At 35.5% G+C, this 71,588-nt stretch overlaps 2 protein-coding genes across 2 annotated transcripts; one reads left to right on the plus strand and one right to left on the minus strand.

Annotated features, from left to right (window-relative positions):
• Positions 1-5,118: 5,118 nt before the first annotated feature.
• Positions 5,119-6,560, plus strand: LOC113915868 (eukaryotic translation initiation factor 2 subunit 3, X-linked-like; the record flags this gene model as incomplete). Its single annotated transcript, XM_035721879.1, is given in 2 exon segments — positions 5,119-5,734; positions 5,737-6,560. Coding segments are annotated over 2 exon segments (1,440 nt in total), but the record flags the coding sequence as incomplete, so codon positions are not given.
• Positions 6,561-7,644: 1,084 nt separating this feature from the next.
• LIPI (lipase I) lies at positions 7,645-48,536 on the minus strand. Its single transcript, XM_035728655.1, has 9 exons — positions 48,178-48,536; positions 45,816-45,924; positions 43,637-43,738; positions 38,190-38,279; positions 37,046-37,213; positions 34,997-35,089; positions 26,148-26,259; positions 18,880-19,056; positions 7,645-7,732 (listed from the first exon to the last, which is right to left on the minus strand). Exons 1-9 carry the CDS (start codon positions 48,487-48,489, stop codon positions 7,645-7,647), a joined length of 1,251 nt encoding a protein of 416 aa, XP_035584548.1. The 5' UTR covers positions 48,490-48,536.
• Positions 48,537-71,588: the final 23,052 nt, after the last annotated feature.

The raw sequence follows: 71,588 nt of genomic DNA on the forward strand, positions 1-71,588 counted from the left end.
GTAAGGGTAAATCCATCACTGTTGGCTGCCATCATCATAACCCTGTTGTGTCTTCCAAATTTTTCTTTACTTTATACTAAAACTATGCCTATATTCAAATCTATAAATATTGGTCAAGTGTCATTTTCTTTGGTACAGATTGTGGGGAAATATGGTTGAAATAAGATAGTCCCTATGATCGGTAACTCATTATTTCACAGAAACTATATCTTGTATTTCAGGATGAAAGTTTCTTGGGGGTGGTGGGTAGGTCATGTGTTTCTGAGAATACATTTAGTTTGATCATTAAGATAAAGTGTACTCTTTTTTTTTAAGATTTTATTTATTTGACAGAGAGAGAGACAGCAAGAGAGGGAACACAAGCAGGGGGAGTGGGAGAGGGAGAAGCAGGCTTCCCACAGAGTAAGGAGCCTGACGTGGGGCTAGATCCCAGGACCCTGGGATCATGACCTGAGCCGAAGGCAGACGCTTATCGACTGAGCCACCCAGGCGCCCCAAGATAAAGTGTATTCTTAAAAAATTCTAATTCTCTTTGTCACTCTCTCTCTCATCTCATACCCCCTCCCAACTTAGAGTCTTCTGCTAAGAGTAAGCCCACTTTCAAAGTCCTTCTTTCTTCATTTACTTTGACAACCTCATCTTGAAAACTTTTTCCACCAACATCTTCCCAATTAAGCATCTCTTCTACCAAGTGTTAAAGAGTAACACTACACTAACATGTATTGGAGAGTAAAAAACCTCTTTGATAACTTATGACAAGTTCAACTGACAAAGGTCCAGTGATTTCAGAATCTTTGCCTGCTGCAGACTTTGTTGTGTTTTTTTACCTTCAAATTGTTTCCTTTCCCAGGGAGTTGTTTTTAAAAGACCTGAATTTTATCATTCTTCTACGTGTTTCGAATGTTAGTGTTTTATTTTTTTTAGTTTTTTAAAGATTTTATTTTATTTATTTGAGAGAGAGAGAGAGAGAGAATGAGAGATAGAAAGCACGAGAGGGAAGAGGGTCAGAGGGAGAAGCAGACTCCCCGCTGAGCAGGGAGCCCGATGTGGGACTCGATCCCGGGACTCCAGGATCATGACCTGAGCCGAAAGCAGTCGCTTAACCAACTGAGCCACCAGGCACCCTCGAATGTTAGTGTTTTAATACTTTAATGATGTATGTGGAAGACTTTATTTTGAATTCAGTTCTAAATGCAAATTATTCTTAAGTACTCTGTCTTGACTAACATCACCTAATGTTAAAATCTGGTTCTACTACATTTTTAGAAAAGAGTTGAAGACACAGATGATCTTAAATTTGCTGTACTGTGAGAGCTCTGTGATCTCTAACCAGAACGACTTGTAACATTTTGTTCTTCTAAATAGCCGGCAATCAAATGGTGACTGCCTACTCTTCCTGACTAAGCTAAAAAGAAACTTACTGCTTCATTTAGTTTTGCATTTATCATTCAACAAATTTTATGGAACCCCTGAAACAGGCCAGGCATTGGTCTAAACCCTGAAAGTATAAAGACGTATAATACAAAATGTCCTACTCAGGAAGATCACATCCTTGTGATGAAGACAGACAAGTAAGCAAAGAGTTAATAGCCCATGCTGTAACAGGAACATGAAATAACATCTCTGGGGAAACAGAGGAGGAGGTGAAAGCAAAGGAAGAAGTGATTTGGTGAGACATAACAAGTTAACTATAGAAAAGGCCAAGAAAAGACCAAGTGAGAAGTGAGGACAAATCTGAGTTAAGAACTGGAAAGTGCTAATGGGGATCAAACAGGAAAGCTGGAAAAGTATTCAACTGCGTCCTAGAGAATCTGGGGGAATGATCTGTTGCTTTGAATCTTCAAACACATTTCTGCAATATTATGTTCCATTTGAAACACTTGAATCATGACTGCTAGCCTACATGCAAACACATTCTTCCATGTCCCTGTGAGAAATAATTCTACCCCTAGCCAAGAGCCTAGCATTCCAGAAACTTAAGCCATGATACAGAAATCCAAATTCAATTCAACACCATCTGCATAACCAGCTGTTCACCTCCCATATTTCCTTCTTTTCTCATGTACCACATGTTCATGGGAAAAAAGAAATTATGAATGAAAATGTTATCTGTGCTTTGAAGTCCTACATTCTCATAACCCCAAAGTCATCCACTGATGTTCTCTGACAGTGTCGTTTACGCCACCTGGAGAAGCAGATTATGTTTCCTTGGGGCAGGACTCAGGTATGTGGTAACTTTTAACAGGGTCTTCATACTAAGATCCTAAAACCATACTTCAGAAAACCAGCACATGTGTCTGGCGATTTGCTGGAATGGTTACTTTCAGCAAGCCCCTTGGCAGTTGGCAGGCATTCACCAACCACATCACAGTTTCTGAGTCAGGCTCTTCTTTTTGTCCTATGCTTCTTTTCCAGTGACTTCTGTGACTTCCTGTTCACACATCTATCTATTTATTTATCCACAAACATTTGCTTAATGCCTATTACATACTCAATAGACAACATACAACCAACATATCTTTCAAGTATTGTCAGTTGTTCAAAGGATTTCTTTTTCCTCTTTTACTCCCCTTGGTCACTGAAGGTGATAAAAGTATCTAACTTATAGGGCATATTTAAGTACTAGTTGAAATAGTGCAAGTCAAAGACTTAAAACACAGGCTGGTGGGGCACCTGGCTGTCTCAGGTGGTAGAGCATACGACTCTTGATCTCGTGATCGTGAATTCAAGCCCCACTTTGGGCATAGAGCTTACTATCAATCAATCAGTCAGTCAATCACAGACTGGTCCATAGTAAGTATGCATTATGTATTTGCTATTAATATTATAATAATGTCAAAAAAACAGGATTAATACGTAGGCCATAAATGTTATGACCCACAACAACACTTTTATGAATGTAACTAATTTTAAGTATTCTTATAATTGTGCCTTGTCTATTTTGGCCACACATACACACAATTTAAACAATTATCCAGTACATTAATGGTGTTACAGCTTATAAATGATGCAATTTGGGTTTTTTAAAATGTATAGTTTATTAAACAAAATCCAGTTGGTCTAGGATTATATTTCCTTGTCATTATAGTCAACCATTGTGGGAACAAAGGTATGATTTGTTGCTTTGTTGGTGACTTATTTTTTTAAATATAGTTTATTATGCCATGGAAACACAAAGAAGGCACAACAGTAAAACAGTAATATAGTACTTACCTAAAAATAATAAAACTCTGTTGTTGAGAGGATTTTGAAAGACACGGTTGAGTCTGATTCTGTGATTCATGCCAAGTAGGCATTCTGAAAGATAAAGAATCCAAACATCTCATCTCTCTGCTTCCTTTACTATCTGTTCCAGAACAGTATGTCTTCAAAGCAGCCTGGCATAACATATTTTGTGCATAATGTCTATGTGTACCTTTTGTTGTCCCAGATAATTGCTGTAGAAACCTGTGCTTCATTATGATCCTCCAAAAAGTGCATTTTTTCCTCTTTTATTTTTGATCTATGATTTCCACAAATTAAAAAAAAACAAATATGATTAAAAATATTGCTTGAAGACTATGAACTTGACATCAGAGGAGTCAAAGTTTTCTTCCCTCATCTGCCTTTTATCTTAAAAAAAAGATGAGAAGAATTAGGATCCTGGAGAAGTTATTGCAATATGGAAACATGTAAACATTTTGTAAGTTCATGACGTCAAGTTATCCTTGGGAGAGCCTATCGCAAGGAAGTTTTATTATGAGGGTTGCAGGGCCCATTAATATGCTATAAGTCTCTCTATTACCCAGAGACCCTAAGCAACCAGGAACACGGGAACAGAATTTCTGCTCCTCATAATATATCTATAGTGCATTTTAATTTTAAATGTCATTTATATCACAAAATGAGACTCAAAATTTGCTGGGGCTATCTGGCAAATTAATTAGAGGGGATTCAAAAAGTGAAATTACATGAGGGTTTGTAGTTTTGTTTAAGAATGTGGGAAGTCTGTGAGCAAATGCCTACCTGACAGAGAGGAGAGAACAGGTATCTCTGCAGACTCGAGTCAGAGGCCTGTGGAGTGAAGGGCTAAAACAGAAACTGAAGGAGCTGCCTTCAAGGACAGTTAGACAGTTGGGGTACAGGCTACACTGATCAGATCCCTAGACAAAAAGTAAGGAGACTTTGACTTGCTTCTGCCTGGAACACACATCTAATACCTCAAGGGTTTTTACACAATGGCCCCAATTAACCTTCAGAAGACTTATTAGCAAAGGTCATCATTGTGTAACTAATGAGTCATGGCAGGTGTTATAGACTGAACTGTGCCACCCCCGAATTCATATACAGAATCCCTAACCCCCAGTACCTCAGAATGTGCCTATAATTGGAGATGGGGGTCTTTAAAGAAGTGATTAAATCAAAGTGAGTCCATTACGGTGGGCTCTCACCCAGTCTGACTGGTGTCTTCATAGGAAGAGGAAATCCAGACACATGAAAGAGACACCATGCACAGAGAAAAGACCATGTGAGGAGGACACAGCAGAAAGGCAGCCTCTGCAAGTCAAGGAGAAAGGCCTCAGAAGAAATCAAGCCTACTGACACCTTGATCTTAGACTTTCAGCTTCCAGAACCATGAGAAAATAAATTTGTGTTGTTTAAGCCACTCTTTCAGTGGTATTTTGTTATGGAAGCCCCAGAGAACTAATACACCAGGAAGTCAAAAGCATAGAGACTGACTGTAATCAACAGATTAGTTTAGAAACATATAGGAAACAAACTTTGGGAGTATTCAGACATAAGTGAAAGAGAGCTGAGGCCCAGGAGTCCTTCAATTTCATCATCAGTGGAAATAACAAGGCCAGAGTTTTTGTAAGGATTAAATGAATTGATATATACATGTTATTAAACTGGGTAGGAAGACAGTGATATATGTGTTAGCTATAGATATTTTTGTTATTATTATTATGGGCAGACACTAGTCAAAATACTGACTCAATCTTCACAAAAATTCTTAGATGACTGAGACATGGTGAGGTAAGTTTAGCTACTCACGTTCTCACCACCAGTAAGTGGACCCGAGATTTGACCTTAAGTGTCACAGACGCATATATTATTGTGCTCCATAGAAACTAATTTATTGTCCTTCCTTCCTCTCGGAGCAAGACAGCGGGCAGTGAGGCTGGAGTGACTCTGGGGCAGCCGCATCTTTCTCATCAGGATCTCGCCACCTTGGATGTTACCAAGTTGATGCCACTTTCACGTGAAGTTATCAGCAGACAAGCCACAATTAATATAGGTACAATTGGTCATGTAGCTCATGGAAAATCCACAGTTGTAAAAGCTATTTCTGGAGTTCACACTGTCAGGTTCAAAAATGAACTAGAAAGAAATATTACAATCAAGCTTGGATATGCTAATGCTAAGATTTATAAACTTGATGACCCAAGTTGTCCCCGGCTGGAATGTTATAGATCCTGTGGAAGTAGTACACCAGATGAGTTTCCTACGGACATTCCAGGGACCAAAGGGAATTTCAAATTAGTCAGACATGTTTCCTTTGTTGACTGTCCTGGCCATGATATTTTGATGGCTACTATGCTAAATGGTGCAGCAGTGATGGATGCAGCTCTTCTGTTGATAGCTGGTAATGAGTCTCGTCCTCAGCCTCAGACTTCTGAACACCTGGCTGCTATAGAAATCATGAAACTGAAGCATATTTTGATTCTACAAAATAAAATTGATCTGGTAAAAGAAGTCAGGCTAAAGAACAGTATGAACAGATCCTTGCATTTGTACAAGGTACAGTAGCAGAAGGAGCTATTATTCTAATTTCTGTTCAGCTGAAATACAATATTGAAGTTGTTTGTGAGTACATAGTGAAGAAAATTCCAGTACCCCCAAGAGACTTTACTTCAGAACCCCGACTTATTGTTATTAGGTCCTTTGATGTCAACAAACCTGGCTGTGAAGTTGATGACCTTAAGGGTGGTGTAGCTTGTGGTAGTATTCTAAAAGGAGTATTAAAGGTGGGCCAGGAGATAGAAGTCAGACCTGGTATTGTTTCCAAAGATAGTGAAGGAAAATTCATGTGTAAACCAGTCTTTTCCAAAATGGTGTCACTTTTTGCAGAACATAATGATCTTCAATATGCTGCTCCAGGAGGTCTTATCGGAGTGGGAACAAAAATTGACCCCGCTTTGTGCTGGGCTGACAGAATGGTGGGACAGGTACTTGGTGCGGTTGGAGCTTTACCGGAGATCTTCACAGAATTGGAAATCTCCGATTTCCTACTTAGACGGCTGCTAGGTGTACGCACTGAAGGGGACAAGAAAGCAGCAAAGGTGCAAAAGCTCTCAAAGAATGAAGTGCTTATGGTGAACACAGAATCCCTGTCAAAAGGAGGAAGAGTTAGTGCAGTCAAGGCCGATTTGGGCAAAATCGTTTTGACTAATCCTGTGTGCACAGAAGTAGGAGAAAAAATTGCCCTTAGCCAAAGAGTTGAGAAACATTGGCGTTTAATTGGTTGGGGTCAAATAAGAAGAGGAGTGATAATCAAGCCAACAGTAGATGATGACTGAAGAATTCCAGTGAAATCATACATTTGGATGGAGTCGGAATTTCTCTTTATAACCTGGCGGTATATTTTCAAAGCAATACTGGAAAATTAATTTCACAGCTCATTACTTTAGTGGTAGCTGTAAGGTTATTCCTATTTTTTGGTGATGAAAATTTAACCTCTAGTGCTAAAATAGGGTCTACAATAAATGTAAAAATTGGCATAATGTTGGATTGAATCTACATTTTAGCAGAAATTAATCATTCCCAAATAATGTCTAATTTATACATTAGTGCAGGTTTGAAATGAAACTCTTTGCTACAACCAGCCTTTTCTGTAGCACACATACCAACAAACCTGTCTGAAATAAAGTTTTTCTTCTTAAAAAAAAACTAATTTATTTACGATGCCAAATAGATCAAATGGAGCACTAAACGCCAAATGGATCACGAAACAGAGGTTATATTTATGTTTACAAGATTTACATTAATCCAAGTGATTTCTCCAAGCGACAAATTTACAATTAAAAATATACATACTCACTCATTTTACTACTGCAGTCTGAGAAGTAGAGAATGATACTATTTAGACAGTGTATTGAAGCAAAAGGCTTCTCTTTTTTTCTAAAAACATAGTATCTGTTAATAATAAGTAATTAAGGGAAACATTCAAAGATAAACATTTGATTGAGATAAACAGAAATAAACAGCTTTTAGAATATATTCAGAATGTGGGGCTCCTGGGTGGCTTAGTTGGTTGAACATCTGACTCTTGATTTTGGCTCAGGTCATGAACTCAGGTTTATGGGATCAAGCCCGGGCTCTGCACTCAGCACAGAGTCTGCTTGCCCCCTTCTCCCCTCCCCCTGCTTGTGCTTTCTCTCTCTCAAATAAAATAAACTCTTAAAAAAAAAAGAATATATTCAGAATGCTTTACTATATGTACTTTAATAGTTTTTTTCTATATTTTTGATTTTAAAAATTTATTCAGGAAGTAGAAATATCTGAATCCTAGATTGAACAATGCATTCTTTTAGAATGCATTGTTCCCATTTACAAATTCTTTAATTCACAAACAAGTTTTTATATTTGATGGAAAAAGGCATTTTATATTTCCTTTGATGTACATGTGCTCGGGTTGAGAAATACTTCCTCATTTTCGTTAAGTACAAAATTGTATATGCAAAGTGGTGGTCTATGGAAAGAGAAAAAGAGAGAGAAAAAAATAACTATTAGTAAAAAGCAGCAAAGTTTACATTTTTTCCTCATAAACAGTAGGATATTCAATGCCTGTAATTAATTAGTTTTCCAAATGCAGAGACAAACCTTTGGCATCGTTTTCATTCCATCTCATTTGGCTATACCGGGATGAAGTAGACACAATATTTATGGAAAAGAAAAAACTCTCTGTGTTTCAATTTCTTCTCTCCTTGATGCTTCATTGGGATATTTACTTTATATGGGAGATATTTTTGGATACTGAAATAGCTGAAGCCTGAACTCAACGCTTAGTGGCTGGGCCATTTTTTCTACCGTGATAGCCACCATTAAAGAATGGGGCTTAACTGCACACAGATTTTCTAATAATCTAATCAGTCCTCTTTTCCACCTAATAAAGTAGAGATAATAACGAGTAAAGAATCTATATCTTGGAGAGATTGTATATTTAGCATTTGAAGACGTCTGAAAAGTCAAGTCACTGTGATGAATCAAGCATCTTGTCTAGTTTTTATCTTCCTGTTAATGTCCAAAAAAGAACCTTAAAAAGGTAATCAAGTAGGATAAGAAAAGACAGGTTAAAGTTCAGGAAAGGAGCTAAAGAAAAATATGGTTGAAATAAATGGAAATTTCCTATGTGAGCGATAGCAACTTAGTCAAGGAAAAGGGGCAACTCAGCTGCACGGGGGCTGACAGCTCACCTTTGCTTGAAAAATGCATTGCTCTAGTTCAAGATGTACATTGCTCACAGGCTCCTTCTAGCTTGGTTAGGATACCTTCGAACAAGTTTTTTAAATATTCAACAGCTTTTTTAGGTTCAGTTACTCAATTTTTAAATAAATCAATTTTCTACATTTGTTAATGTGTTTAAAAGTGATAAAATATAGACATTCATTTTTTATTATAAAAACTGATACAGAATTCTACAGTGTCTTCCATTTGAAATAATAAAGGCATCTTGAAATTTTAATTTTAATACTATAACAGTAAATGTAAAATGGTAATACTTCAATCTTATAAGAGTTTTAGATGTCAGCAAAAGTAGCTTTTTATGTTATCAAAGATCATCAACCTCCCTTCTTTATTAAGAAGTAAGTGTGGGAATGACTTCACCACTTTTCCAAACAAATGTATATATACTTACGTCAATTCTTTATATATCCTGCTATACCCCTAAATTACTGAATGTGCCTTCACTGTTCTACATCTCCCTGATCCGCCGCATTTTTCAGTTGTCACAGTAGGACAAGTGTGTCATTAGACTTATTAATAGGTAAATTACCTCAGCCTTAACCACTGTTTTCACATATTTACAATATAATATCAAGGCAAGTGTGTTTTTATTTCTTTTCCACAAGAAAAGCTCACAACCCCATTTCCATTAAGATATGTTCCATCAGTAATATAATAAATGCATATTTTTGAATTAAATATTCCATATTTTACAAAGTCTTTGCAAGCATTACAAGACAGTTTAGGCAGGTTTACAATGCCTACCCAAAGTTAATTTTCACCAAAATGTGTGAGAAAAATTAATTTTCTTGGTTTTTACCTTGTGAAAAGCCTATCTACTTCCTCTGCCATGTTTCTGAGTTTGACATCATTTATTCTAGGTTATTAATAGTTTCTTCTCTCCAACCAATAAAAATTTTTAAAAACTACAATTTAGAAGAAAACGGTGTTATATGTTTAACCACCATGCAAAGACTATTATATGCTGATTTTTTTAATTTCAAAAAGAGCACTGAATATTGCATCTCTAATGCTTTACTTACCACAAATTAGTGAAATGAATACATTACTTTGATAAAGTATCTAAATAATAAAAGAAATCTAGTGATAAAAAAACTCTAAAATTCAAACACAATTCATTTGTTTTATTTTAATCCATCTATTATTCCAAATTATAAGACATACATATACTTAAATAAGTATATGTATAAGACACACATAAACTTATTTGAAAAAGCTCCCCAGGGCTTTTGTACAATATATCACCATATCCAAGCTTATAATTTTGTTTTTAAAAGTTACTTAAGGTTCTGAGCACTAACCCAGGTTGCATGTTCCCAGCCAGATGGGAAAAGCCAATATTTCATAGGTCCCTGGGGAGAGTACATGGGAGGTTCTTGCCTCAGTAGTGGGGGTAATTAATCCCAAACTACTCGTGGCCTGCCTAATAAATTTTGAAAGCAGAACCTGAAAGAATTAACCTGTTTATAAGAACTTAACTACTTCAGAATAAACCTGAAGAATATTTACAGAAATATAAAAATACAGAGCACCCAACATAATAAGATGCACAAAGTGTGACACCTAATCAAGAATTACCAACATGCAAAGAAGCAGAAAAATGGGCCCATCTGAGGGTCACCATTGAAACCAGTCCAGAACTAGCACAGATGAGAGAATCAGCAGGGGACATTAAAAGAGGGCGCCTGGGTGGCTCAGTTGGTTAAGCGACTGCCTTCAGCTCAGGTCATGATCCTGGAGTCCCGGGATCGAGTCCCACATCGGGCTCCCTGCTCAGCAGGGAGTCTGCTTCTCCCTCTGACCCTCTTCCCTCTCGTGCTCTCTATCTCTCTTTCTCTCCCTCTCAAATAAATAAATAAAATCTTTAAAAAAAGAGTTATTATAACTTTACTCCATGTGTTCAAATAGTTAGAGACATGAGAGATATAAAAAGATCTTAATCAAACGTCCAGAGGTGAAAACTACCATGTCTGAGATGAAAAATACCCTGCATGGGATTAATAGCAGATTAAACATTGCAGAATAATAGTGAACTTGAAGCCATAGCAACAGAAACTATTCAAAATAAAATACAGAGAGAAAATGAAATTTAAAAATTAACAGAGCATCAGGGAGCTGCGGCATAACCTCAAGCAGCCTAATGAACTTGAAATTGGAGTCCCCAAAGGGAGAGGAGAGAGAAGGGACTTGGAAAAATATATTTCCCCCAAAAATAATTATGATTTTAGATGAAATTTGATGAAATCTATAAACCTATGGGTCCAAGAAGGTCAACAAGTGCCAAACACAAGAGGTATGAAGAAAATTACAAGTCACATCATAACCAAACTGCTTAAAATCAGTGGTAAGGAGACAATCTTAAAACCAGCCAGAAAAAAAAAAAAAGGCATATAATCGTCACAAGAACAAAGGAAGGAGAGTAATAGATTTCTCATTAGGAGCAATTCATGGTAGAAGACAGTCCAGCAACATCTTTAACTAACTGAACTTAAAAACAAACAAACAAACAAACAAAAAACCTGTCAAACCAGGCATCTATATCCAAAGAAATGATTTTTCAAAACGAAGCCATCCTAAAGACTTTTTCAGATACACAAAAGTTGAAAGAATTCACACCCAGTAGACCCACACTACCAAATAAAACAAAACAAAACAAAGTCCAACCAACCAAACCAAAAACCTTAAAGGAACTCCTTTAGCCCAAAGGTAAATTATACCACATAAAAATAGGCAACCACTTAACAGTTCTGAGAAGTGCATCAGAAATAGTGACTTTTCCTAATCATTTATATCCCTTTAATAGATTAACTCTTTAAACAAAAATGATACACTGTATTATGGAGTTTTTAGCATATGTACAAGTAAAATGTATGCTAACAACAACACAGAAGCTAGGATGGGAGAAATGAAGTTATTCTACTGTAAACATTCTCACATTAAATGTGAAGTGGTAAAATTCACTTGAAGGTAGACTCTGATAAATTAAGATTATAATATGAACCCCAAAGAAACCACTAAAATAATCAAAGAGTTAATAATATAATAATAATAATACCACAGTAGGGAAATAAAATGTAATCATGAGACTACTCTTTATCCAATAGAAGGCAGACAATGACAAAACTGGGAATGAAAAACAGGTGGGACAAATAGAAAACAAAATGGTAAGATGATAGTTTTGAGCCAAACCACAATGATAAACTAAATGATGTAAATATCCTCAAAAATGGCAGAAGCCATCAGCATCATTCACTATTTGAGAAATCCAAATTAAAAACACAATCTCTATACACCTATTAGTAGAGGGAAAACAAAAACCAAACAACAAAAACACTGGGGAAGGTGCAGTCTTTGATGATGCAGGAGAGCAATGGAACCCTGCTAAGTGCCAGTGGGAATGCAAAATGTACAGTCACTTTGGAAAACAGTCTGGCAGCTTCCTCTAAAGTTAAACATACTCTTAACAGTATGACCCAACAATTTCACTTCTAGGTATTTATCCATGAGAAATGAAAACTTATGTTCACATAAAAACCTACATGCAAATATTTATGTTGGCTTTATCCATAGATAGAGATCAAAAACTGTGAACAAACCATATGTCTTCAAACTGGTGAGTGGATAAACAAACTGTGGTATATACGTACAATGGAATGCTATTCATCAATAACATCCCATTGGTATAAGCAACAAAATGCATAAATTTTGAATGTATGAAGCTAAATGAAAAAAAGCCATACTCAAAAGGCTACATACTATTATGATTCCATTTATATAAAGTTCTGGAAAAGGCAAAACTAGAGACAGTGGTTGCCAGGGAGTAGGAGCGGGGTTGAAAATAAGGGGGTAGCACAAGGCAGTTTTTGTCATTGATGGAAATGTCCTGTATGTTCAATGTGATGGTTGTTATATGACTTTATGAATGTATCAAAACTCATAGAACTATATACCAAAAAGAGTACTTTTTACTGTTAAGTGTTAAAAAGCAGCTTTAATCCAACTTTTCTCAGGAAGTCATCCCAGGTCACCTTCACTGTGAATATTCCTCTCAGTCCCTAAGTTTGAAGGCCCTACCCTACTGGAAACGCCCTGAAGGAGAACTATGCTGTAGTGTCTATCAGAGTTTGCTACAGAGATAATTGCTGGTTGAATGCAGACACAGTTTATCTGGACCATAAGGCATCACATTTTTAAAACTCACATTTCCAATAATTTGGCAGCGCTAATTCTCATTAATTGCACATTATCTGTATGGACAGATGTAAATAGGAAAAGCAACTAAACGGTTATGGCAATTATCTAGGTAATTAAACTTAAAGCATACATTTCATCCAAGCATCTGTTAGCATCCCCAGCCAGCAGGGAATGTTAAGAGTTTTGCTAACCACCCTACAAAAATGTGTTTTAGGTTTCTTCCCGCCCCCCTCCCCCGAGTAGAAACAACTGCATCTAAATTTTGCAAATTTAGTAAATTTTCATTGCCTATCCACTGTTTAGATTTTACATAAAAATTGAAATTACATGCATGCTTATTTTTTGCTCTATAGCATATTCCAATTACTTTACCCTATTTTTTCCTTATTAAGCAATGAATGAACTGTGTACAATAGCTGTCTATGCAAAAATTATTAAGAAGAAAAAAAAAAGAAGACAGGGAGTTGCATATAATAGTGGACACATCTGTCTGCCTTTTTCCCCTTTCCTTTCCCCTTATAACACAGGACTTTTTAAAAAGGAGAAATGCATGGAGGCTGGGTGGCTTAGTTGATTAAGCGACTGCCTTCGGCTCAGGTCATGATCCTGGAGTCCCGGGATCAAGTCCCGCATTGGGCTCCCTGCTCAGCGGGGAGTCTGCTTCTCCCTCTGACCCTCCCCTCCCATGCTCTCTCTCTCTCTCTCTCTCTCATTCTCGCTCTCTCAAATGAATAAATAAATAAAATCTTAAAAAAAATAAAAATAAATAAAATGGAGAAATGCATGGAGAAAGCAACCACTGTCTGTAGGCTCACCAACAACCTGTATCAAGGTGTGAACATCATGTGCTGAGGTGGAAGATTTGAAAATGTTCCTCCTCCTTGATGTTCCTTCTATGAATATAGAACAGGGAAATTGTTTACTGTGCAGATAGTTTTCTATGCATCGATAGTATTTATGATAAGCAAGCATTGGGGGGAAGAAAAAGCACCAAAATGCCGAACAATAAAGGAAAGACTAATTTGAATATTCTGCAAAAGGTGGAATATAATGGCAGCCATTTATTTATATTTTGGAAGAAAAAAATGCTTCTAATCAGGTCCATGGTATGGCACACCTCCAAGTACATTATGTTCACCTTGTTATCTACATGAACAATGATGCCGGTACCTCCTGCAGTGAATAAACTGCACGACCCTACACAGAAAGCTGGCTTATAATTTAATGCAAATAATTACATTCATGATTCACTTGTAACATGTGTGATGATAAGTAAGCATGACAAAATATTAACAGTGATAGTTCCTGGTTGTAGCATTACATTTGAATTAAATTTTCCAAATACTCCATAAGGGGAATAAATCACTATATTAGTTAGTGAAAAAAGTGTTTATTACTATCAAAATAAGAGCAACTAAAAGAAAAAAAAAACATTAAAAACCCAAGAAAAGTCTGGCTTCAAATCATTGCGAAGCCACTCCTCTGCTGAGAAACCTTAGACTTGTTATATAAAGCCTCTCAGTTTCTGTTCCTTTACTAATAAAACAAAGAAAATATTTACCTCAGAGAGGTGTTGCAAAGGTTGCAAAAGCAGTGTCTGGGATGTAGTAAATCTAAACACCCTTAACCACTATTATTCATCTTGAAAACGGTTTACTAAATGTTGAAACTCTTCAACTAAATGCAATGCTAAATAACTAGGGAAGTTAACAGGAAGTAAGTAAGGCATTCGGGGCAAAGCTACAAAATTGTTGATTTAAATATTTAATTAATTTGAAAAAGGACAAAATGTCTAAAGTTATACATCAACCCTCCATGATATATTGGAGTAAATTACTTAAGCAGTTACTACAATGTTCAATCTCAAGTTGTCTTATCACGCAAAATATTACATTATAGCTATCCAGAACAATAAATACAACCAGTTAAAAAAAAACCTAACTTACCCCAAAATCGTCTGAAGTATTCAGATCTTGAAAAATCTGAATTTGAGTGATCCAGCTTAGCTATTCATTCATTGCCTTCATTCACAGGTTAACTGCATCAGCCAATCAAAATTATATTGAGGTTTTTTGTTGTTGTTGTTAAATCAATATCTAACTTCAGTAAGATAAATTACAAGCCCATCTACTTTTTTTTTAAGATTTCATTTATTTATTTGACAGAGAGACACAGCGAGAGAGGGAACACAAGCAGGGGGAGTGGGAGAGGGAGAAGCAGGCTTCCCGCCAGACAGGGAGCCCGATATGGGGCTCCATCCCAGGACCCTGGAATCATGACCTGAGCCGAAGGCAGATGCTTAATGGCTGAGCCACCCAGGCACCCCGTCACAATTCTTAGTGTTTCTAATGTTTTTGATATTAAAGAAAAAACACACTGAACACAAATGCACCTTTGGAGCTTCTTGCTGCTTTCCTTGCTTGGTATTCTCTAGCAACCTAAATGCTATTTATTACCCATTTCTCTTCAAGGCTCAGTTCTTCCAATTTCACTTAAAAAAAAAAACAACTGTTCTAATGAGTGATGTTTTCCTTCTTTAAAATGCTAACTTATAGTTGATCTCAGTAAAACTGTTTAGATTGAAGTTTTCGTTTTCTTTTTTTTAATATTTTATTTATTTATTTGAAGAGAGTGACAGCAATCACAGAAGAGAGGGATCACAGAGTCGGAGAGAAATTACAGAGGGAGAGGGACCACAGAGGGACAGGGGGAAGCTGACTCACCGCTGAGCCAAGACCCCCTTGCAGGGCTCAATGCGGGCCTCAATGCGGGACTCGATCCCAGGACCCCGAGATCATGACCTGAGCTGAAGGCAGACGCTCAACGTGAGCCACCCAGCCTCCCCCAAACCAATCTACTTTTAATTAATGTTTTGCCTGAATTATCAAATTTTTTTCAGTCTTTCTGTAGTGTCCTGTTACTTTTTTCACCTTACAGGTAATATTATCTTCTCTGGTAATACTACCTTTAACATTCTTCAACCTACTCTTAATATATAAACTTGGATCAGGGCGCCCGGGTGGCTCAGTCATTAAATGTCTGCCTTCGGCTCAGGTTATGATCCCGGCGCCCTGGGATTGAGCCCGGGAAGCCTGCTTCTTCCTCTCCCACTCCCCCTGCTTGTGTTCCCTCTCTCTGTCAAATAAATAAAATCTTAATATATATATATATATATATATATATATATATACACACACATAAACTTTGATTGAATTTGGTCCCATCTTGTCACAGAGTAAGCACAAATCAAAGGACTTATTTCCCTGGCCAATCAGAAAAATCTACTTCCCTGGCCACAGTATGAGGTTCAAAGGTATGTACTTGCCCAGTCAAAGTCAGTGACATGCAAAGAGACTTTAAAACTCTTTCCCCACCCATCCTCACGGGATTTGAATTTGGCATCAAGTAGCAGCCAAGTTGGTATTGGGACAAAGCAATGTGAATGGCAAAGCCAAGAGCTAGCACAGAAGTGCACTTGGTCCTTTGAATGCAGCTAAGCCAGGGGCCATTATCTTCTATGGCATTTTCAGATACATCTGGCTACAGGTCCCCTTTATCTTTAGGGATCTGTGGTTGGATTTTCTGTCTTTTGTAGTAGTAAGAGTTTGCTTGTTTTTCTGCTCTACAACATCATGCCTATAGTAAATAATACTGCACTTTAAAATTTGTTGAGAGTAAATCTCATGTTAAATGCTCTTACCACAAAACAATAATAAAAAAAAAGATGGTTAGACAATATGGGGTGGGGGACAAGGGGGTGGGAGCTGGCCTCTTGACCTGAGCAGCAGGGGAAAGTTCTTTAATGAATAAGCTACTTTGTGAAACAGGTAAGGTGGTGGTTAATTAATGTTTTGCCTTAATTGGCAAATGTCCATAGCTATTAGAAAGTGTATTTTGTTTATATCCTCAGACTAAAGAGGAAACTTTTTATTTTCTCTTTCCATATGTGATATATAGGGAGAAGACTTTATTCTGAGACAGTATGAATTCTTTACATTTAAGTACCAGAAACAGAAGATATAAAATCACATCTCAAATTCTGTTTATACTCACCTTCCTTATGCTCAGAGAGGTATTAATGGGGGAGAATAAGGGGATATGATGGTGCAACAAGTTTGGCCCCTTTAAAACTTAGCTTTTGGGAACACAAATATATTTTGCATTCTTAAGTTTAGTAGAGGCTTTGCATCTTTAAGATAATAAACACAAGGGGTGGGGAATAAATAAATATTGTCTTAAAAAGGTAATCAATACAGAGATCAGTTGAAGATTAAAAATCTTGAGCTCTAGTCCTTCAAACATGACCCCCTTATGTGTGTCTGTCTGTCTGTCTCTCTCTGGTATACTTTGGTGGGGAATGATGTTGCTAATATTCCTAGCTGAAAATTTCCATATATTTTGGTATTTTTTGTAGGTATTTCAATCAAAGACAAAAAACAGTAAAATTATTCCTAGATTTTTTCCATTATAATGACATCTTACTTAGTGACTTTTGAGTGACTATTTTCATGCCAAAAGTTACAAAATAATTTTCAGTTCAAAGAATCTTTCTAATTCTCCTCTTTTTATTTATTTATTTTTTAATTTTTAAAAAGACTTCATTTATTTATTTTAAAGAAAGAGAACAAGCAGAGAGGGATCGGGGAAGAGGGAGAAGCAGGCTCCCCGCTGAGCAGGGAGCCCAATGTGGGGCTTGATCCCAGGACCCCAGGATCATGACCTGAGCCGAAGGTAGATGCTTAACCAACTGAGCCACCCAGGTGCCCTCCCCCAATTCTCCTCTTTTGATATAGACCTTGTCTAAATGCATATTCTTATCATTTATTATTTTTATTCTCCAAAAATTCTTATTTACTATGCGCAACATTCATAGAAAGGTAATTAGGGAATCAAATATATAAATACAGAAACATAAAGAGAAGTAAAAAGAAAGCTCCACTGTCAGCTAAAGGAGAGTTTTCTAGCAATCCACAAACCCATTGCTATTGACTCTCAGTTGACACTCATGGTTGGAACAAATCACATGTCACATATCCAAATAGACAAATGGTCAACTCATTAAAGAGGCCTTAGTGGTTCTTAGTACTTTCACAGAGGTGTTTTGTGGGACTATGAATTCTGCCATGGTGAACATGTACATCAATACTGTGGGGACAAGGATAGTAGGAAAACCTCTTCAGTTAGGAGAACACGGAACTAAGAAAAGCCGGAACTAAAAAAACTAAATAGACTAAGAAAAATACCGCTGGAGTCTATCATCTTCAAAAAACCCATCAAGTCATGATGTAGAATGGAGATATTTGTGATATAACAGACAAACCAAAACATATGATGGTAAAATTAAAATGTAGAGTCAGATTTTCCTCACGCTGTTATTGTATATATGCTAGAGCTTCACTTCTGTCAATATATTCTTGGGGTTGAATTTCCAGTGATATGTAGAATCTTAGATACAATAGATGAAAATGGACTTTTTTTTCTCTTCCCAAATAAAAATAAATTTAAGAGAAAGCAAAAAATCATTGAAAGTCATGATGACTTCTATCTTCTATGACCATATGCCTCATTATAGTTTTCAGCCACTGAACCCCATCTAAAGAATTGTATAAAAGGAATCTCAACCTCTCTGTAAATATATATGTATATATAAGAAATTATCGATCAGGGCTGCCTGGGTGGCTCAGTCGTTAAGCGTCTGCCTTCGGCTCAGATCATGATCCCAGGGTCCTGGGATCGAGCCCCGCATCAGGCTCCCTGCTCCGCGGGAAGTCTACTTCTCCCTCTCCCACTCCCCCTGCTTGTGTTCCCTCTCTTGCTGTGTCTCTCTCTGTCAAATAAATAAATAAAATCTTAAAAAAAAAAAAGAAATTATCGATCAACTTCTAAGGCAGATATTTGTCTCATTTTTTTTTCATTTTTATTGTGTCTAATGAAATGATTGTGTTTGCTTTTTCTTTGCTTTAGGTGATGTGATTCCAAACTAAGTTTCATTCAAACTAATTTCCATTTTTAAAAAAGTGCATCTTGCACCTTTTAGATATTCTAACATTTATGTAAAATATAATCTGAAATACACAACAGATATTTGAATCCATAAACTTTTAAAACATTTCTTAGCATACCAATATTTTCAAGTATAAAAGATTATACACTGAAATCAAAATTCAGTTTTCTTACCTTTCTGGATATGTAAGTGATTGTAACATGATACGCTGGATTTTGTATCTGCCTGTGATACACGGGCAATGTGAGCTCTGAGAATATGCCAAACCAATGCTTGAAATATTTACAACATCATTTAAAAATTGAGCAAGAATTTTGACTTCTTGGAACTCATTAAATGATCTGTTCTTCCTAAAGAGAGAATTTAATATGTTCAGCATATTAGTAAAATATAATTTAACTCTGAAGTCAATGTAACGTTCATAATGCAGGATAGAAAGAATAAACTTAAAGGAAAAAGGCCAAACAATAACATATTTGTTAAAGTATTTATTAAAATAATTTAAAATACAACCCAACAATTGCACTACTAGGTATTTACCCAAAGGATACAAACATAGTGATCCAAAGGGGCACCTGCACCCCAATGTTTATAGCAACAATGTCCACAGTAGCCAAACTATGGAAAAAGCCCAGATGTCCATCAACAGATGGATGGATAAAGAAGATGCAAATACATTATACACATACACACACACACACACACACACACACACACACACACACACACACGGAATATTACTCAGCCATCAAAAAAAATTAAAAATTAAAATTAAATCTGACCTTTTGCAATGACATGGATAGAACTAGAGGGTATTATGCTAAGTGAAATAAGTCAATCACAGAAAGACAATCATCATATGATCTCACTCATATGTGGAATTTAAGAAACAAAACAGAGGATCATAGGGGAAGGGAGGGAAAAATAAAATAAGACAAAATCAGAGAGGGAGACAAACCATAAGAGACTCTTAACAACAGGAAACAAACTGAGGGTTGCTGAGGGGGAGGGGGTAACTTGGTGATGGACATAAAGGAAGGCACATGATGTAATGAGCACTGGGTGTTATATGCAACTGATGAATCACTGAACTTTACCTCTAAACTAATAATATGCTAATTAATTAATTAATTGAATTTAAATAAAATAAAAAATTTAAAAAACTAATTTAAAATAAGTTAAAACAAAATAAAATAATAATACATGCATCTCCATACAAAATTATTTGGAGATACTTTTTGAGAAAAAAGTGGGACATCTTGTCTTTCTGACTTGGGTGTCTAGATTGTACATTTAAGATTAGAGAAGTCCTGGGTGCCTGGGTGGCTCAGTTGGTTAAGTGACTGCCTTCGACTCAGGTCATGATCCTGGAATCCCAGGATCGAGTCCCACATCCGGCTCCCCGCTCAGCGGGCAGTCTACTTCTTCCTCTGACCCTTCCCCTTCTCATGCTCTCTCTCTCATCCTCTGTCTCAAATAAATAAATACAATCTTTAAAAAAACGATTAGAGAAGTCCCCTTATGCTTCTTTTTTTAGACCCTGAACAACTATCATCGTTCCCTGAATGGGCTGGGTACTCAAATAATAATTCTTCATTGTTCTGTGCCATTTTACCAAATATTTGTGAATTAAAGGAAAAATTATAAAAGCCTCAGATTCAAAAGGAAAAAATAAAGGTAGAATTTAATAAGTACAATTTTCCGAGCATTTAAAGTGCATCCAGAACTGTAATGAAGTTCGACATACTTGATCTTATTTAACTATCTTAACAACTCCCTTTATTAGGTCCTATTAGTATTGCCATTAACAGATGAGAAAACTGAATATCAGAGCATATAAGAGGCTTTCCTAAGCTAGTGAATGCAAAGCCTGAACGCAAACACAGTCATGTCAGTGTTCTTCATCACTCTACTCAAATTCCTCATCCTTGTTTGCCAGACGTATGGGGGCCTGGAGTCGGTTAGATCGATATGGATCTGCTTAACTACAAAGGGGACCGCAAAGAAGGAAAAGGAGGAGGAGCAGGATAAGTATGAGGAGGGGGAAAGCAAAGGAGGGAGAGTGGGAGGAAGGGGGAGAGGAGAGGAGGAAGCAAGGGAAGAAGAGAGAAGGGAAGGAAAAGGAAGAGGAGAGAAAGAAAACAAAAATCTGTTGTACTGGGGCACCTGGGTGGCTCAGTCAGTTAAGACTCTGACTTTGGTTTCAGTTCAGGTCGTGGTCTCAAGGTCACGGGATCGAGCCCTGTGTGGGGCTCCACGCTCGGCACACGGTCTGCCTGAGAGTCTCTCTTTCCCTCTCCCCCTGCTCACACTCTCTCCCTCTCTCTCTTTCTCTCTCTCAAATAAATAAATCTTAAAAAAAAATCTGTTGTATTAATTCCCTCCTTCAAGGCAGCAATGACTGGCTTGAGCAAAGGCAACAATCACACGTAGAACGGACGAAGAGTACGTCCAGCACTTGTGCCATCTTACCTTTATTCCCACCTTGTCCTCCTCTTGAGTCTTCAAAACAACTAGGCCCCCAAAAAGGTTGTCATCACACTCCTCAAAGCCCATTTCTGCTCCTTCCAGGCACTATTACTACCTCCTCTTTCATGGAATATAGCACCAATGATCATATCGCTAATTTCTGTCTAGGACCTTATCTGGATTTCTCAGAGATACTTCAAAGTCAGTATGTCCAGATGGGAATGTGCTCTCTTTCCCTACAATTTCACACCCACTTTAATGATTTCGAATACCAACTGTTTGCTCATGACCACCAGATCTCTGCCTCTAGGTGAACTCTGTCTGCTGAGATCCAGACGTACATATTGACTGTTATTCATCATGTCTACTTGGATCTCTCAAGGATGTCTGCAGCTCAGTAGGTCCAAATCTAAATGACGTCTTCCCCAAAAACCATCTCTCACCAAAAAACAAAACAAAACAAAACCCAACAGCTTACAAATTTCTTTATCATTTTAAATGGCTCTACCACGTATTACCCAAGCCAGACAATTAGGATTCACCCTCGATATCCCCTCTTTTAACTGCTACTTCCAATCTATCATAAATTCCTACTGACTACACCTATGAAATATCCTGAATCTGCTTTGAATCCATCCTCAGTTTCCATCTCCACTACAAGCACTCAGGACACCATTGTTCCTTGCCTATATTCTTGCAACGACATCATGTCTTTTCCCTCATCAACCCACTGTGATCAAATTGTTTTTCCGAAATAAAGATCCAATCCCAGCTCCAACCAGACTGGCCCAACTAAAACACTTTAGTGGTTTTCATTTGCCCAGTGAGTAAAATAAAATCCTAGAAATGCCCTCTAAGTTCTAGTTCTTACAGAATCTAGGGGTTTACTACCTCTCTTATATCTCTCTTGCTTTTCCTGCCTCCATTCTAAGACATTATAAAATTCCTTCAGTTCCTAAAATGGGCTATGTTCTCTCCTCCTTCAGGATCTATGCATTTATTGACCCTTCTGCCTGGAATATAGCAAAGCAGATGAATCCCTGCTCCTCATTTAGGTCTCAACTAATATGAAATGTCTTTAGGGAAACTTTTAATGACCACACTATCCCCTATTTTATGTTTCCGTACACACTATAATTTGCTTCAAGACATTTTTCAGATTTTATTTATATATTTTTATTTATTTTTGATTACTGTTATATCCTTCATTAAGCTGTAACTTTAGTGAGGGTAGGACCATGTCTATTTTTCTCATCACAGTATCCTCAGCACTTAGCACAGTCCTTAGTTCAATGCAGAAACACATTAAAAATTGTTTGAATAGAGGAATGAGGAACATCATCATTTTATCTGTATTATGTATTTGTAAAGTCTATCGGCTGCACTGGACAGAAATTATGTAAAGACAGCAATCTAATTTGTCCAGAACTGTATCCCTAATTTCTACTACAGTTACTGGCCTATAGAAGCTTTCAAGATATTATATTGAATGATTAAACTGGCTCCTCTCCATGACCTGCTGGCTCAGTAAATGGCACCGTAACTTAAATATTTGCCTCAAAATTGGCTTCTTTCCTTCAATTTCATATATTTAATTTATCATAAAAACACATCTATTCTAAGTCCTAAAAACAAAACAAAAAAAAAACAATACAAAACAAAAAACATTTCCACGAATTTAGTCCAGGCCTCCATCATCTCTCACAGAAATTACTACAACAGTCACCTCTTTGGACTTGTGCCACTCTAATCTCTCCATTCCTCATCCTCTGAGGGAATCATTCTAACCAGAATGTCCAAAATTGATACCTCCTGTTTAAATTCCTATATTGATGTATTAATATATTTGGCATCATATTATAATGTGTGAGTAATTTTAAGTGACAAAAATTATTACATTGTAACATTCAGTATAAAAATCAGGATAAGATCCTAATTTTGCTAAGTGAAAAAAAATAATGCAGAGGGGTATGTACATGAAGAAAGAGGAAGGAAATGAGGAGGTAGAGGAAGAGAAGGAGACATAGATGTAGACCAAATAGTAAATGTGAACATCCCTGGATTATATAATTATATATGATAGTCTCATTTTCTACTGTATGACACATTTTTCTAGAGTGAGCAAATATTCCTTTTCAATTTTGAAAAGGGAAACAAAAGGTCATTTAAAAGTCTCTGGCTTCCCTGGTTTCTGAAACAGTTCAAATCCCGAAGCATTACCAAAGCTATTAGCAAAGAATTATTTAATAGAAAAACAATAAAGCCTATGGCCAGGCTTAAATGGACAGATTTGCCATGAATATATCATCCATGTTTTATATTCCTTCATGAAAAATGCACGAAGTCAAGTATGTGGATAAAATGCGTCAATCTTTCACGGTGCTCTGCATAGACAAGGATGTTTATGAAGGAAATCAAGAATCACAATTGCCTTGCCTTCTGGACAAGTTGGAAACAACTGCTCTCGGACTACAGTCTTTGTGCTATTACTGAACTCTGCTACTGTCCTATTTCCGTGCCTTTGAAAGCACTCTCTCGCTAGGCCTTGACTACGGTCTCTCTCCTTCAAATGCTTTCCTTGCTTCTTCCTCTGTACACCCACAGCACATAAGTATTCTGCTACTACAGAACTTATTACTCAGAGCTCTAAATATGCATTAGTCTCCTCCAGGTTTCTGTGACTTCCTTGAGAACAATACAGTGCTATTTTATCTTGAATACCCGTTATTTGGTGAAATGCCTGAATAAGTTCCGTTGGTGCTGAATAACACTGTTGAATAAGTGGATTCAAAAATCTAAGAAAGCATGTGTCGTATAAAAATAAATAATGGATCATACACATATGTGTGTTATATATATGCACATATATACACTATTTTAAGTGATTTGAAGCAATAAACTATTATAAAATAACTATTATTATAACACTGTCAATCAGTGCTCAAAATTAAGTTTCTCTTAATAAAATATGGGCCTTGGGGTGCCTGGGTGGCTCAGTCATTAAGCGTCTGCCTTCGGCTCAGGTCATGATCCCAGGGTCCTGGGATCGAGCCCCGCTTCGGGCTCCCCGCTCTGCAGGAAGCCTGCTTCTCCCTCTCCCACTCCCCCTGATTGTGTTCCCTCTCTCGCTGTGTCTCTCTCTGTCAAATAAATAAATAAAATCTTTAAAAAAATATATGGGGGGGCGCCTGGGTGGCTCAGTCATTAAGCGTCTGCCTTCGGCTCAGGTCATGATCTCAGGGTCCTGGGATCGAGCCCCGCATCGGGCTCCTTGCTCTGCAGGGAAGCGTGCTTCTCCCTCTCCCACTCCCTCTGCTTGTGTTCCCTCTCTCACTCTGTCTCTCTCTGTTAAATAAATAAATAAAATCTTTTAAAAAATAAATAAATAAAAAAATAAAATAAATAAAATAAAAAAATTATGGGCCTTGATATAAATGAAGAATTTGAAGAATCGGGAATCCTAATTTGATTTATTTAATATTCTTCTTTGGGTGACTGAGGGGAAGTTGAAGAAAGGGAAAAAAACAAAAAGAATTGATGCTCACTCATCACCAGTTCTATCCAACTACTAAATTATCTGCAATGCCTTTAATCATTTTAAGAAAATTAAAATTTTAAGGATCTAATATTAAAAATATGTTTATCCCAATGTTTAAAAAAATTTTCCTGACTTACAACTCAGAACATTATTTCCAAGAATGGCCTTAGTATCCCATGATGAAGTAGTCTTTATGTCACTTCAGTACATAGGTTCTCAATATTTTATCATAATATACTTCTTTTACTATTATTTTTCTTTGTGGCTTTCAAGGTTTTAAAGATTTATCTACAAAACAAACTTCATTTATTATGAGATACAGCTACTTTTTATATTTTAATATCATTTTAGATTTTAAACAAAGGTTCATAATAATCCTGTAAAATTACATACATCACTTCCATTGTTTGCAATGCTAATGTGCAAATATATAAGCATGCAGAGACTTTTCCCTGGTTCGCTTTAGTGGTTGAATAAGTTTGGGTATCATGATGTATGCAGGTCTGAAGCCCATCACGCATCAGATTTAGTCAGTTCAGGTACTGTAACTACCTAGACTATGCCAATAGTAAAAACTGGATATACCAACTATGCTTCCTGAAATTCTAAAGATGTCATCAGTAGTCAGTCTAAACTTAAACCAAATTGTTCTAAGTCCAGGCACAATAAAATAAAGTGTATCTTTTATTTCATCACTAGACATGGTACCAGTGAGCATTGTGAAAAGTCACATTATTTAAAAAATTTCTAGAAGTCTAGCATAGCAGGTTGGAAACTACAATTTTAATAGTAGGATACACCTCCATACCATTCTTTTGTTTAACAGGAAATGAATTTCTTAGTTTGAGAATTTATTAAATACATAAATATGCATTCAACAAATTCAAGCTGAGAACATTCTTTGAGATGATTAGATAAAAAATATGTATATATACCTACACATACATATATACACAAAGAGTTAAATAGAAGATTAAGTAAAAACAAAACACCCTTCTATTACTTGTGGAATTTGTGGCTGGGAGTGGTTCTCTGGAACACTGAAATTGGGTCACTCTACTGACAGAAGTTGTTAGACATTTATTCACATCACTGTGAACACAATGTTGCCTGAAAACCAGAGAGAATTAGAAGGCAAGTAGTTTGAGAAGAAGAACACTGAAATGAGAGTTAGAATGAGAGGGAAAAAAAAGTTTCCCCTAATGTTTGTAGTTCCTAGGTGTGTATGACATAAACAAGTTAGTCGACTTCGTATTCAGCATCTTCCTCCACAGAATGAATGAATTAGAATATACACCTGAGATTCTTTTAATATTTAACATTTAAGGTTCAATGGATAGAAAGATTACACCATTTGTATTATAGTCCAAAGGAGATGCTCAAGAAAACAAACATTTAATTTATGAAAGAAAAAAAAATATAACTTATACTTACTCATAGAGCCTTGGCTCTTCAACCATTCCAAGCTGGTTTAATAATTTAAATGTAAAATAGCCATCCTCTATAGTTTTATCCAGAACAGTTATAGTGAGAACAAAATAATAGGCTGTAAAATAAAAATATAGAATGCAATTCACATTATTATTTTTTCCTTATTTTTGGTGCCTATGCAGATACACATGTATGTATATATGTATGCAATCTAGGCACATATTATATATGCACATAATATTGAGAGCCACTCATTAGGTACATGGGTAATATATTTTACTTTTTGTCAATTTTTAACTAGACTTGAAAATGAGGAATGAAAAAGCCTGCCAGAAAGTCATAGGTATGATGAAAAGTTGGCCAAATAATTAGAGAATACTAACTGGTCTGCAAACCAAAAAATTTCAGAATTTAGGTCAATGAAACAATTTTTCTTTTTCAGTAGCACAACTAAAGTAAATATGATAAGGTTCCTTAATTCTCTGATGAATAGTCCTAGGTAAAATTGCTTGACAAATATAATTCCCAATTTCACTGGTTGTTTAGGAATGCCTGTAAAATTAAGTATTTCTATATATACCAAGCTCATAATAGTTTTTATTCAAAATGCCCCAGCTAAACATTGATATAGTACATCTTCCAGAGGCAAGGATGCTGACTTAATCACTATACTCAATATAGTCTGAGCTATACAGAAAGTTCTGACTCCCTGTGAGGTTTTTTTTTAAAGCACAAGAAGAATTTATTAGGAAATATGTAGTTCAAATAATTATTGAGGGCCAGAGAACAAGGCTCTGCCAGAAGCCCCCCCACAGCCCAGAACTGCTCCAAGATCCCACTACTCCCACCTGCAAACAAGAGCTAGAAGATTAGCTGAGAAAACAAGTTTAAGACACTTTCATTTCTATGATGGGAAGATGTTGATGCATCTGGAGGGGAAATACCCAGACAGGGGCACCTGGGTGGCTCAGTCGTTAAGCGTCTGCCTTTGGCTCAGGTCATGATCCCGGGGTCCTGGGATCGAGCCCGGCATCGAGCCCCGCATCAGGCTCCCTGCTCCGCGGGAAGCCTGCTTCTCCCTCTCCCACTCCCCCTGCTTGTGTTCCCTCTTTTGCTGTGTCTCTCTCTGTCAAATAAATAAATAAAATTTAAAAAAAAAAAAGGAAGAAATACCCAGAGGGAAGATTTAAATTCGCAGCAAAGCAGTATTTTTAAGTGCTCACTAGGTCTACCCCTTTTACCATTTAACATCAATATCCACTTTTCCTCCTATACTTCAAGTATGATGCCCTTATGACTTAGATGCCCAACCCCCAGTCCCAAGAACAGCCAAGTGGACTACATTTTGCTGCAACCCAGTGTAAGGTGATGCCCATTCTTTTAGTTCTGTCGCAATCCTGTTGTGATATTGCAACTTAAGGACTAGAATGTGCAGTCCATCTCCATCAGAGGTAGACACTAGTCCCTGTACTGTGAACCATCTCTTAGAAGAAAATGTATAAAAAACAGAACATGGAATATGAAATTTTCTTATGAGAAATACATGTACTAAAATCATGCCTGCTAGCTGTTAAATGTTGCTACTAAACAGACAGGAGTAGTAACTTCTTGTTTTATTCCTGATGCTGAGTATTACCTCAAACAAGGTAATGTATTTATCACCGGACCTCATCAATTTCTAGCACAAGAGAGTTAAGGACCACTTCTTACTTTGAAGTGACTGCTCAGCTTTAGACAAAATACTTTGTTCCATCTCACCCAAAAAAGCAGATGTTCAGACTTTCTCAGATGACATCTGGTAGCATGACATATTGAGATGTTACAGAATAAGCCCACCTCTTGCTACAAGTACACGGAAATGATGAGTGTACAATCCATAAATTAAATATAAAACCAAGCTCAGATGAAGGTAGGAAAAATATTAGGAAGCAGAAATGAAGAGAAAGTAAAGGCAAATTTAAGATAGACTGAAGCCCTGGATCCCTGCAGGACTTGAGAACTGGATGTAGGGAGACTGAGGCTGCAGTGTCAACTTCCATGCACAGGAGATGAGATGCTAAGTGACAGAGCTGAAATGAAAGTCCCTGCACAGAGCCAGAAACCTTAATTCTCTGTTCTGTCATCAAAGAGGAACTTGGAAAATTCTTCCTACTGGTTGTCTATGAGTCTTAGACGGGGGGATAAATTTTCCAAGACTAAATAAAACTCTAGGTAACATGGAAATTTTTTTAAAGATTTTATTTATTTATTTAATTATTTGAGAGAGAGAGAAACAAGTGGACTCTGCCCTGAGCATGGAGCCGGTCGCGGGGCTCAATCTCAGAACCCTGAGATCATGACCTGAGAGGAAATCAAGAGTCCCATGCTTAACTGACTGAGCCACCCAAGTGCCCTGGTAAGATGGAATTTAAATTAGCACTCATCACTTGCTGAAGAACCTCCCTCCCCCCCCCAAATTATATTAAAAATGCTCCAAGACTATGCTACATAAATTCTGGAAAAAAACAAAATCCAACTTGCTCTGAAGAGAGAATTTTGAAGAACTAACTACTGAGAGTTCTCTATATTTAAAGAATACATGAGTTTTTATTTTGAAATAGCACAAATATCTTTCTTTAATTTTTAAGAGACTTAAAATGACCATTGAGACTAGAAAATGATAATAATAAATCATGAATAGATTAATTAATTAATTAATTAATTCAACCAGAAGAAAACTATAGATTATCTGCAGGAAACAATTACACTGACAATAAATGAAAAAAGAAATTTATCTGAAAAGAAAATTAATATCTTCAAAGTGCTGAGTGAAAATACTCTCAATGTAGAATTCTACCTTGAATTAAATTTGCATTCCAGAGTAAGGAAAAGATAAAGACATTTTCAAGGAAAGAAACAAACTGAGAGAGACCAGAAGTGAAAAGTCACTAAGGATATATTTTAGTAAGATAGGAGTTAAACTCAGAAGGAAAAAGTGGGGGAGGGAAAAAAGAACAAGATAAAAGGTAGAGAACTAAAATTGGTAAATATGGTGAGCATTTGTTGTAATGATAACATTCATAATAAATACTGATTGTTAAGTAACGTGAAATAAAATACTACAGAACATAATATTCAAGACAGAAAAGAAAACAGGTTCAAAGGCTCTATGAGACAAACTGTTGTTGTGATAGAATCGGATAAAATTGGGAGTCAAAATGCAAGTTTATGCATAAAGCAAAAAGAAGCAAGTCACCAGGAAAATATAAAAATGCTGACCTTTATATATCTAAGAAATCACAGCCTCAGAATACATAAAACTAAAATCTAAACAATGTGGCTGCCTGCTTGAAATAAAAGATTTAAATAGGATTCAAATTCCAACACAATAAACAAAATGTCCAGGATGTGATTGAAAATTGCCCATTATACCAAGAACAAAGACAACCACAACTTTGGTGAGAAAGGACAATGAAATGATGCCAACACTGAGATGAATCAGATGCTGGGATTATCTGACAAAGATTTCAAAGAAGCCATCATAAAAATGCTTCAAAGTCAGTTAGAGCCTCTTGAAAAAAAATGAATAGAAAGATCTGAGCAAAGAAGTAGGAGCTGTAAAAGAAAACAAAATAGAAATTACATAAATGAAAGCTACAGTAAAATATATAAAACTCACTGCATGTGCCTGATGGTAGAGTGGATGATAGAGGATAGAAATTAGTGAAATTGAAGACAGATCAATTGGCCACTCAATCTCAGCAACGGAGAGAAAAGAGACTGAGGAGGGAAAAAATGAACAGGGCCTCAGATACCTTGTGACTATAACAAAGATATAATATCTGTGTTATCGTGTCAGAAAGAGAGAAAAGAGAGTGGGGCAAAAGAATATTCAAAGAAATAATGGCAAAGGATTCTCTAAATTTGGTGAAGAAAACAAATATGCAGATTCAAGAAGCTGAGTGAACCTGAAACAGGATAAACCTAACCAAATCTCACCAAGTCATATCGTAATTAAACTTCAGAAAACGAAAAACAAAGAAAAAAATTGAAAGCAGCCCAAGACAAATGACGTGTTATCTATAGGAGAACACCAATTTGAGTCACAATGGATTTTTTATCTGAAACTATGGAGGCCAGCATTTTTCACACATTATGTGGCACATTTTTCAAAGGCCAAAAGAAAGAGCTGAGCTCTGAACCTTATATCCAGCAAAGGTATCCTTTGAGAATAAAGGAGAAATAAAGGCACTCTAAGACAAAGAAAAACTTCAAGAATTTATTAGCAGACTCGATCTCTTAAATATTGTAAGAAGGGATTTCTTCCAACAGAAAGGAATTGAAATCATCTTGATGCATCAAAAACAAAGAGGTAAAAATGGGAAGGGAAGACATCTGCATTCATACAATATGAATACAATCCTTTTCCTCATGAATTTTATACATTTGATGATTGAGACCAAAATTATCACGCAATCTGCTACTCAAGACAATGAGATTTTAAAGTGGAGAATGTAAAGAAACCTAAATGCAAGTCAAGTTCTCACACTTCACAGAAAACGTTGATATCAGGAAACTGTGAAACAACATATGCTTATTGTAATTGTGGTAGACCTCCCCAAATATCTCCATGTCCTAATCTCTGGAACCTGTGAATATGTTACCTTAAATGGCAAAGCATAATTAAGATCTCAAACGGAATTAAAATTGTTAATCAGCTGCCCTTAAAATAGGAAGATTATCTGATTTAACGCAAGTGGGAGCAATACAGTCACAAGGATTGTAATCACAAAGCCTTAAAAGCAGAAGAGGAAGACAGAAGAGAATCATAAAAAGAGATGTGATGCAAAAGAAGGGTTGAAGAGATGCAGTGGGTGTGAGTGAAGACTCAAGCCACCACTGGGGAAGAAGGGGCCAAAAGCAAAGGAATGCATACAGCCTTCAGAAGTTCAAAAAGTCAAGGAAACAGATTCTCCCCTGGAGCCTCCAGAAATGCAGTCCTGCTGACATTTTGATTTTTGCAATGACACCTGTGTCAGTCTTCTGACCTACAGGACTGTAAAGATAATAGATTTTTGCCTTTTTAATCCGCTAAGTTTGTGGTAATTTGTTATGTTAGTGACAGAAAAATAAATACATATCTTGATGTGAAGAATGGGATGCTCTTGTAACAAATACCTAAAAATGAGGAAAAGGTTTTGAAATTGGCAACGAACAGAAGCTGAAAGAATTTTGAGGAGCATGATAAAAAAAACCTAGATTACCTTGAACACATTGTTAGTGGAAATGTAGATGGTAACAACTCTGCTGGTGAGGCCTCAGAAGGAAGGGACATGTTATTGGAAACTGGTAGAAAAAGAATACTTGCTATGTAGACACAGAAAGCCTAACAAAATTATGTCCTATGAAATTATATGGAAAGCAAAAGTTGTAAATAAAGAAATTGGACATCTAGCTGAGGGAATTTCTGTGCTAGCAAGGCTTCAAAGTGTGGCCTTGTTTCTTATTGGTGTTTATGGTGAAATGTGAGAGGAAAAATGTAAATTGAGATAAAAGTGTTAAGCAAAAACAAACCTGGACCTAATGTCTTGAAAAATCCTTATCCTATCAAGTTTGCAAAAGATACTAAAACTAAGAGATTCACCATCAGGAATTCACGCTCTAGAGAAAAATCTAGCAGTGTGGCTTGACAACCTTTTGCCTTAGAAAGATCAAAAGGTCAGAGAATTCAGTAACACAAAAGGCTCTTTGGAAAGATTAAGTATGTGGTTCTTAGATTCCCTCAGCCACCTCAGCAGAAGCCCAAAATAGAGATAGGATTATCTACAAAAAATATCTGGAAGTACCTCTTGACCAATGGAATGAATCTCTGACATATACGGACATCTACAAGGTTTTTGACAATGTTGTAGCATAAACACTGTCAGCTTGGATGGAAGGAGACAGAGTACAAAATGAAAGAATGTTGTTGGACCCCCAAAATTTTTCAGGCAAGGAACAGGCTGTTAAAACTATTCAGCTGTAAGCATAAGTTACAATTTATACAAAAAATAAAAATAAAAAAGAAGAAAGAAAGAAGAAAAAAGACGACTCTGAGAAGCTAGAACATGGAGTCGTGAACCCACAGAGCAGACCCCAGGAGGAATAAACCATAGGGAATTATTCCCAACCTTGAAACCAAATGGAATTTGCCTCATTGGACTATAAAATTGCTTCAGACCATTGACTCCATTTTCCTTTCATTTTTTTCCCTTTTGAACAGGAATGTCTATGACCAGTATCCTATGCCTGTCTCACCAATGTATTTTGGGAACAAATAACTTGATTCCTGAGTTTCATAGACTCACAAATGAAGGTACTTGTGCCTATGGGTAGATTCTACCTAGAGCCTTACCCAAATCTGATTTAGATTTGGAATTGAATGATATAATTTGGAACATTTTATCTGATGACATTAGATGAGATTTTTTACTTTGAGTTGATGTTGTAATCAGTTGATGATGTTGGAGACCAACAGAATCATATTGGCATATACTGAACACTGCACCCAACAAAAACAGAATACACGTTTATTTCAAGTGCCTATGAAATATTCAGCCAGATAAGCTATAAAAAAAATGCAACAAATTTAAAAGAATTGAAATTTTTTTTTAAGATTTTATTTATTTATTTGACAGAGAGATGGAGCCAGACAGCATAAGTGGAGGGAATGGCAGAGGGAGAGAGAGAAGCAGGCTCTGCACTGAGCAGGGAGCTGGATGTGGGGCTCGATCCCAGGCCCCTGGGATTATGACCTGAGCCAAAGGCAGATGCTCAACCATCTGAGACACCCAGGCACCCCAAAAGAATTGAAATTATATAGAATTTGTTTTCTAAACATAATGACTCTAAATAATATAATCAACAATAGAAATCAATAATAGAAGGACAACAGGAAAATCTCTAAATATATGGAATTAAACAACATGCTTGTAAATAACCCATGGTCAAAAAACCTACAGGTAACAAACAATGCTTTCTTCTAAGATTGGGAGTAAGACAAGATGTCTGTTCTCACCATTCTTATTTTAACATAATACTGGAAGCTCTAGCCACTGAAATAAGTCAAGAAAAAGAAATAAAAGGCATATAGATTAGAAAGGAAGAAGTAAAAGTTTCTCTCTATTTGTAGATGATATGATTGTTACATAGAAAACTCTAAGAAATCTATTTTAAAAATCCAAGAAATAATAAGTGAATTCAGCGAGGCTCCAGGAAACAAACTCAATACAAAATATTCAATCCTATTTCTACCTTCTAACACAGACATGGGGATATAAAATTTTTAAAATATCATTTACCATCACTCAAAAAATTTTTTTTAAAAATAATTATTTAGGTATACATATAACAAAAGATACAGAGGGCCTATATGCTGAAAATTACAAAATACTGATGAAAGAAATCAAAGAATCAAAGTAAATGTAGAGACATAACATGTCTATGAATCAGAAGACAACATAGTAAAGATGTCAGTTCTCCCCAAGTCTATCTATAGGTTTAATTCAATTCCTATCAAAATCCCAGCCAAAGTTTTGTAGACATAGACAACCTTATTTTAAATTTTTATTGAAAGGCAAATACCCTAGAATATCTAAAATAATCATGACAAAGAAGAATGAAGAAGAAATACTCATTCTACCTGATATTAAGGCTATAGTATTAGCTATAGTAATTAATAATGTGTTGTATTGGAAAAGGGATAAGCCGATAAATAACAGGACAGAGAATGGAATCTAGACCAAATAGAAATATGCCTAAACAAATATCCTTAACTGATTTTTGATAAAGGTACAAAAGTGTTTCAATAAAGCAAAGATAGCCCTTTCAATAAATCATGCTTGAGCAAATGGACATCCATAGGCCAAAAAAAAAAAAAAAAATTAACCTCGACCTAAACCCCACATATTATACGAAAACTAAATCAATAATGAATTACAGACTTAAAGGTAACATATAAAACTATAAAGCTTTTAGAAAAAAATGTGGGAAAAAATCTTCAGGACCTAAACTTAGCAAAGAATTCTCAGAAATGAAAAAAAAAGTTCTATGAAAAGAAGAATAATAAATTAGATCTCATCAAAAGTAAACACTTTTGACCTTGCAAAAGTCCTTGTAAAGAAGATGAAAAGATAGATTATAGACTGTGAGAAAATATTTGCAAATCAAGTACCCAACAAGGACTACTATAAAAATATATGAAGAAAACTCTCAAAACCCAACACTTCAAAAAAATGCAGTTGGAACATGGGCAAAAGACACAACACACATTTCACCAAAGAGGATATACAGAAAAGATATTCACTATCATAAGTCATCAGGGCAACAAAGATTAAAACCACAATAAGACATCACTATCCACCTGTTAGAATGAATAATTTTTTTTAAATGATGACAACAGCAATTGCTAGTAAGAAATCAGAGAAATTGGATCACTCATACTTTGCTGGGGGAATTGCAAAATGGTATAGTGCACTGAAAAGCACTTTGTCAATTTCTTATAAGACTAATTAGCTTATGACCCAACAATTGCTTTCCTAGGCCTTTATAAAGGAGAAATAAAAACTTAAAATCACATAAAAACTTGTATATAAATATTCATAGCAGCTTTATTCATAATAGCCAAAAACTAAAAATATCCCTGATGTCCTTCAAGAGATGAACAATTAAACAAACTAAAAAATCAAGTCCTTGTTTGAATTTGGCTCTAAAAAATTTCAGAGTTCCTTGAAATTACATGATGGAATTGGACTGGGTACGAAGAACATTTAGGAGAAAATATAAATTAGTATGTAAAACCAATCATTTGTCATTTGTTGAAAATGTTAACTTACCACAGAATGGACTTGTGCCAGTAGTATCCAAAAACACGGTGGTCTCTTCTCTCCTTTCTTTTAAAACATCTTTCCATAGCTCAGCTTGATAACCTAAGATTTGAGAAAGAAAACACTAGAAACAAGGGGCGCCTGGGTGGCTCAGTCGTTAATTAGGTGTCTGCCTTCGGCTCGGGTCATGATCCCAGAATCCTGGGATCGAGCCCCACATGGAGCCCCACATCGAGCTCCCTGCTCAGTGGAGAGCCTGCTTCTTCCTCCCGCTCTGCTACTCTCCCTGCTTGTACTCTCTCCCTCTCTCTCTCTCTGTGTCAAGTAAGTGAATAAAATCTTAAAAAAAAAGAAAACATTAGAAACCAGATTTCCATCAAATAGCACACAAAGCTTTCAAATCACTAAAGGAACTAAAGAATCAATGCATTATAATAATAATTGTAATAATAATTTATGATTTTTATAACTTAAAAACCACTTTTCCAACAATTTTATATTCTATTCATTTTAATTACATAATAAATTAAATCCAAGATTCACAAACAAATCCCTCCCTGGAAATCTTACCAGAGCTGAGGATACTCCATATGGCTACAATCCATTTGTAGCAGTTTTTATTATTTCATAAATTCAGAATTTTACTTGTATCTCCTTTTAGTAAATTCAGCAGAATAAAATGATTAGATAAAACAAACACAAAATTTAGTTCCATGAGTACAGCTCCCAATTCTCCTACATATACACATTCATACAGATATACTATACATGTGTGTATGTTATAAATGTGTCATATAGATAGTATCTAAATATACTATATACTACATATATAATATATATATTCCAGATACATACATTATTAGTACATTTGAAATATTATAACACACACATGCATATATTTAAAATGTTTCCTACTTTATGTATTTGTCTGTTCCCACATTGCTACCTCCAAATTCGAAATGTGAATGTAGTAAAAAGAACACTGAATTGAGAATTAAGGAGTTTAACTCTAGTTCTCACTTGTGTCCTTACATAATCCTTCTGTTCCCACTGGGTCACAATTTTCTCATTTATATGGAAAAACAATGAGACCAGAAAAGCACTCCCCAACATGAGGTCTGGAGAAAAAGAATCCCACAAGATGGCTTCTGGACAGAAGGGTCTATGAGAAAATAGGTCTGGCCAAGCCGGCAGATTGCCTGCCTCCCCCAGAAATTCTCTATGCATGTTAGTATAAATCTCCTGCTGAAGAAAACTACAGAAAGTGGATTAATTCAGTCGTTGTAATTGCTTCCCATTTCACTGAGCCCCTTTGGCCTTGGAAACATTTCTAGCAGATCCTGATCATGACACTGATAAGATGTTATATGCTCATGACATGCTTGGGATCTGGTGATCTGTTTGGAAAATCCTGAGCAAAAAACAGCCTCTGAGATTCTTTCAGCTCTACCGTTCTATTTTTATGTGGATTCTTTTTTCCTCCATAATTTCCCACAGACAGGCTGTCGTTATCGAAAGTTGCAATACTTAACTGCTCTTGCCAAGCTTTATCGATTTGGAAGGTGTGAACCATGTATGATTCATGCCTACTTGCTAATAGCAAATGAAAAGCTAACTATGGTTTACACCTCTCCACTTGCTCCTACAACTTTCCATAAAAATAAAAACCTTCAGTGTCACTAAGAACGCACAAGTCTCAAAAAAAAAAAAAAAAATGAATGCACAGTCTCTTTCTTTAGTGGAAATACAGATGGATGATAGATAGTGAGACTCCTTTACAAAACAAGAACAAGGGTCATCATGAGACCACCAAATTTGCACATACATTGAGCACAGTTGGTTAAAATCCATTGAGCAGTTGATTAAATTCTTTTCACTAAACACCTTAAAAATATTTAGTAGGAAATAAATTATTTCCTCTGGTTGTTCCACAGGTAATTTTTCCATAAAATGCTTAACATGTTCCCAGGTAAATATGAAAGCTTCCGGCAAAAATACTGACAATTATGTTATTCATTTTCCACAAAAATTTAGAGTAATTAAAACAGTCTCACTTACCTAACCTAGGACATGATTTTTCGTTGAAGTTGTCACAGTCTACACATGAACCAGCTTTGAAATCTTCATATGAAGGACAAGGAAATGAAATAAAATTGCAGTTTGTTTCCAAAGAGGCCATGAACAAGTAAACTGCTCTCTGGTGGTCGCATTTAATAAACTGAATTCCTTAGGTGTTAAAAATCAAGCAAAAGAACTGTAGATGTATTAAACCAAGTTCAAGTAAATTAGAGAAAAATTAAAGGTTAAGTTCTACTCAATACTACGCCATTGTGAATATTAAAGTGTTGACTACAGTGCACAGTTTTATCTCGAGCAATTAAATAAGCAGTACCATTGAAAATTTAAATTTAGTATGCTTTTACATGAGATTTATAAGAATTTTTTCTGAAGTAATAATTACCACAGGGGACAAAATGTTTAATTTCAATAATTTGACAAACTCTACAAACACAGTGCTACCATACTTAATAACTATGTGCTCATCTTTCCCTTCTAATCCCACACCCCTAACATTTCTGTTTAATGTCAGAGAGGACTATGAAACCAGGTAACATTAAAGCTTTATCATGTCCCTTTCTTTCCCCAACTCCTCACATCCTTATAACCTTTGACCAAACTTCGCTAGCTGTAGTGGCCTTTCACATGTGTTACTTGACCAGTTGTCACGGTAGACCTCAAAACATCGAATTCTTCTGACTCTGAAGTGAGCCAAAGTCCACACCTGGAGCAGCTGCTCGGCTATTTATGTAATAACCAAGTGCAAGAAATTATGAATCTGTGCTTGTACAATATTAGAGTGAGGGTAAAGATTAAATCCCAAGCCCAAACTCATGTTACATGATACTTTGGCCATCTGTGCTTCTTCACTGACTTAGCACTTCTCCTAATGTTTAAAATGATGAAATAAAGCTGTTAAAACTAATGTAATGGATCCCACCATGACCAAATGGGTTATCTACTGGTAAACTTTATGAACTGAGAAAAATCCAATTCAACCATTTTTTGCCAATCACTCTCCTGAATAATGAGCAAGGGTGATCAAAATCTTACCAACAGATTAAGAAGGAAAAAGTAAAGTAAATTTGATTTTCCTTCATCATTTGAATCATATGTAATGCATTCAAAATTACTATTGGTATACCTGAAAGAATGGATTTAGGACAGCCAGGTTGTGTTTTTCCTCCATTTGGATAAAAATCTATATGTCCCAAGGGTTCTTTAATGCCTAAACCTAAGAAGAAAAACACTCAAAAATCACAAAGTGAATATAATCAGGTCAACACTTTTACAAAATAAAATCTATAAATTCTATTGAAAGTGACTCAAAATTTGAATTGAAAATAAAAGAAATGCCATTTTTAAAAAGATACATTTTTCTGGTATTAATGCCTCAAATTAATTCCTCATGAAAATTATGTCATTAATTTAACACATTTACTAGTCATCAATTTACTGTGGGCCCATCACAGTTCTTTGTGCGACAAATATATAAGTAAAAAAGAAAAACAAAACAAAACTCCTTTTTGTAGTGGAAATTACATCTTAGTGGAGGAAGACATAATAAACAAGTAAAAATATAGTATGTCAGATAATAATAAGTGCTGTAGGGAAAACACAAGTAGTGTAAGAGAGTGGTAAGTGCTTAGTCAGGGTGGTAGGTTGGCTGTACTTTTAAGTAATTTGGTTAGGGAATTATCCACTGAGGTCGTAAAGTCAAGCGATGACGTGAAGGATGTGAGTGACATAAGTGAGACAGGCAAGTAGAAAATTATGTGAGCATACCTAAAGTAGTCAAAGAAGCCAGGATGGCAGGAGTATAATGGCTAAGGGGGAGCACCAGAGGAAATGAAGCCAAGTCATATAGGACCTTTTAGGCCAGTTTGATGATTTGCTTATACTCTGGATAAGGCCTAAGACCTGATACTAGATTCACTAACTGGAAAAATCTAAATATGCTGCTTCAGCTGGACCAAATTGGGCCAGAGTGACATAAATGTGTGCTGTGATTTAAGGGCTTCTGTCTATCTGTGGATCCTCGGGGCACTGGGGAAGGTGCAAATGCTGGGGGCTATAACCCAGGGAAGGCATGGGAATGAAAGAGGGTAGCAAGCTCAGAAAAATCAGGGATGTGATTAGATCTGAAAATCTTGCTGCCAAGTAAAGTTGCAATGCTTTGGCTTAGGGCACAAGAAATTTCCTACAACATAATAAACTCTTGAAAGTGATCAGCAATAGATTTACATAACAAAGATAAATACTTAGGTCTGACAGTAGAATTAAGATGGAGTGACAGGATTTAGTGAAAGTATGGAACAGAATAAGATAACTGCTAATTAGGTGTTAGCAGAGCATGAGGACACTGGGCATGTGCATTATGGGGGAGGGGAGTCAGTGTGTAAGGAAAGGCAAAAAACAATTCAGACTTCATTAGAACTCCTAAGAATTCAGGGAAGCATGAGAGTGATTAGATTGTGACAGTGGTGAGGGTATGCTAGCCAATCCCTCTTTACATTCCATCATCTGCTTGCATTCTCCTAAATATGACCAAAAAAAAGTCCAATAATTTTTTTAAATTTTGGCAATCTTTACAATTTCCCTATGTCTGAATTCAACATGGAGTTCCAAGACTAGGGGTTCCAAGTTGGAGCCATCATTTTCTCCAATCTGCCACTAAAGTAGAAATAAGCCAAGAAGACTCCTCAGGAATCAGCGACAAGCAAAAGACATTTATATTAACTTAGAAGCAGGCCTTGATTCATTCAGGCATGTCTTTTCCCCTTTACCAGATGGAAGGGGCAGAGAAGTTTGGTCTGTTTAGGTCATTCATTCCCTTGGTTTCAAGGAGGGTAAGGAGAGTAGATAGGACTTTTTAAATTTTCTTTTTATTGTAATTTAATATACATACACACAAACAAGAGCATAAATCTAAATATTAATTAATTATTATAAAGCAAATAGCCACTTAGCTATCACACCCATGTCAAGAAATAGCACCTAGAAACCCTTAGCTCTTACCTAATTACCAGCTTCTCCTTTTAAAAATAATAACATATTTTTTTTAAAAAAAGATTTTATTTATTTATTTGACAGAGAGAGAGAGAGAGAGAGCACAAGTAGGCAGAGTGGCAGGCAGAGGGGGAGGGAAAAGCAGGCCCCCCACTGAGCAGGGAGCCCGATTCGGGACTAGATCCCAGCCCCTGGGATCATGACCTGAGCCAAAGGCAGACGCTTAAAGACTGAGCCACCCAGATGCCCAATAACATCTTTAATAAAGTAACTTTTTTGCTATTCTTTACCTTCCAAGGATGCCTCCCAAAACTTAACAGTTTAGATTTGCCCATTTTGGAACTACATATAAATTGACTCATATTTCATGTATGCTTTTGTGTATGCTTTTATTATAAACTTGCTTTTTTATAATAATCCAAATTGGGTGTGATTCATTATCCATTTTTATATGTTGCAGAATGATTTACTAATGTGATGTTTATGTAGAAATTTTGCACCCATGATTATAATAGAGAATGTCCACAAATTTTCTTTTCTGTAATGTCTATCATCTCAAGTTTTGACATTTTTATGATAGCTTTTAAAAAAGGTTATAAACAGTTGCCTACATTTTATTATTCTCTGAAACCGTTTGTGTGAAAGTGGTCTTACTTTTCCCTTAATTGTTTGGTAGAGATGAAAAAATTTGCCTAGGGTGCCTGGGTGGCTCAGTCGTTAAGCGTCTGCTTTCGGCTCAGGTCATGATCCCAGGGTCCTGGGATCGAGTCCCGCATCAGGCTCCCTGCTCAGCGGGAAGCCTGCTTCTCCCTCTCCCACTCCCCCTGCTTGTGTTCCCTCTCTTGCTGTGTCTCTCTCTGTCAAATAAATAAATAAAATCTTAAAAAAAAAAAAAATTTGCCTAGGATTTACTTTGTTGGAAGTCTTTAAATTACAGTTTCTATCTCATTAATAATTATAGAATTATTCAAATATTGTTTCTTAATTTGTCAGTTTAGTAAATGCTTTTGCTTTTTCATAAAATTTTTTCTATTTTATATATCATACCATATAATCATACATTTTCATATTTATTTGCATAATATTGCTCATTATATCATAATATGATCAATTTCATACCTGTAGTACCTGTAAGACTATCTCTTTTTCTATTTAATTTTATTTTTTTAATATATATATTTTAAAGATTTTATTTATTTATTTGTCAGAGAGAGAGAGAGCACCAGCAGGGGGAGTGGCAGACAGAGGGAGAAGCAAGCTCCCCACTGAGCAAGGAACCCGATGTGGGGCTCGATCCCAGGATCCTGGGATCATGATCCGAGCCAAAGCCAGACACTTAACCAACTGAGCCACCCAGGTGTCCCTTTATTTTATTTTTTTAAAGATTTTATTTATTTATTTAAGAGAGAGAGCGCTGTGCGTGCACCAGTAGGAAAAGGGCAGTGGGAGAGGGAAAAGCAGGCCCCCCGCTGAGCAGGGAGCCTGATGCGGGGTTCCATCCCAGGACCCTGGGATCATGATCTGAGCCGACAGCACATGCTTAACGACTGAGCCACCCAGGCACCCCTACCAGGTGCCTGTTGTAAATTATTGATATTCATTGTGCCTTCTCTCTTTGTTCTATTTTTTCTCCCCAAGAATATATTAAATTGGAGGGTGATATATAAAGTCTAAGCACTCTATATTCCTTCAATACATGGAAAGAAGGTAAAAATGAGATATTTTACAAGCCCCATGTAAGGGTTTCAAAAATACTTCCCATACTCTATGCATCAGGAAACCTGCTGTAAGAAAAGTGACTCCAAACTTACCAGTTTACTTCCCTGGAATTTTTCTATCTTCTGGATGTTGGACTGTAATTTTTTACTGATATCCCAGCAAGGATATTAGTGCAAATTATCCAATTCACAATTTTGGAAGGCCACATAGCTTTTTTAACATATACAACCAAATATGGACAAAAACTACTGGTAAGTAGAAGATGCACTCACTGATTAGTATTCAAGGAAAAGGTAGTCTGCCAGATATGTGCTGACCCCAAGTATCTCATTCAGAAATTCCTTGAGACAGGTGGATATGCAGCATCAAAATTCTGTGTCCCTCATTTGCAATGGTTGTGAAAAGATCAATCAAAGGTGCCAACAATGTGGCATCTAGTGGTTAGATTTGATAGTCCAGGTCATCAAAAGATGTTGAGAGTGGAAGATAATAGAAATAGTTTTTTATTAGGAAAAGCCAGAAATGCAAACAAAAATCATAAAAAGTATGAAGAGCCAATTCAAAGGGCCATAGGTAAAACTGAAGTTGGAATTTCAGACAAAGAACTGCAGAGCAATTGGGCAGTAGGTGCACTGTGTGTGGGGAAAGCTAAGTTAATATAAAGGGATAAAGACAAGGAGGGCTTGAGAGGTTGAGGTATCACATTCGAACTATGAACCTTTGGGCACTAACTCCCTGTGATACATAAGATAACTTAGATTCCAAAGAAGGAGCAGAACGATACCCATAGAGGCTCAGCCCCCTGGCATGTAGCCATAGAAGCTGAAAAATTGTCCTCTGTGGCATTTACGGCATTTGTATCTCTCACAAAGGCATTGGTATGAATCTCCACAAGGACAATTCAGAGGACTATGGGAGCAAATAAATTACCTGGACCAAAGAGAAAAGAAACCTGAGGAAATAGGGAAATCAAAACAGCCTGAGCATCACTTCCTCCTTTCTCCATGGTAGCGCCATATCCTCCCCGTGCCCACAACGAGAGCACATGGAAATTATCCGCTGGTCAGAGCAACAAACTGGTGAGGCACAGACTCTGGAATCATAAGGCTTCAAATTCTGGCTCTGCCACTTGTGACCATGACCCTAGCTTCCCCATCAGTAAAAGGGGGATGATATTTATTTTATTTATCTCATGGGGACTTAGAAGAATGCCATAATTCATTCACAGAAAGCATCTAAAACACTGCCCAAAGTATAGGAAGTGCTCAATAAATAGTAGGATCATTAATTTCAAATGAGGAAGGGGCTCAGGGTCATCTAAATTCTTCCTTGAGTGTCTGTCCAAAGCACTCTGGCCCAAACTACCAATAGCCCACTAGACATTTTCAGGAAGACAATTAAAAACCATAGAGAAATTATGTCCCTACCTCTAGGGGAGGGTATTCTCTATCTGTGCCTGAAATGCTGTGTTCAGTTCGAGTTGATACACATCACAGTGAGAAAGTGGAGAGAATGGTAACCTAAATACGGCAGGAACAGGAAGCACGGGAGAAACTGTGATCAATCAAAATTGTCAATAGCATGAACAAGATGAAGTATTTTTTTATCAAGTTTCCATTTTTTAGGATAATATGACAGCCCTTGAAACCTGAAGGAGGTAAGCCGATGGCAAAACCTGGCCATTTGACACCACAGGACATCACGGACTCTAAGAAATATCACTTGTGGGAAATATAATCATTTTATGATTACAGACTCATCGTCACTTTACCCACTACTCTTTCTCCTTTCATGTTCTCCTCTTCCCCAATGTCTACATCTTTTCATTTTCAAATAATTAAGCAATAAATCCTACATTGTTACCATTGGTATCAGAATGGATGACATCCACAAACTTGGCATCAGTGTAATCTAATCTGTCATTAAATGATTTTCCAGAGAATTTTGGCCCAGCAGGGTCAAGACCTGAAATTCAAGAAAGAAGCTATCAATTGATTAATCAATTCCTACGACAGTGTTTATTAGATCATATGACTGCACTATTATTAAATTATAAGCATGTCTATATAGTTTCAGCTTAAACTTGCAAAAAAGCTAATATTAAGATAAATTAAATTGGATGAATAGCAAGTATCTTCATTATTTGAATGATACTTTTTACCAATAGTCAGAGTTTATCAACAATCTAGTGTTAAGGCACACTTAGAGATGCCTCAACAAAATACTGTAGGTTTTATTTTTTTAGCATTTTTATTTAAGAAATACTTAGGGGTAAACCGATAGTAGCTATATAGTTAATAATAAATAACTACTACTGCCCTGAGGGGGGTGGGGGGAATGAATAATATCCTGGTCCTGTCTTGAACCTCATGACTTACCAGTTCATCCCAGATCTATCTGCAGTTCTAAAATGATTTTTAATTGCCAAATACAATTTGGGCTCTGGCATAAAACATATTATTATCTTATCATTCATTTTTCACAAAAGTTTTCCATATACACACAAGAAAACAAAAATGTATTAAGAGTTCCATGGAATATAGATATTATTTCTGGTGTATTTGAAATTTTATTTATTTTTTTAAATATTTATTTATTTGACACAGAGAGAGAGAGCACAAGCAGGGGGAGCAGCAGAGGGAAAGGGAAAAGCAGGCTTCCCTCTGGGCAGGGAGCCCTACATGGGGCTCGATCCCAGGACCCTGGGATCATGACCGGAGCCGAAGGCAGACATTTAACCGACTGAGCCACCTGGGCACCACACCGTATTTGAAATTTTAAATAGAAATTCTAGTGTCATGACCTACTGGCATGTATCAAAAAAGGCAGGGAGTGGGAAGGAGGTAAAATTCAACAACTTGAGAACATCTATGCAATGGAAGATAACAATCATCTCAAAAAGGATATTTTAAAAAGTAAAATGTAATGTTGCTCATCTCAAGCCCTTCTCCTATCCCTAGTTTATTTAGCCCACTTGGCTGAGTGAGACAGAAACTTCTCTTCTCATAAATAATTCTGATGTAGAACTACCACATTTGCTGGATTTTTAAACCCTGATGATTGCTTGGCCTGTGGAGTCAATCAAACTGGACTAATGTGTGAGTAAACACACCTTAACATAAAGTAGGATGACTATGGTGGTTGAAAGAGAATGGGCTTTGGGTGCTAGAAAGTTTTGTGTAAATCCTGGCTTAGCTGTTAAAAACTTTTTGACCCCCTCCCCCTATATTAATTTAGTTAACCTGTTTTCACATCCGTATAATGGGGAATAACATTAAAACCGATCAGAATAAGTAAGGTATACTTAAGGTTTGTAAAGATCCTATCTATGCAATTCATTCACCTCTCCCCTCCCCCTTTGCTTAACTTAACACTCTATTACTTTTATTAACACTTGAAATCATTATAAATCTTCTATGGACACAGATCTCAATAGCTGCTAAAAAGCTGAATTGACTGGGGAGGGATACGATCTTTCTATTCTAAAATCACCACCATTCCCAAATGGAAGCATGACAATCTATGTCAGCATTATTTGGTTACTAAGCTTTCTGGAGGCAGGAACTCTGTTAAAATATATATATATATATATGAGGGATAGACTCCTTCAAGCTTGGGTATCAACTCCTGATTCTCTGATCTGGTATTCAAATAAAATTCTTAAGAGAATTGAAATGTGTCAAAGTCTGTGAAAATTAAGTACATGGTTATATATTTAGTTAATACATAAAAAAGTTTTACATTTAATGGGTCATATTTTTCTCTGGATTGTTACAATAATATGTCCTTAAAATTCACGTGGGGTTGCAGAAATTGATCTTGGTCCTCCCATTTCTATAGGAGTATCTCAACTCTGTTAAGAACTAAACAAGAAACAAGACTTTAGAATCTAACTAAAACAAAGACTAGCATTTGAATATAATACAGAAAAAAAATAAATATGCATCATGTCTACTCCTTAATTATTGTGCCAGATAACTTTTAAATAAAACTTCTGATGCCTTAAAGAATGCTAAAACGCATTTTATCAAAAATATTTTACCTGTTATTCTTCCAAGTTGACCTTGAAATATCTTTCCAACAAATCCACTAATATGAGCCCCTAAGCTCATACCTATGAAATGAAAATTACCAAGAGATGCTCCATGCTTCTGCAAGTGAAAATACAATGTTACGATTTTCATTTCAGAAATCGTAAATTATGCCCTGTGCCTCAATATTCTAGAATTTATTTTTTTCTAGTTTAATACATTTCTGGGAAATGGAGGATGGGATTTTATAATTTGAAAACAATATCTTTGTTCAACATTTTCCATAAGATATCTGATTTTTCTCTATACATTTTTAGTAATACCAGTACATTTTTAAAAACCTTTGTTATCTGTTATCTAAACTAGTATATGCAAAATAATACATTTAGTTAAAGAATTTTGTAATAATAGTAGTAGACATTATAGGGTACTTACCTTGAATAAGTGTTTTGTAAATATCATATTTAATATTCACATTAGTCCTATGAGATATTTATTTTTATCCTATCGTTTCAAACTATTCCTGGCACTTATTAAATGTTGAATAATATGGTTTGATAAAAAGTTGCCCAAAGCCACATATAGTTATTACTGTAAGGGAAAAAGATGGACTTCAAGTCCAGACCTGTTTAATTCCAAAATATATACTAATCTGCCTCATTTTTTTCTGAACAGATTGTGTCAAAATCACTAGGAAGACTGAAAAGTGTGAAATGAGGATGCTCATTTCAGAGATGTTAAAATGAGACTCATGGATTTGAAGTGTGATCATGGATTCCTGAATCACAAGCTGGAGAGTCATGGAATCCAATCTTCCAAGCTGAAGTTTTGAACACATCTTCGAGGCTTGTAGAGAGATGTGGGACATCTACTGCCAATGAGAAACTAAATCCAGGCTTTCCAGCCACAGGGTGTTAATTTTCTTCAAATTCCTCAGAGCAATGCCCAAAAACCCGAAAGAGTATCATTCTCATCTTTAGTGTTATTGAGCTTTTCACCCTTTTTCCTAAATATAAAGCCTTTTCCTAAATTTCTATATTTAACATTCATATTTCCCACACTTTGAAGTACATGTTATTAGAGAAAAGACCACCGCTGTAAGCAAAAATCAATTATGCAGTTTATAAGAACAGATGAATTACTTCCACTGTCTCTCTAGAGAGACGGTTTAGTTTTGTCCAAATTTGGGGATGTAATAATTATACTGATCCTGATTATATTCAATGATTATTATATGCCAGGTACTGGTTAAGAATTAATTTCATTTAATACTTATATAAAATATTGTTATAAAGTTTCATTATCCCCAATTTATAGCTAAGTAAATGAGGCAGAGAGATTAAGCAACTGCTTAAAGTCACACAGAAGATAAGAGATAGATTTGGTCTTTGAACTCTTCCAGTCTGACTCCTGATGACTACATGTAAACTGCTTCTTGGATCTGGTAAGCTTGCTCAATTTCAGGAGAGCCTTGGAAATTCAGCACAACACAACTCAAAGCAGATGTCAAGCTCAAGAATGTTCCAAATCAGAAATCACCCTTCTTTCTCTCAAGTGCTCATCACCACAACATCTCTCTCTAGAACAGACACTGATCTCCATATGGCTTGACATAGTAAATGTAGATCATTCAAACTGCAGATGACCTAAAACTGGCCTGAATGTTACCTGACTCACTGCAACCCTCCACCTAAATCCTGGACAAAATTTGAAGACTTGCCTCCAAGGTTGGCCAGAAATATGCTACTTTTCAAGATGTTTTTCCCTCACTTTTACCAATTCACACTTGATTAACTATAAGTATATTAGCCATAACTTAGGAAAGATGTCTAAAGAACCTAATGATTACATAGTTTATCCCCTTGGTCCACATGGAATTACTACCCTAACATCAAGTCAGTATAGGTAGAGTTAAAAAAAAAATTAAAATCTTAAAAGATTTTAAGACAAAACATAATAACTGAGTCTTTAAGAGATTTTTTTAAAAAATAAGACTGTTCATAACTAGGTATGGAATTTATCCATTTACACAAATTAAAGATGGCTGTAAATGTTAGCATATCAAAGAATAATTCTTTTTTTTAAAGATTTTATTTATTTATTTGAGAGAGAGAGAGCACATGAGAGGGGGGAGGGTCAGAGGGAGGAGCAGACTCCCCCTGAGCAGGGAGCCCGACGCATACTGGATCCTGGGACTCCAGGATCATAACCTGAGCCAAAGGCAGTTGCCCAACCAACTGAGCCACCCAGGTGCCCCTCAAAGCAATAATTCTTAATGTGTATAGGAAAAAAAGTATTTACCTTGCTACCACCTTGTGGTATTGCATAAAACACTGTATATTGTAAAACATATATGATACATAAAATTCTTACCAAAAGATTCTGAATGTACCCACTCAAACTCACAGCAACTTTTCTGGTGTTTTTAACTGCTCTGTTGTAAAGAAAAGTTGTAGCACCCCGGTTCCAGTCTACTACAATTATGTTTATATCCTCTTGATTCAACAAAATCCTTAGGAAGTTCTGAAGCCATGTGGGAGAGGAGCCCGTTGGTCTGTATCCATGAATAAGCCAGACTGTTTTCTTGCTTATACTGAAATTAACATTAAGTGAGTTATGCTGCTCAAACAGTGGCTTAGCACAGTTGAGGTTTTTCCTTGTATACAACATCAAGGAAATCTCCATTTGGGGAATAAACAAATCTTTGAAGGAATCCTTTATACTTAGATGAGAGAATTCAAGGCATGATCTTTTATTCTCTGAAATAAGAAAAAAAAAGTCAGTCAAGCTGAGTACTAGGATCGTATTTGATACAATTCCTATTGCTATTACAAAGAACAGATTTGAACTGGGAGGGAGGGTTTTATTTCATCAGTATTTCTTTTTTTTTAAAGATTTTATTTATTTATTTGCCAGAGGGAGAGTACAAGCAGGCGGAGTGGCAGGCAGAGGGAGAAGCAGGCTCCCCGCCAAGCAAGGAGCCCGATCTGGGACTCGATCCCAGGACCCCAAGATCACGACCTGAGCTGAAGGCAGATGCCCAACCATCTGAGCCACCAAGGCGCCCCTATTTCATCAGTATTTCAATATAATACTCTGAGCAACTACAATGTTTAATGTGTTGATTATATAAAAAGATCCTTTAAACAAGAAGCATCCAAAATTTTTAAATAAAATATAGAAAGAAATGTGATTGGTTAAAAGTTAAAAGTTATTTTTTATCTGTACAAAATAGCAATGGTGTCACTTAAAATCATTAATATTGTTAGTAAAGGGACGCCTGGGTGGCTCAGTCAGTTAAGCATCTGCCTTCAGCTCAGATCATGATATCAGGGTCCAGGGATCCAGCCTTACATCGGGATCCCTGCTGGGCGGGGAGTCTGCTTCTCCCTCTCCCACTGCTCCTCTCCCACTCCCCCATTCATGCTCATGCTTTCTTTATCTCTCTCTCCCTTTTTTTCTCTCTCTCTCAAATAACTAAATGCAATCTTTAAAAAATATATTGTTAGTGAAGAAAGTATTATGCACATAAATAAAAGTAAATAAATTATGAACTTTAACAGAAATTCTGCAGAATAATATATATGGATAATAATCATTCAAGAAAATATATTTTACCTAACCAGTGATCAAATACAAATCAAAACAATAAGGTATCATTTTCTTCCTATCAAACAAAAAAATCATTTTAATATTTAATACTTGTGAAGGTATATTTAACAAATATTCATATACATGGATGCTGAGAGCATAAGTTGATACAACATCCTTTTGAAATTGAAATTATAGGGGCGACTGCGTGGCTCAGATGGTTAAGTGTCTGCCTTCGGCTCAGGTCATGATCCCAGGGTCCTGGGATTGGGCCCCTCAGCAGTCCCCCTGCTCAGCGGGGAGCCTTCTTCTCCCTCTCCTTTTCCTGTTCCCCCTGCTTGTGCTCTCTCGCTCTCTCTGTCAAATAAATAAATAAAATCTTTAAAAAAAATTGAAATTATATGGTACATACATAATCTTAAAATATGTGTTCTTCCTTATTTTCTTCCTAGGATTTATATTAATGAAATAAATAATTTGTATTAAATGTAAAGACATTAATAACTGGGTTATGCATAATTGCACAAAAATTTAAAACACCTTAAATATCATCAGATAGTATTTTCATTGATGTGCGCATCCTATGTGTCTGCCTATCTATCTATCTACCTATCTATCCATCCATCTATCCTAGAAGGGAGTAGGGCAGAATGAAATAACTAAGCCAAATCAATAGCAATAGTCATACCTAGGCAGTGAAACAAGGTTGCTTTTTAACTTTCTTTTTCATAGAGTCTCAAAATTGTAATTTCTTTCAAAATAAGCATATGATCCTAATTTTTTTATGAGCATATGGTTGTATTATTTCTGGAAGTTTAACTTATTAAAAGATTTGGGGAAATGATATGTCAATTTATATCAAAAATTCACAAAATTGTTTATATAATTCATGCCAGTAATTCTACTTCTAAGAATTTATCCCAAGAAAATAGTCATTTAAACATAAAAACAAACTAATATATATTATTTTAGTACTGCAGAAATAGAAGTGATTTAAATGCCCAGAAACAATGACATGATTAAGTAAACTACAAATATCTTTAATAAATATAAACATATGTTATGTATACACATATTTAAAACTACAGACATATAATGTGTATTTGATAAATCCATAATAATATGCACAAATTACAATCTACCTTTTAGTTTGGAAAGTATATATATGTGATATTGTCACAATTATTCAGAAGATAAAGGAGGAAGGCAGTGAAGGAGAAGCAAGTGAAAGAGAAGCACAATTAATTCCCAGGTTAACAGGTGAGAGATACTTAGACAAGTGAAAACTTTGAAACAAACTTCATTTGTCCTAAGTACTAGAGAATGAGGAAGTGGAGAGGAGAAATAAATCAAACCACGGTGCAACATCACACTATACAAATTGCATAGGGAATTGTGTACATCCATCTTTCCACAATCTGAACTGTTTCCATCAGCTGAAACTCTGAGAAGGCCAAATGCAATCAATATATCTAAACTGCCGGTCCACTCCAAGCCAAGGTAGATTTTACCTGGCCATGGGGATGAGTAATGAGGAATAAAAAGTAGGATCCCTCTGATAAAGTAAGGGACAGAAATCACTTGAAACAATCAACAAAGCAATCTATTATCTATTGCCAGATGTAGGAGTAATTGCAGAAAATTCAATAGCACTCTCATTACAATACAAGAAAAATAATGTCTCAAAAATAGGAGAACACTAAGAGAAAATTTGTTGAGGTAAAAAAAAAATAGCATAAAATTAGAAGGAGAATAATGAGATACTAAAATTCAAGAAAAGAAAAAATGCAATTGCAGAATAAAAATTCACATTGCATGTGCTAAAACATGGAATGCTAACCTGGCAGTAAAAAATGAAGGAAGGAAGATTTCAATTATGAAGGGAAACATAGATATGGGACAGGAAATGATGATTCAAGTTAAAAAATCATCACTGCTCCCTCGGGGTGGGAAGGAATTGGAGAGGGAGAGGGTTGCAGTTACAATCACTAAGGAAATAATTGCATACCATCACAATATAGAGAAAATCAGTTAATCAGACTCACCAAGAGGCTTCCTAGAAATAGTTTGGGTTTTGATGAAAGAGAAAAATATCCTAAAAACATCAAGGCAGAAAATCCATGTTAAAATAGACGAATGAAGTCATGATGACTTCAGATTTGTCTTCCAAAACAATACATTAGACAGATAAAAATTGTGATGATGAAAGTTATAAGTGAAAAAGTTTGTGGCCTTATGATTTTATATCCTCCCTAAAGTACACCACTCATAAATAACATAGTACAGTGCCTGACATCATTGCTGTTAAATAAATGCTAGATTTATTGAAGACAAGATCCACAGAAACTCATAGTATAAGCAGATAGAAAGTTCACAAGGAAATAGGTAAGACACCAATATAAGTGTATATATTATAAAACTGAGTGAAACATACAAGCAATATCAAAAGGCATTCTTATTCAAATGTTTGCTAAGAATATTTAAATATTAGTGTAAGTCAATATACTAATAAGATGGGAATATAGGTTAAAAGGAGTATAGAGAAAGTAAGTGTGGTACAAAAATTCCTTAACTGGGGGATTCAAAAAATGTCAGCTTTTAAAATTTTAATAAATAGATAAGTGTGGCTTTAAAAAGGATACTGAAAACCTTAAATGTTAACCACTGTACTATATAAAACAGTACACATAACTTTGTACACACTAAAAAAATATAGCAAACTGTATATATACAAAAGATAAGAAAATTGAAAAAATAAATATAGAAAGTAGAAAACATGAAACAAAAGGACACAATTACACTGGAGAAAAATATATATGATATATAAAGTTATATAACTGTATAAAAATTGCCCATTATAAAGCAAAGAATCTCAGCTTTCATTAAAAAAATGAGCACTGGGTGTTATAAGTGATTAATCACTAAAATTACTCCTGAAATCAATACTGTACTGTAAGTTAACTAACTAGAATTTAAATAATTCTTCTAAGTGACACTTAGCTATGTTATTTAAAAGAAGTACACAGGAAATTTTAAAGAAATGGGTAGGTATATTCTACACAAAATAAAAGGAAAGCTGGTTGGTGTACTCAATTATAAGTGTGGCTCCAATTCATCACCCTTTCTTGAATCCATGCCATTTGCCTTGTAACTTTGAGTTATTCTTCTACCATCATAAATGGGTGACTTGCCTCACTTCTTGATATGGGCACAAACATACAGCCTGCCATGGAAAATAGAACCCTGTTAGATATAATGCAAGCAGAGGCTTGAAATGGACTTGCATGTTGGGGGCCTGGCCTCTCATACTTCTGCCATCACCATGAAAATATCCTTGGTCTGGCCTGATAGAAGAGGGGAGAGAGGGGCAAAAAAGCCAAGCTGCCAGTTGTACTAGTCACCCCAACAGACTGACAGCCAGTCAAAAGCAAACCATGAAAGTGAACCCAATCAGGAAGAGCAGGGTTGCCTAACCAATTCCCACCTGACCCCACAAGTGTGTGAGTATACTGCTTTAAATCAAATGCTACTGAGGGAATGAGTTTTTGTTTTGTTTCATTTTGTTTAGCTTTATTGGGACATCATATAATTGATTACATTGGTAATATTAATATCAGGTAGAGAAAATAAAAACAAAAGTTTTAAAATGATAAAAAGTGTTAACTAGTATATGTTAAAACTCCTAAAAAACATTGAACTGTCTCAATTCTGGTAGATGTTAGGAGTAGAAAAATAAAGTTCTAGGTATCAAAAACTTACCAGAATCCCCAATAAGATTGTCAGATTTCTCAGCAGAGCAGGCCAGAAAGCAGTGAGACGATATATTTATATATTTAAAGTGATGAAAGAGAAAAACTTTCAATCTTGAATTCTATAACCAGCAAAACTGTCCTTCAAAAATGAGAGCAAAATTAAGACGTCCTTAGACAAACAAAAGCTGAGGGAGTTCATTACCATACACTTGCTCTACATGAAATGCTAATGGGAGCCTTCAAGTTGAAATGAAAATGTTAGACAGTAACTTAAAGTCATATGAAAATATAAAGAGCTCTGCAAAAGGTAAATGTATGAACAAATATAAAAAAACAATATTTTTGTAATTTCGATTTGTAATTCCACTTTTTATTTTCTACAGAATTTAAAAGACAAATGTGTAAGTATAATTATAAATCTATGCTAATGTTATGCAATATAAAGATTAAAATTTGTGTCGTAATAACTGAAAATGAGGAAAGCAGAGCTGTAAAGAAGTAGCTATTTATGTAAAAGTTAAGTTTTGATTGAGGTCTATTTTTCTTAAGTTTAAGTTAGTATCAATTTAAAGAAAGGTTGTCATAATTTTAGGATGTTACATGTAATCCCTATGATAATCACAAAGAAAATAATCTATAGAATACACACAAAAGAAAATGGGAAGGGAATCAAAACGTGTCACTACAAAAAATCAACTAAACACAAAGAGAAGACAGAGGAAATGAAAGAAAAAATAAGCTATAAGACATATAAAACATATATAAACATATAAAACATATAAAAACAACAAAATGGCAAAAGTAAGTGCTTCCCTATCAGTGATAACTTTAAATGTAAATGGATTAAACCCCCCAATTAAAAGAAATAGATTGACAGAGTAGATAAAAAAAAACAGCATCCAACTATATGCTATCTATAAGAGACTCACTTTACATTTAAGACATTCATAGGTTGAAAGTGTTAAGATGGAAAAAAAGATATTCAATGCAGAAAGTTACCAAAAGAGGGCAGGGATACAACCTAAATGTCCAGTGAATGAATGGGTAAAGGAAATGTGGTATATATACATAATAGAACATTATTCACCATAAAAAAAGTACATCCTGCCATTTGCAACAAATGGATAAACATAGAGGGCATTATTCTAAGTAAAATAAGCCAGACAGAGAAAAACAAATAAAAATACTATATAGTATCACTTATATGTGGAATCTAAAAAAAAAAAAAAAAGGCAATTTCATAGAAATAGATAATAGAATGGTGGTTACCAGAGGTTTGGGAGGGATAGGTGGGAGATACAGATCAAAGAATGCAAACGTCCAGTTATAAGATGAATAAGTTCTGGGGCACCTGAGTGGCTCAGTTGTTAAGCGTCTGCCTTTGGCTCGGGTCATGATCCCAGGGTCCAGGGATCAAGCCCCGCATCGGGCTCCCTGCTCTGCGGGAAGCCTGCTTCTCCCTCTCCCACTACCTCCTGCCTGTGTTCCCTCTCTTTCTGTCTCTCTCTCTCTGTCAAATAAATAAATAAAATCTTAAAAAAAAATAAGATGAATAAGTTCTGAGGATCTAACATGCGGCATGGTGACTATAGTTAATAACATGATACTGTATATTTGGTTATGTAATAATATAATATTGCATACTTGAAAGTTGCTAAGAATAAATCTTAAGCATTCTCATCACACACACAAAAAGTGTTAATTATGAGAGGTGATGGGATGTATTCATTATTTTGATCTTGGCAATCATTCCACAATGTATATGTGTTTTAAATCATCACATTGTACAATTTAAATATACACAATTATATTTGTCAATTATTCCTCAATAAAGTTGCAGGGTGGGGAAAGAACAGATTGGGATGTCTATACTTCTATCAGAGAAAATACACTCTAAGTTAAAATTCTTACAAGAGAAAAAGGACATGATAAAACCATAAAACTCTTAGAAGAAAACATAAGAGAAAATTTCGTGACTTTGGACCTGCTAATAACTTTTTCAACATTACCAAAAATAGCACAGACAATAAAAGAAAAATAGATTAATTGTACTTTGTTAAAATTAAAAACTTTTGTGCGTTGAAGGACATTATCAACAGAGTGAAAAGGCAACACAGGGAATGGGAGAAAATGTTGACCAATCATATATCTGATAAGATATTTATATCCAGAATACATAAAGATCTCCCATAATTCAATGACAACAACAACAACAACAAATAGACAACCAATTAAAAAATTGGCAAAAGATTTGAATGGACATACAGATAAAGATATACAAATGGCTAATAAGCACATGAAAAGATGCTCAATATCACTAATCATTAGAGAAACCAAATCAAAACCATAATGTGATACCACTTCAAATCCATTAGGATTTGAAAGTAAAAAAAAAGTATGGCTACTATCAAGAAACAGAAAATAACAACTGTTGGCAAGAATGTGGAAAAACTGGAACGCTGCCCATTGCTGATGGGGATGGAAAATGATATGGCAGTTCCTAAAAAATTTAAAAACAGAATAACCCAAACATATTTATAACACCCATGTTCATAGCAGCATCATTCATAATAACCAAAAGGAGGCAAATCAAGTATCTACCAACAGATGAATGTAATGAATGTATAAACAAAATCTGGTATATACATACAATGGAATATTATTCAGCCTTAAAAAAGAAGGAAATTTTGACACAGGCTACAACATGGAAGAACTTTGAAGTCATTATAATAATTGAAATAAACCAGTCACAAAAATATAAGTACTGTATGATCCCACTTACATGAGGTACCTAAAGTTGTCAAATAGAGACATAAAATAGAATAGTGGTTGCCAGGGGCTGGGACAGAGAGAAAAATGGAGAATTACTGTTTAATAGGTAAAGAGTTTCAGTTTGGAAAGATGGAAAAGTTCTGGAGATGGATAGTGGCAATGGTCGTACACCAGTGTCAGTGTACTTAATACCACTGAACTGTACACTTAAAAATTATTTAAATGGTCATTGTTATGTATGTTTTATCACAATTAAACCTTACAGAATACAATTCCTGTCATGAAAGACATCCAGACTCCTCTTACTTCTATAAACAACTAGAATACTGGATAAAATGTATATATAAAAGTTTAGACATTGGCCAACAAAGGGCTCAGAACTGGGATCTCTAAAAGAAAGGAAATAAATTATTTGAACACTATAATCTAATAGCTTTCTGCCTGGAATAGTCTTCTGCCGTGCAGGAAGGTTGGACCCAAGGGAAGCATGGTGGTGTTACCAAATTGGGGAGAAAGACCGGAGTTTAGGGAGGGTAAAGCAACTAGAATTTATATCAGAGTGCTGCAACGGAAGGAGTTGTGCAGAGGCAGAACTCAGAAATCTGCAGAGGGGTCCCCAGGAGTAGTTTGCTGGATACAAACCTACGAATGCAGAGGGTGACATTCCACAAAGAGCTCTAAGCTGAACCATTCCAAAGGTCACAATGCTCTGGGAGACAATGGCTGGCTAGCCAGAGTAGAAAGACCTTAAAGAACATCATGGACATTCAATAGAGACCCTAGAAGGGTCATATTTAATTTTAAGGGAGCCAAACTAGCTCTAGTGTAATACTAGCTCTAGTGTAAAAGAGACCCATCTTTTCTCCTTCTCATTCTCTCCATTCTGCTTGCTTTGATTCGGCTTCATTTTCTGTCAGGGAGCAGGCTAGGTGTCTGAAATATTGAGAGAAAATATTAATGATTTTGAAGTAAGCAAGGATTTCTCAGACAAGATTACAAGAAGTGTGATGCATAAAAGCAAAAACTGATAAATTGGACACTGTCATAATGAAACATGTCTGCTCCTAAAAGGACACTGTTAAGAATATGAATAGGCAGACTTGCAATATGTACACATGAAAACCACCTGTGTCCAGAATATGTGGGGCGGGGGAAATGTGTGTGTTTATATCTACATATAGGTAAAACACAACACTTCAATGTTTAAGAATTGTCAAAAGAACTGAAGACACTTAACAAAAGATGGTATAATGGCCAATAAGCTCAAGAAATGATACTCAACATCACTAGTCACCAGGAAAATATAAATTAAACCAACATATCACTACACACCCACTAGGATGGCTAAAATTAAAAAGACTGATAAAACCAAATATAGGTGAAGATGTATAGCAACTTGAAGCTTCCTTCATTGCTGAGGGAAGTGACAAAATGGTACAATATTTTGGAAAACAGTTTTGTAGTTTCTTAAAATGTTAAATATGTACTTTTATGACCCTAAAAAATCACTTCCAATTGTTTGTCCACGAAAAATAAAAGCACTTGGAGTGCCTGGGTGGCTCAGTCAATTAAGCGACTGCCTTTGGCTCAGGTCACAATCCCATGTCGGGCTCTCTGCTCAGCGGGGAGTCTGATACTCCCTCCCTGCTCCCCCTGCTTGTACTCTCCTGCTCTCTCTCTCTGTCAAATAAACAAATAATTTTTTTTTAAGAAAAAGAAAAAGCACTTGTCCACAATATTTATAAATTTATAGAAGTTTTTTTCATAAGGACCCCAAACTGGAAAAAACCCACATGTCAATCAAAATGAGTACAGATATACAAATTGTGGTATATCTATACAATGTAATACTGTCCAGCAATAAAAAGGAATAAACTGCCCATACATGCAACAACCTTGATGATTCTCAAAAACATTATGCTGAACAAAAGACTCCAGAAAAAAAGTACATATTATTTAAGTCCATTTGTATGAAATTCTAGAAAAGGGATATTTAATCTAGAGTATCAGAAAGTAGATCTGTTTAGAACCAGAGATGGAGAGGGGATTAATTGCAAAGAGCTAACTTTTGGGGACGCAGTAAATGTTTTATATTTTGATTGATAAGACTGTTACATGCCACGTAAAATGTGGTGCACATATTTTTTTAAACTCATCAAAGTATACTCTTAAATGAGAATATTTTATCGTATATGCTATAACCTCAATAACTTCAATATAACCTCAATAAAGTTAAAAAAAACTTATAGTAAAAGTCTAATTTTTTACAAAGTGTAGAAAATTACAAAGCTTAATAAATCATTTTTAAAAGATAGAACACCTCTAATATCAAACATAACAAAGATAGGACAAATATGCACACATGAACTATAGATTATTACAACTCATGCAACAATTTAAAAACAAAATTTCCAAATAATATACTCATAAGCATACATAGTCCATAGCATGGTCCACAGCATAAGACTAGGACAAGAAAAATTAATTTTAATTAATATTTAATTAAAAATAGTATATTTTATTAAAAATAAATAGCATATTTTTAACACTAAAATTAAATAATTTTAAATAATTAAAAATAGTATGTTTTATTAAAATGATAAAATATTACCTATTTCATGCCAATAGCAGTTATCATATTAATGATGAAACACTAGTGACATTATTTCCATTAAAATTAAGAAAGTATAGGGGCGCCTGGGTGGCTCAGTCATTAAGCGTCTGCCTTTGGCTCAGGTCATGGTCCCAGGGTCCTGGGATGGAGCCCCGCATTGGGCTTCCTGCTCAGTGGGAAGCCTGCTTCTCCCTCTCCCACTCCCCCTGCTTGTGTTCCCTCTCTCACTGTCTCTCTCTCTCTGTGAAATAAATAAATAAAATCTTTAAAAAATAAATAAATAAATAAAATTAAGAAAGTAGGAAAACATCTGCTGTCACACATTCTAACAGCAATAGTATAAAAGAAATATGATGTAATCATTGGATGCAGACATTATTACTTGTTTCATGTGATATAATATTCTGCCTGAAAATATGAAAATAGGAACTGAAAAACATTAATCTAAAGGGAAGTTGTAGTATAGACATATAAATATACAAAAATCATTAGCCTTGGCTCATATTAGCAATAGTCAATATAATAAAGAAAAATATTAAAACACGCAAAAATATAATTATTAATATTGCTGTAAATATATTTTATATTTTCTCAGCTCTCCAGCTTTTCTTTTTGAAAACTTCCCCTCCACCCCAATACTACGTGAATTTTTGGAACTAACCGTAAAGACATGCTCTCCCTTCATCCTGGGCCAGTCTGAATGCCGAATCTGCCTACACCCAAGATTAGACCACAGGAGGATATAAAATCCAAACAGGTCCATTCAGGACCCTTTGGGGGAAGTTGAGAGAGAAGTGGCTTTCTTCTTTCCAGATTTCAAGCTATAAGGAAACACATCCTGAAGCTACAGATAGTAATCTTTTTTTCCAGTATTGGATCCAGTGGTATTTAGTGTAAAACTTTTCAGTTATATGAGATAATACATTTCTTCTTTCCTTAGCTAGTTTCAACCAGGTTCTTGTGATTTGCAAGTTAATTAGCCCTTTGAAAAGAGGAGGAGAATAAAGAAGAGAGGATGAAGAGAAGGAGGAAGAGACAGAGAAAAGAAGACCCAAAGGAAAAAAGAAATATACGGTACCCTTAAAAGAAAACTACAAAGCTTAAAAACCTTACATAGAAACAGAAAAGATTTGAATAAACACTGAGATATACCATGATCCAGAATGGAAGAGATATCACAAAATCAGTTCTACTCATATTAACTTATATGTGTAATGTAATCCTAAATTAAGGTCTCAGTGAGATGTCTCCAGGGAGGGGATAAATGCCCAAAGAAAATGAATGATTTTTTAAAGATAATAGAGGGGCATGTTTAAAATTATGTTTATACTATAAACCAATTAAAAAGAGGCCCCTGAAACTGAATCAAGAATTGATACACAGATTAATGAAACAATGGGAACACCCAGAAATAAACTACATTACCCATGATAACTATGGCAATTCATAGTCAAAGATAATGGATTTTTAAATAAACAATGACTAGGATAATTGACTCTAGGAAAGATAAATTATATGAACTAGAAGAACACAGTTAATAACATGTATATGACCGGGGCGCCTGGGTGGCTCAGTTGGTTAAGCGACTGCCTTCGGCTCAGGTCATGATCCTGGAGTCCTGGGATCGAGTCCCACATCGGGCTCCCTGCTCAGCAGGGAGTCTGCTTCTCCCTCTGACCCTCTTCCCTCTCATACTCTCTCTCATTCTCTCTCTCAAATAAATAAATAAAATCTTTAAAAAAAAATAATATGTATATGACCTCAGTTGAGGAATGACTTTTTAGCATAAAAATGAAAGAAACCATAAAGTGTGAGACTGATAGATTTCACAGCATATAAATTTCAAACTTCTGTACATAAACACTATACACTAGACAAAAGACAAGAATATATAAGCTAGGGAAATATTTCAATGAAAGGTATGAAGGAAATTGATATACTTACATATAAAGTATAAATGAAGAAAATACCCAACTGAATATCAAGAGAAAGATATAAACAGATATTTTATAAAATATGAAAATGGCTCATTAAGTCATCAAAGTGTGCTTAATCTTCTTAAAAAATCAAATAAAGATTAATTAAAATAATATTCCCATATCATTTTTATTATTATACCCATTGACTATTAACATCAATGTTTATCACAGGATTTTTAACAGTGAATATTTAGCAGTCAACTAAATACACAGAATTGAGAGACTAGAAAAAGAAATTAATGTTGTCCCCGTATGATGGGGACTGTATGCACCAATTAAGAAATCTTATATAATCCATATATATATATGTGTGTATATAAATGGTTCTAATTTTATCTACATTATATATAATATACAGTACACTTAAAACACATTTGTGCACACACATATTCATTATATTAGAATGGATATGAAATAAAACAATAAATTACTTGTTTATAATGATGGAGATATTAGTTTATTTCTCTGTTCTAGTGTATTTTATGTGCAACTAGGTTTAAAATATTCAGTCATTAATTTTATGATAAAAAATGGTTTAAATCAAATTCAATTAACTGATAATGGTAATAGCAAAAATAATATTACCAGCAAAAGGATGAAGATATCTAGAACAGAAAAGCAAGTATTGATTTTTTTAAAATCATTTGAGAAATAAACTGAGGGTCTGGATACTATACTGAGTAACTACTGTGATCATAAATTCAGTAGCAGGGGCACAATATTGGCTTCCATCACTAAATATATAAGAAGATGATGAGTCTAGCAGTAATCCCAACAGAGAGGTACACTGAGAAAGAATTCTGAAAATCTTGAGGCTTCGATTATAGAAGCTTGATGTGGGGTTAAAATTGTTAAAAATATCAAAGGCATATAGTGAAGTTAGGATAATCATTCTAGGTTGTTCAGCTGTATCTCTGAAATATAGTTCCATTATAGTGACAATGGCTGTGAAGAGGACAAGGGGAGCAAATGGACAGTGTCCAGAGGCATGGATAGTGCCCTGGACACGGACAGCTGAGACACATGTGCCTCTGGCCTCCTCAAACATCTCGTTACTCTGAGCAAATTTCCCCCTCTCTGAGCTGCGGCTTCTTTAAATGGAAGGAGCTGAAACAAGTAGTCCCCATGACTTGTATTATTCTAACATTCTTTGGTTTCAAACCCATTTTCACACTTGGTAAGCTACTAAAACAAATTAGTCTGCCTTGCAACTTTCGTTTTTTGTTTTTTTTTTTTTTTAAGATTTTATTTATTTTAGATAGAGAGAGAGAGAGAACACAAGCAGGGGGAGGGGCAGAGGGAGAGGCAGAAGCAGATCCCGCCCCAAGCAGGGAGCCTGACATGGGGCTTGATTCCAGAACCCCGGGATCACTACCTGAACTGAAGGCAGACGCTTAACCCACTGAGTCACCCCAGTGCCCCTTGCCTTGCAACTTTGAATATTGACCAAGTCAATACAGAGGAGCCTCAAAACCCAACCATAAAAAGCTAACAATCCTAACACATCCTGGAAAGGTTTAACCCTACTTCCTCTGACACTCCACTCTCATCTTCAAAAGACTCCATGAAAACCTCTTCTTTTTCCCCATTTCTGAAAACAATACATATTTGTTAACAGCGATAACAATACCAGCAATGATAGTAATAATGCTTAATGCTTATTTAGCACTCACTCCATGTCGGGCACTGTGCTACTTTATATTTGCTATCCTTTCCCTCATTTTATATATGAAGAAAGATCATACAATTAGAAGCAACAGAACATTTATGAGTGACATCTGAAAAGCATAACCATACTCATGGCACAAGTTATTATGCAAACAGTTGAGCAACCAAGTTCACTAGCTCAATTATATTCATGTGTAATAGAAAGAATGAAGACCTTTGGGGCCAGCGAAATGTCAGGTAAGAAACAATACTGACCTTATGCCTACAAAAACAGAGGTTTATATGGCCATAGAGTCAGTTAAGACACAAAACTGTAGATAGAACTTTAATCTCTGAAGGCTAGGGGCAGAAGGCAAAATAAGAGGTAAAAGTGTCTTCAATTTTCTAGTTTTGAAACAATCAAAGCACATTTAGAAAATATATACTATTTAACAGGTCATAAGTAACCCATATATTCCATCAGTAACTCTTCCAACTGTGCAAATGTTTGGAAAGTAGTGGAAAAATGAAGCTGACTACACAAAATAAAGTAGATGTCTGATTAAGTCTTTACATCAAGAATTCTCAAGCATGGGTTTAAAAATGAGGGTAAAAATGACTGGGAAAGTTTGTTCAAAATGTAGTTTCCTGGTGCCATCCCCAGAGATTCTGATTTGGTAGGTAAATCTGCATTTTAAAATACATACCCCAGGGGATTCTGATACCCAGAGTCTATACAGGTCTACCACAACTCTATAGTGTGAAGTCCTACACCTGGAAATTAATCTGAGACAATTACAGAGAAAATGTACATGGAATAAAACACAGTGGATTATTCTATCCTAATTTATAATTGACCAAATCACACATTTATGTTACCTCCTTTGAGCTTTGCAATGCAGTGAGACAGTATTACGACTTTTACTTCCATTTTAAAATGAGGAAACTGGGCACCTGGGTGGCTCAGATGGTTAAGCGGCTGCCTTCAGCTTAGGTCATGATCCCAGGGTCCTGGGATCGAGTCCCACATCCAGCTCCTTGCTCAGCAGGGAGTCTGCTTCTCCCTCTCCCTCTGCCTCTCCCTCTGCCTCTCTCACAAATGAATAAATAAAATCTTTAAAATAAATAAATAAATAAATAAATAAATAAATAAATAAAATGAGGAAACTGAGGTTCACAGAGGTTAAGTGATTCTGCCTTGAGATAACAACCCTTCAGGACTTAAATCTGGGTCTTTTAAATGCAAATTTCATGTTCTTGCAAGTCACCCTTAAAGAAACTTTTGTACAATAAATTAAAGTTGCTTGTAGGCATGTGATTTTAGCAAATCAGTAGAAATAAATTACTAGTCACATCTGAAAGATTTTTAATACAAATTTATACAATTTTTACAAAATTTTTATACAAATATATAAATTTTTATACAATGTAGAGAAAAATAGTGATGAATTTGTTGAGTCAATGAGCTCAAAGTGCCATAGATTTTGGAAAGATCATTGCCCTACAAAGCCTACTAAGTAAGGTTCTACAAATTTCTACACTCTCCCTACTCAAAGTGTAGTCCCACATACCCACAGGCATCACCTGGGAGCTTATCAGAATTGCAGAATCTTGGGCTTCACTTCCAGCCTGGGGATAAGAATCTGTACTTTAAACAAGATTCCCGAGAATTTTATATTGCATATTATACCCGAGAATTTTATATTGCATATTATAAGTTTTATCATCTTAAAAAAGTTACTCAATTTTTCTGAATTTCACTGTCCTCAACTGTAAAATGAGAAAGAAGAATTAATCTATTTTTAATATCTCTTCCAAGTTACTGGAATATGAGAGTTGGCAAACTATGGCCTAAGGGCCAAATCTGGCTGGCAAGATCAGGCAGGTTTTTACATTTCTAAATGGTTGAAAAGAATTAAGATAATAATATTTTGTGACATGTGAAAATTGTAATGAATTCAAATGTTGTCTAAAATAAATTTTATTAGAACACAACCATGCTCATTAGTTTACGAATTGTCTATAGCAGTTTCCATATTACAATGACAGAGCTGAATAGATACAGCAGAGACTGTATGCCCCTCAAAGCCTAAAATGTTGACCATCTGGCCCGTTACAGAAATATTTGCTGACCCTTGCAACTACAACTACCATTTAAGCACTTAATAAGAATCAGAAACTGTAATAAGAATATATATGGATATAATTTGAATATATATGCAAATAGATACATATCTGTACATAGTTTGTTCAGCTACCTCTCCATTCCCCTTTTATCCCATTAAAAAAAATTTTTTTTAAATATTTGAGAGAGAGAGAGAGAGAGAGCGTGAGCCAAGTGGGAGGGGTAGAGGGAGAGCGAGAGCGAGAGAGAGTGAGAGAGAGAGAAATAGAGAATACTCAAGCAGACTCCCCACAGAGCACGGAGCCCCATGTGAGACTTGATATGGGCTCAACTTGGGGCTCCACACAGGGCTGATCCCAGGACCCTGAGATCACAACCTGAGCCAAAATCAAGGGCTGGCTGGCAGCTTAACCAACTGAGCCACCCAGACATCCCTCCATTTAAAAATGTTTAAAACATCTGATAATCTCGGTTTTTCGGAATGTTTTTCCTCTTTTGAAGGCAGATGTAATCATGTAATAATTTTCATGTTGAGGAGTGTGAGATGGGCTCTCTAAGAGGCACATATCAGAATATCTAGTAGAGAAGGGAAGGGAATTTATCATTTGAATAAAACATACATATATGAAATTACTGAAAAATCAACAATTCCCTAGGCATGTGGGGTTTCAAGGAAAATGAGAGGGCACGCTAAGAGTTTGCATGGGTTACAAATGATTTTGAGAATAACTGAAATCTTTAATTTCCCTATTTTCTGTTTACTGTCATTAATATCTAAAGGGCCTGCTGTTCTACTTCAGTCAACAGAGACAGAAACATACATAGTAATTACATCAGAGTTTTCCCAACTAAAGATTTAGGTAATTCCTAACTACTAATCAAATCAATAATCTTAGAAAGTCTGCCACATGAGTTTAGAGTATAAACTATGATACTAAAATGATGTAAACTATAAATGACACAAAGTTAGGGGCCTAGACTTCAAATTTCTCTGACTTCTAAATTAAGATGCCACTATCATACATTACACAAATATAAAATGCCTATCAAGAAACATCTAAATAAGAAAAATATAATAAATTGTATATTAATATCATTTAGATTCTGCATTTGAATATAAAACTCAAACATTTCTAGAATTTGATTAACTCAAATATCCAACTGAAAAGAAACAAGAAATAATTTGAATTTCTAGGTGATATTTTAAGGTTATTCAAGGATACATTCAAGAATTTTTTTAAAAGGAAATTTAAAACAAAGTCATCTGCTTTTACAAAGCCACAAAAATCTGTTCATCATGAATTTTAAATTTGTTACTTATTATCATAAAGTAGAACAAGTAGTTCTAGTTCTACTTTATTACCAGAAAGAAGTAAATGATATTACTAACATTAATAAACTTTATTACTATAAACCAGTAAACCAGGAGAATAAAGTTCTACTTTATTACTATAAATCAGTTTGGGTTTTGTTACACTTTAGCATAATAGGTCAAAAAAAAAAGTTGTAGTATATATGTTTACTTTTTTGCTTTGCGATTGGCAATTTACCTAAGTAAAACGTTTCCTAAGTAAAAAGATTACTTGAGCACTGAAATTGAAACAAGATGTTTAATAAGTCATGATTTTCAAATATTGAATTAATTTCTCTATTACTGAATTATTCTAACTTTCTTTTGAATATTTCTGTTCTCTACATCTTCTTGTAAGAAGATTTTTAGTTATTAATTTTCTGGAAAGCAAATAAAATACAGAATATACAATTTAAGAAACACACACACATATATAAACTTTCTTCATAATTACCCAGTTGATATAATTAGTACCCAAATCATACTATTTTTCTTCATACTACGATGTCATAAAATTCTTTATCCCAGAATCAGAAGACCATACCGATTATCTTACACACGATTTAGTAAGATAAATCAAATTATTCAGTTCTTACCAGATCCTGCCCAGCACATCAAACAGAGAAAAATGTATACTCTCATTTGGAATCCAATAAAAGTAAAAGCAGCCCTCAGAGTCAGCAAAAAAGAAATCCTGAAATTCATTAAGGTTTCTCTTTGGTAAGATTGCCAGTCTGGTAGGTTTTATCAAGAAAGATTCCTGATCTCTTGCTCCTCCCTGTTTGTAGTAAAGGTAAGGTGGTTTGTTTTCTCTTATCTGGCTTGTGGTGGTGAGAGGATTTTTAAGTCAAAACTCTAAGAAGTCACAAACAGCTGCCAAAGTTAAATTTGAAGGAAAGAAAAAGTAATTATATCTTTCTTTATTCCTCTTAACCTCAAGATTTCAGAAGTGGTCAGGAAGAATATGTCTGTTGAAAGCCTAGAGCAAATGTGATGTTAAAAAATGCTAGAAATGGAAAGAGTCAGAAAACGTTGTGGTTTATGTTCATTTTGATTACAAACTAAGCTGTCTTCATATACCATAAAATCAATAATAAAATCCATATCCATCAAGCTGTCAAATATAAAATATGAGATTTTCATGTTTGTGCAGTTTTGCAACCCAAGCTCAGTGGCTATTTTAAAATTCAAAATGCTAGCTTATTCTTGAGTTCTATAATTGGAAAATAAACAAAAAATATTTTTATGTTTAATATAACATTTTAAAATTATGGGGGTTTTTTCACATTTACTTCATTTTTCCCCTTATTTTCCTTCCAGCAAGACTTTAGTAGGTCTGGAAAATAGAGAACCAGTGTGAGTACATGCATTATCAGTTCAAAAATTCAATTTGTTTTTTATAAAATCAAGTCTCTATATATTTCCAAAGATACTTTAAGAACAGAAATGCCTAATTCATATCATCGATCAGTAGAAACTAATCAAGGTCTGGGAGGTATATCAAAGAATCCACAAACAAAAGGAGGTATTCATTTAAAAACCATGAAAAATTTAAAACTCATCAATTTAAACTGTTCACTCTCTAGGGATTTTATGTGAGACTTCATTTTTAGAAGGAGTCCACTACTATAATTTGACTGGAGACCACGAATGTACTTCTCTAACAAAGATAGGAGTAATCATTCCTATCATTCTAATGATCTACTAATCATCCTAGTCATTCCAATCATTTTGGAATGAGGGAAGAAAGGTAATATAAATGTCATACATGTTAAAAGAGATTCTTAACAAGTTTATACTTAAAAGATAAATCTTTCCTATTTAACGTGTAATTTTTTATTTTGTGCTTTTGATGTGACAGTGAAATATTAATCTTATGGATTATTTTCATCTTTGCCATTCTGAAGAGCTCATATTCAAAATATTAACTTGGCATTTAATACAGTACAATACATAGCAGAGTTTCAAAATATAAAAAAACTATACTGTTTTCATATTTTTTACTTACTGTCAATAGTGATAAAATTGAGATTAATGTCCATTGCATTAAATAGCAGAATATTGGGAAATGGCAAATTATATAAAATATCTATAGTTTATTTTTTTTAAGATTTTATTTATTTGTCAGAGAGAGAAAGAGAGAGCACAAGCAGGGAGGAGGGGTCAGTAGGCAGAGGGAGGAGCAGGCTCCCTGCTGAGCAAGGAGCCTGATGCGGAACTCGATCCCAGGACCCTGGGATCATGACTTAAGCCGAAGGCAGATGCTTAATCGACTGACTCACTCAGGCGTCCCAAAATATCTATTGTTTAGTAAGAGAATATTTCCGTGCTTATTTAGTCCTCCTTCGAAATAAAAAATGATTTTAAGCTTACAGACATCGATACAATATAAATAATACAATAAGGATGAAGATATAAATTTGATTGAGCTCTACGTACCAGGTACGCTTCTAGGGACTTTACACGTGATTATAATAGGTAGTTGAGTAGTGTTTACTTAGATGGGGGAGTCATTGTTTATCAGAACATATTTTGGCACAATCTTTTTGTATAATTTAGCAATATGTGTCAGAATGTTTAATGGTCTTACCCTTTGATTCGGCAATCAAACATCCAAGATATTTTCCCACAGAAATACTAACATATGTGCACAAAGACATAAGAGCAAGGTTTTAATCTCAGCATTTTTATCATGGCTAAAAAATGGAAACAATGTAAATGTCTAACAGTGGGGGATTAGTCTAATTATGTACATACTGTGGATTAAAATTAATGATGTAGATAAATCAGTATTAATTGATATAGAAAGTCTCCATTATGTAGTTCAAGGGGCGCCTGGGTGGCTCAGTCGTTAAGCGTCTGCCTTCGGCTTGGGTTGTGATCCCAGGGTCCTGGGATCGAGCCCCGCATCGGGCTCCCTGCTCGGTGGGGAGCCTGCTTCTCCCTCTCCCACTCCCCCTGCTTGTGTTCCCTCTCTCGCTGTGTCTCTCTCTGTCAAATAAATAAAATCTTTAAAAAAAAAAAGGGAGAAAAGGCAAGCTAAAAAATAATATGTATAGTAAAATTTATTTTCCTAAAATGTTTTACATATATATGTATAGATCAAAGTTAGAAAGGTTTTCCTCCAAAATGTTTATCTCTGCATGGCAGACTTATTTTTTTTCTTTATTTATTTCTTTAAACATTAAAAATATCTCTTTACAATAATCATCTAATACAAGTAAAACAAACAAAAAAAGCTATATTTACTTGGGACAAATATGGTTAAGAAAATCAGAATAGAGAAAAAAATGAGGGTAGGAAAAAAGTGAAGACAAAAGTGAGGTCAATTTTAGAATCCACTAGAGTCCCTTTACACTAATCTATCAAGTTTCTCCATTCACTCATCCATTTATGCAACTTTTATTAAGCATGTACTGATTTCCAGGCATAATGTAGTTGGACATACAAAGTAGAGACATTCATTCATTCAAACTGTATTATGTCAACAACTATTTATGATATATCCACAGATATGTCGAGGTTTGTCCTAGGTACTGAAATATATTTACCCTATTGCAATTCACAGTGAGGAGGGCTTGAAAAAGGTATATCTATGGAACCATGGAACCACATAGCAGGGCAGCCAGCTAATCTAGAGTGCAGAGTTCAGGGAAACCTTGTAGGAGATGCTGTGTAGGCTGAACTACAAAAGAGAGTAAGAGTCAACTGGGCAAAGAAAGGGAGAAAGAAGCTCTAGTTTTAGATGACAGATATATAGATGACAGATTTATATACATGGATTATAGTTTTACATATATATATATATAAACATTTTCATTTTTGAATACATAAGGTTAGGGGTGTAAAACGTCCTGAGTCAAGAAAGGCTAATTCTTTAGAGTGTTCCATACATTTAACCCATTAAATCTTACATTTGAGTAATGGTCCAGGAAATGCTGAGAATAAATTATTTTTTTTTAAGATTTTATTTATTTATTAGAGAGAGAGCACAAGCAGGGAGAGTCTCAGGCAGAGGGGGAAACAGGATCCCCTCTGAGCAGGGAGCCCGATGCTGGGACTCAATCCCAGGCCCCTGGGATCACGACCTGAGCCGAAGGCAGACGCTTAACCGTCTGAGCCACCCAGGCGCCCCGAGAATAAATTATTTTTTAACTACTGCTAGTTTTATTACAATGTGTTCATTCAATATAAGTTAGGAAATACAGCAAGCTTAAATTAGAAAAATGATATATATGTAGGTCAAATTCTGAATAAACAGCTAACTGCATGAGCTGACTTTCAGAGCTTATAACATTAAAAAAGTACTATAGAAGTATAAGCACCATAAATTCAGGTCCTGCCAAAAGAAAAGAGGATGTGAAGGGGCGCCTGGGTGGCTAAGTCATTGGGTGTCTGCCTTGGGCTCAGGTCATGATCCCAGGGTCCTGGAATCAAGACCCACATCGGGCTCCCTGCTCCGCGGGAAGCCTGCTTCTCCCTCTCCTACTCCCCCTGCTTGTGTTCTCTCTCTTGCTGTCTCTCTCTCTCTGTCAAATAAATAAATAAAATCTTTAAAAAAAAACTATAAGAAAAGAGGATGTGATAAGAACACCAAAATCATACACATTTGTAAAAAAAAAAAAAAGGTATGATGCAAGCTTCAATATAGCAAGACAACATGATTGTTAATTATTTATAAATACAGCTAAAGGTTTATATGATTCACAACCAGATATGTGCACGGCAAATTTTACAGTGAAACCTGAAGATCCAACTCCCAGATTAGCTGTGACTGAGGGGAAGTTAACGAGGAAATATGTTCATTGGATAAGATTTATGAGATAAATGAATTTAAAAAATCAATAGTATGACACATAATTGAGACCTTCAGGTATCCATTCATTTGATCAACATATATTTGTTATAAACTACAATGTGTTAGGGGCTCCTGGGTGGCTCAGTTGGTTAAGCGACTGCCTTCGGCTCAGGTCATGATCCTGGAGTCTGGGGATCAAGTCCCGCATCGGGCTCCCTGCTCAGCAAGGAGCCTGCTTCTCCCTCTGACCCTCTTCCTTCTCGTGCTCCCTATCTCTCATTCTCTCTCTCTCAAATAAATAAATAAAATCTTTAAAAAAAAAAAAACTACAATGTGTTAGTTTCCTTAATCCCCTCTTACCCTACCACAATGTTGATGACAGAGGAAAAGAAAGGAAAAATGGAGACAGGACTTATACACTTATGATATCAACAGAAGGTGACTACTGAAGTTACTGACACATGATTTTGTACGGGGAAATCTGTCCCTCTCATTACGCTGAAAGCTTTAGGACAGATCTTTATACTTAACCTTTGTTTCCCAGGGATTAAAGACAGCGCTTGGTACATAGCAAGCATTCAAAAAATACCTAAATGAAGTACTGTAATTTACATTAGCCCAATCCATTCCTTAAGAAATAGAACCTGAATTATCACCACTCCTAACCAATAGCCAAATGATGTCCTGATTACTTGTATATTCAGTGTCTTTCATAGACATATGGATTTTTCAAAAAGGAAGCCAATAGTTGACAGTTGATTTATCCATCCACTGAGATTCTGAGTGGGTTTTCTTCTCCCTTTCTTTTACTTACCTTTATTTTTTGTAGGATTTTTTCCCCCTAACCCTCCTCAAGTAAAAATTAATTATTCACCCTGGTCACTGTATACAAAGTACAGTCCTGATACAAAGTACAAACATTGGATCCCACTACAAGCGCCCTGCAGCCATCCTCAAAAATTCTGGCTTCAGTCACAAAACTTGCTATCTTTTTTGTAGTGTTCCTCGGTAGAAGCCGTTTTCTCAAGTTTTCAAATGCCTTCTGGAGTCCACCTAAAACCTGTGTACCCATTTTCAAAGACTTCTCTAGGGCGCGCTTCCTAGGTAAATAAACTTTAGTTCTAGGATTCTATTGTATTTCACATCCGCGCATGC

The sequence above is a fragment of the Zalophus californianus genome, chromosome 1 (assembly GCF_009762305.2).
Source record: "Zalophus californianus isolate mZalCal1 chromosome 1, mZalCal1.pri.v2, whole genome shotgun sequence".
NCBI classification, from domain to species: Eukaryota; Metazoa; Chordata; class Mammalia; order Carnivora; family Otariidae; genus Zalophus; species Zalophus californianus.

Excerpts from the sequence above, each read along its gene's own strand:
- LIPI (XM_035728655.1), bottom strand. The coding sequence starts at position 48,489 with ATGGAGATTTCCTTGATGTTGTATACAAGGAAAAACCTCAACTGTGCT. Across the intron at positions 38,280-43,636 it reads CATCCATTCTGATACCAATG|GTTTAGGCATTAAAGAACCC; the intron begins GTAACAATGTAG and ends TTTTCTTCTTAG. Across the intron at positions 7,733-18,879 it reads TCACTTACATATCCAGAAAG|ACCACCACTTTGCATATACA; the intron begins GTAAGAAAACTG and ends CTCTTTCCATAG.